Here is a 55,475-nt window from a genome sequence, read left to right as displayed (position 1 = left end):
GCACTCAATATGCCAGCAAATTTGGAAAACTCAGCAGTGGCCACTGGACTGGAAAAGGTCAGTTTTCATTCCAATCCCAAAGAAAGGCAGTGCCAAGAATGCTCAAACTACCTCACCATTGCACTCATCTCACACGCTAGTAAAGTAATGCTCAAAGTTCTCCAAGCCAGGCTTCAGCAATACGTGAACCATGAACTTCCAGATGTTCAAGCTGGTTTTAGAAAAGGCAGAGGAACCAGAGATCAAATTGTCAACATCTGCTGGATCATGGAAAAAGCAAGAGAGTTCCAGAAAAACATCGATTTCTGCTTTATTGACTATGCCAAAGCCTTTGACTGTGTGGATCACAATAAACTGTGGAAAATTCTGAAAGAGATGGGAATACCAGACCACCTAACCTGCTTCTTGAGAAATCTGTATGCAGGTCAGGAAGCAACAGTTAGAACTGAACATGGAACAACAGACTGGTCCCAAATAGGAAAAGGAGTACGTCAAGGCTGTATATTGTCACCCTGCTTATTTAACTTCTATGCAAAGTACATCATGAGAAACGCTGGGCTGCAAGAACCACAAGCTGGAATCAAGATTGCTGGGAGAAATATCAACAACCTCAGATATGCAGATGACACCGCCCTTATGGCAGAAAGTGAAGAGGAGCTAAGAAGCCTCTTGATGAAAGTGAAAGAGGAGAGTGGAAAAATTGTCTTAAACCTCAACATTCAGAAAACGAATTTCATGGCATCTGGTCCCACCACTTCGCAGGAAATAGATGGGGAAACAGTGGAAACAGTGTCAGACTTTATTTTAGGGGGCTCCAAAATGACTGCAGATGGTGATTGCAGCCATGAAATTAAAAGACACTTACTCCTTGGAAGGAAAGTTATGACCAACCTAGATAGCATATTCAAACGCAGAGACATTACTTTGCCAACAAAGGTCCGTCTAGTCAAGGCTATGGTTTTTCCAGTGGTCATGTATGGATGTGAGAGTTGGACTGTGAAGAAAGCTGAGCGCTGAAGAATTGATGCTTTTGAACTATGGTGTTGGAGAAGACTCTTGAGAGTCCCTTGGACTGCAAGGAGATCCAACCAGTCCATTCTGAAGGAGATGAACCCTGGGATTTCTTTGGAAGGAATGATGCTAAAGCTGAAACTCCAATGCTCTGGCCACCTCATGCGAAGAGTTGACTCATTGGAAAGACCCTGATGTGGGGAGGGGTTGGGGGCAGGAGGAAAAGGAGACAACAGAGGATGAGGTGGCTGGATGGCATCACTGACTCGACGGAGGTGAGTCTGAGTGAACTCCAGGAGATGGTGATGGACAGGGAGGCCTGGTGTGCTGCAGTCATGGGGTCACAGAGAGCTGGACACGACTGAGTGACTTAACTGAACTGAATGGTTTTGATCTCATTTATTGCATTATTCATTATATATTGACTCTTTTTAAAATTTCTTCTAGGTCCTTGTTAAACCTTTCTTGCATTTCTTAATCCAACACTCTCCGACCTAAATCACAGCAGGATCCTCTATGATCCACCTCCCAGAATATTGGAAATAAAAACAAAAATAATTAAATGGGACCTAATTAAAATTAAAAGCTTCTGCGCAACAAAGGAAACTGTAAGCAAAGTGAAAAGACAGCATTCAGAATGGGGGAAAATAATAGCAAATGAAGCAACTGACAAACAACTAGCATCAAAAATATACAAGCAACTCCTGCAGCTCAACTCCAGAAAAATATACGGCCCAATCAAGAAATGGGCCAAAGAACTAAATAGACATTTCTCCAAAGAAGACATATAGATGGCTAACAAACACATGAAAAGATGCTCAACATCACTCATTATCAGAGAAATGCAAATCAAAACCACAATGAGGTACCATTTCACACCAGTCAGAATGACTGCTATCCAAATGTCTACAAGCAATAAGAGCTGGAGAGGGTCTGGAGAAAAGGGAACCCTCTTACATTGTTGGTGGGAATGAAATCTAGTACAGCCACTATGGAGAACTGTGACAAAAATCAAGAGCATTAACACAACCACAGACTCACATAGTTAACCTTGTGTGTGTGTTTGTGTGTGGTGAGAATACTTTAAGACTTTTTTTTCACAACTTTCAAGTACATGATACCACATTATTAACCATAGTCACCACCTTTACATTAGAGCCTCTAAACTTGTTCTTATAACTGAAAGCTTTTACTCTTTGACCTATATCTCTCCATTTCTCTCTCTTTCCAGCCCATGAAACATTCAATTCTGTTTCCATAAAATCAGCTCTTTTTATTTATTCCATGTGTAAGTGATACAATACAGCATTTGTCTTTCTCTGTCTGGTTTATTTCACTTAACATAATACCCTCCAGACTCATTCATGTTATCACAAATGGAACAATTTCCTTTTTCATGGCTGAATAATATTCCACTGTGTATATATGCCACAGTTTCTTTATCCATTCATCCATTTAAGGATATTTTTATTGTTTCCATATGTTTGCTACTTGAATAATTCTGCAACGAAGGTGGATGTGCAGATATTCAGGATGTGATTTTTTTCCCCTTTCAATGTATAGCCATAAAGTAGAATTGCTTCATTACATAGATCCCTGGGTTGGGAATGTCCTCTAGAGAAGGAAATGACAACGTACTCCAGTATTATTGGATGGAAAATCCCAAGACCAGAGAACCCCAGAAAAGTTATCGGGTTGCAAAGAGTCAGATGCTATTGAGGACGCATGCGTGAACACACACACACAGACACACACACACACACACACACACACACGCACAGTAGTTCTATTTTTAATTTTGGGGGAACTTCATACTATTCTCTAAACTTTCATGCTGTTTACACTAATTTAGAGGCTGCACCAACTTTTTCTTTTTGGCCATATTGCTTGGCTTGTAGGACCTGTTTCCCAACCAGATATTAAACCTGGGCCATGGCTGTGAAAGCCTGGAACTCTAACAATTAGGTCACCCCAGGGAAATTCCTCTCTGTTTCTTTGATGATAGAGGCTTGCATTGTGTGGTGATTGCAACATGTGTGAGGTGATATCTCATAGTGCTTTTGGTTTAGAGAGTGAAAAAGTTGGCTTAAACCTCAACATTCAGAAAATGAAGATCATGGCATCTGGTCCCATCACTTCATGGGAAATAGATGGGAAAAAGTGGAAACAGTGTCAGACTTTATTATTGTGGTCTTCAAAATCACTTCAGATGGTGACTGCAGCCATGAAATTAAAAGATGCTTACTCCTTGGAAGGAAAGTTATGACCAACCTAGATAGCATATTCAAAAGCAGAGACATTACTCTGCCAACAAAGTCAAGGCTGTGGTTTTTCCGGTAGTCATGTATGGATGTGAGAGTTGGACTGTGAAGAAAGCTGAGTGCCAAAGACTTGATGCTTTTGAACTGTGGTGTTGGAGAAGACTCTTGAGAGTCCCTTGGACTGCAAGGAGATCCAACCAGTCCATTCTGAAGGAGATCAGCCCTGCGATTTCTTTGGAAGGAATGATGCTAAAGCTGAAACTCCAATACTTTGGCCACCTCATGCGAAGAGTTGACTCTTTGGAAAACACTTTGATGCTGGGAGGGACTGGGGGCAGGGAGGAGAAGGGGACGACAGAGGATGAGGTGGCTGGATGCCATCACTGACTCTATGGACGTGAGTCTGAGTGAACTCTGGGGGTTGGTGATGGACAGGGAGGCCTGGCGAGCTGCGATTCATGGGGTCGCAAAGAGTTGGACACGACTGAGCAACTGAACTGAACTGAATGATTGGTAATGTTGAGCACTTTTTTAATATATTGATTGGCAATTTGCATGTCTTTTTTGGAAAAATGTCTATTCAACTCCTTTGCCCATTTTTAATTAGATTAATTGCTTTTTGGTATTGAGTTGGGTGAGTTTTTATATATTTGGGATATTAATCCCTTATCAGATATATCCTTGCAAATATTTTATCCCATTCTATAAGTTCCTTTTTTAATATATGGATTGTTTCCTTTGCTGTGTTCAGTTCAGTTCAGTTCAGTCACTCAGTCGTGTCCGACTCTTTGTGACCCCATGAATCACAGCATGCCAGGCCTCCCTGTCCATCACCATCTCCTGGAGTTCACCCAAACTCATGTCCATCGAGCCGGTGATGCCATCCAACCATCTCATCCTCTGCCATCCCCTTCTCCTCCTGCCCCCAATCCCTTCCAGCATCAGAGTCTTTTCCAATGAATCAACTCTTCACATGAGGTGGCCAAAGTATTGGAGTTTCAGCTTTAGCATCAGTCCTTCCAATGAACACCCAGGACTGATCGCCTTTTAGAATGGACTGGTTGGATCTCCTTGCAGTCCAAGGGACTCGCAAGAGTCTTCTCCAACACCACAGTTCAAAAGCATCAATTCTTTGGCATTCAGCTTTCTTTATAGTCCAGCTCTCCCACCCTTACATGACTATTGGAAAAACCATAGCTTTGACTATACTGGCCTTTGTCAGTAAAATAATGTCTCTACTTTTTAATATTCTGTCTAGGTTCATCATAGCTTTTCTTCCAAGGAGCAAGTGTCTTTTATTTTCATGGCTGCAGTCATGAAATGTGAGAATGGATTCTATAAGCTCTTAGAGGAAAACATAGGCAGATATTCTCTGACATACATGGGAGCAAGATATTTTTCAATCCACCTCCTACAGTAATGAAAATATAAACAAAAATAAATGGGACATAATTAAACTTAGGGCTTCCCTGGTGGCTCAGATGGTAAAGAATCTGCCTGCAATGCAGGAGACCCAAGTTCAACCCCTGGGTTGGGGAAATCCCCTGGAGAAGGGAATGGCTATCCACTCTTGTATTGTTGCCTGGGAAATTCCATAGGCAGAGGAGCCTGGAAGGATATAGTCCATAGGGTAGCAAAGAGTCAGCTTTTGCACTGCAAAGAAAAGCATAAACAAAACAAAAAGATAATCATCCAAATGGGAGAAAATATTTGCAAATGAAGAAACCAACAAAGGATTAATATTCAAAATAGCTCATGCAACACAATATCAAAAAACATGCAACCCAATCAAAAAATGGGAAGAAGACCTAAGTAGATGCTTGTTCAAAAAAGACATACAGATGGTTAAAAAGCACATGAAAAGATGCCAACATCACTAATTATTTGAGAAATGTGAATCAAAACTACAATGAGGTATCTTCTCACACAGGTCAGAATGGTTATCATCAAAAACTCTGAACAATAAGTGCTGAAGAAGGTGAGTGCTGGCGACGGAATGAAACATCAACACTGCAGAGTGGTTTGAGTCTTTATATTTTAACACTTGCTTCTTACAGCTGCTTTATTTTATATCCCTTGCACAACAACCTACAGGGCAAGCTGCCAAGCACTATGATTCAGAGACTATACAGTGCGCAGGCGCAGGGCGAGATAACCTTTACCTTGACTTATTTACTGCAGCTAAGACTTTGTTTTGGGGAACTTCCTTATCAACTTAGAATCCGTTTTGTCCCAGGGTCTGTTCCTTTTGAGGAATCAGAGAAACATCCTTGTGTGCAAGAAATGTTCTTTTCTCACGGGAACAAACAGGATTCTTAGCTGAACATCTCATTTGCAAGAATGTCCAGCTTAGGTTGAGAGTCTTGTTTGCAAGCACTTCTCAACCTTCCTTAAACCTAGTTCCCTACACTGGGCAGAACATCTCGTTTGCAAGAATGTTCAGCCCTGGTTGAGAGTCTCGTTTGCAAGCACTTCTCAACCTTCCTTAAACCTAGTTCCCTACACTGGGCAGAACATCTCGTTTGCAAGAATGTTCAGCCCTGGTTGAGAGTCTCGTTTGCAAGCACTTCTCAACCTTCTTTATACCTTGTTCCCTACAGGTGAGATAAAAGAGAGCCTTCCTACTCCATCAGTGGGAATGTAAACTGGTGAAACCACTATGCAGAACAGTATGGAGGTTCCTTAGAAAACTAAAAATAGATCTACCATATGATCCAGTAATTCCACTGCTGGGCATATCTCCAGAGAAAAACATGTTTCAAAAGGATACAGAACCCCCCATGTTCATTGCAGCACTATTAACAATAGCCAAAACATGGAAGCAACATAAATGTCTATTAACAGAGGAATGGATAAAGAAGATATGGTGTGTATCAGTTCAGTTCAGTTCAGTTTAGTTGCTCAGTCGTGCCCAACTCTTTGCGACTCCATGAACTGCAGCATGCCAGGCCTCCCTGTCCATCACCAACTCCTGTAGTCTACTCAAACTCATGTCCATCGGTGATGCCATCCAGCCATCTCATCCTCAGTTGTCCCCTTCTCCTCCTGCCCTCAATCCCTCCCAGCATCAGGGTCTTTTCCATTGAGTCAGTTCTTTGCATCAGGTGGCCAAAGGATTGGAGCTTCAGTTTCAGCATCAGTCCTTCCAGTGAACACCCAGGACTGATCTCCTTTAGGATGGACTAGTTGGATCTCCTTGCAGTCCAAGGGACTCTCAAGAGTCTTCTCCAACACCACAGTTCAAAAGCATCAATTCTTTGGTGCTCAGCTTTCTTCACAGTCCAATTCTCACATGCATACATGACCACTGGAAAAACCATAGCCTTGACTAGACAGACCTTTGTTGGCAAAGAATACACACACACACACAATGGAATATTACTTTGCCATAAAAGAGTGAAATAATGAATGTCATTTGCAGCAACATTTGTGGACCTAGAGATTGTCATACTGAGTAAAGTAAGTCAGACAGGGAAAGACAAATATTATATAATATTGCTTATATGTGAACTCTAAAAAATGATACAAATGAACTTATCTACAAAACAGAAATAGACATAGAAAACAAGTTTATAGTTAACAAAGGAGGAAAGGGTTAGGAGGGATAAATTAGGAGTTTGAGATTAGCAGATATAAACTGTCATATATAATTGAGGTAACTAATAAGAACCTACTGTGTAGCACAGGGAACTCTACTTAATGTACTACATTTCTCTGTAATGGTCTATGGGGGAAAAGAATCAGAAAAAAGCTGAGCATATTTATATGTATAACAGATTCACTTTGCTGTACACCTGAAACTAACACAACCTTGTAAATCAACTATGACCCAAGGAAAATTAAAAAACAATTTTTGAAAGACTTTGTGTCCAGGCTTATTGCTTAATAGACCTTGAGGATATTGAACATATTTGTTTCTCAGACACTTCTTCAGTGAAATGAGATAATGAGAATATCCACTCCATAAGACTTATGAACAATGCTGAAATTGTAAAAAGCACTATATGAGTGGCATCAGTTATTACCTCCCCTAGGACACAAATAATGACAAATCAACTCCATTGCATCATGAAAGAAACTTCAATTAATAGATTTCTTTCTATTCTTTAGCAGTCATATTAAATAACAAACTGCACAATCTCTTGTAAGAGAGAAACCATACGGATTTTATAAATATTTCTTTTTCTATTTGCTGAAATATTTATCTTTCTGGGAGAGACACAGTGAACTTAGTGTGACTTACTTAATCAGAGTACACAATTTACCAATCACATTTATTTCCCACAGTAGAGAGAGCAATATTAACTGTTAAGTATTGGGGGGGGTGGATTTCAAGCCTACAAAACAGAATTTAATCAAAGGTCTTTCTGAACACCAGTGAAGACAAAAGAATGCTATTTGATAATGAATTTTAAATGTTTTTCATAATTAAAGCTATGGTCTAAAATTTGGCTCTGGTAGGACCTACCTTTGTTATGGTAATAGTAGAAATAAGGAAAAGTTTTACAACTGGTAAAGAAGTACTAATGACAATTTTGTAGGGAAAAGAGGTACAAATGAGAGATGCAAAGCTCTCCCTTCAAACAGGACTACAGGAGAAAGCTGAAAGAGTTGAATGTGAACAGAAAATCAAATACAAAGTTGGTTTGAAAGTGAAAGCTATGGTACATATACACAATGGAGTATTACTCAGGCATTAAAAAGAATACATTTGATTCAGTTGTAATGAGGTGGATGAAACTGGAGCCGATTATACAGAGTGAAGTAAGCCAGAAAGAAAAACACCAATACAGTATACTAACGCATATATATGGAATTTAGAAAGATGGTAATGATAACCCTGTATGCGAGACAGCAAAAGAGACACAGATGCATAGAACAGTCTTTTGGACTCTGTGGGAGAGGGAGAGCATGGGATGATTTGGGAGAATGGCATTGAAACATGTATAATATCATGTAACAAACGATTTGCCAGTCTAGGTTTGATGCAGGATACAGGATGCTTGGGGCTGGTGCACTGGGATGATCCAGAGAGATGGTATGGGGAGGGAGGTGGGTGGGGGGTTCAGGATTGGGAACACGTGTACTCCCGTGGTGGATTCATGTCAATGTATGGCAAAACCAATACAGTATTGTAAAGTAAAATAAAGATATATATATATAAAGAAAGTGAAAGGTCAGTGACCTGGCAACTGGAGGCACGGTTTCTGGTACCTATCTCTCTCTGGTGACTTCTTGCTGTGTGCTCTTTGGCAAACTGTAGCCACCTCTCAATTCTTGGGTTTAGCATGTGCAACTGTGGGAATGAGAATTAACACTGTTGGTAATCTATCCTAGCTTTAAATACTATAATTTCTACATAGGATTAATAATTTTCCAGACTCCCAGATAGACAAACGATAAAGATGCAAAAATATGTAAAAAACTGGGGAAATAAGAAGTGGAGTAGGAACAAAGATAATTAAAATCAAGATTGGTAGTAAGTAGATGAAAGAAAATAAAAATGCCCAGTTTGTCTATCAATATAATAATTGGTCAATAAAAGGAAGATCAAATATCATTATTTGCTCATTTACATGGTACTCTTTTAAGACCAGGTAGATTACAAAGGACATATGATTTGCTTTTTAACACTTCGATGTACAGAGTATCAAAGAATGACATGATTTGTAATTTAATGGTGAAATAGATATCACAATTTATTAAACAAGATATTTCTAAGCATACAACACTGCCTAAGTTTTGAATATTTCTCTGAAATTGCATAATGTCTTTTCTGAAACCAGCATGAGAGAGAATCTATAGTTCCATATCTTTATAGTAATTCAATTAGGAAATATTTTTATAACGCACAAAATGACTGCACAGTCTCCTCATTGCCACATTCATCTCCTTCTTCCTGAAAGTATAGATGACTGGATTCAGAAAAGGAGTGATAAATGCATCAAAAATAGCAAGATATTTATCTAAGTGTGATGTGGGAGAAGACCAGGTGTAGAAAAACAGTGGCCCAAAGAACAAAACCACCACACTAATATGAGCTGACAAAGTGGAAAGGGCCTTGGATAACCCACGAGAAGCATGTTTCCAAACAGTAAACAGAATGAAGATGTAGGAAATGATCAGCAAGACAAAGGAGCCCACAGAAATGAGCCCACTATTGACAGTTACCATGAACTCCAGTTGTTGGGTGTTTGTGCAGGCAAGTTTGAGGAGCCGAGGAAGGTCACAGTAAAAACTAACACATTAGGACCACAAAAAGGTAAATCCACTACAAAAACCAACTGAACCAATGAATGTATAAGCCCAATGGTCCAGAAAGTGGCTAAAAACTGTAGACACATTCTTGGACTCATGATGGTCAGGTATTGGAGAGGCTTACATATGGCCACATATCTGTCAAAGGCCATGGTGATGAGCAGCACCATCTCAGTGCCACCAGCAGCATGGCTAAAGAAGATCTGGGTAATACATCCACAAAAGGAGATGGATTTATGCTTCTTGAAAATATTACAAATCATTTTAGGGACTATGATTGAGCAAAATACCATGTCAATGACTGAAAGATTAGCCAAGAGGAAATACATGGGGGAGTGCAGATGAGAATCCAAGGCTACAGTGAACACAACGACAAGGTTTCCCATCATGGTTGCAGAGTAGAACAAAAAGGCGAAGACGAAAAGGAGGAGCTGGATCTCCCATGAAGTGGAGGATCCCAGGAATATGAACTCTGATACTATGGATTGATTCATTACACCCATTGCCTCAGACACCAGGATCACTTTTCACTTTACCTAAAGGAAGAAGGAAAATGAACAAGCATTACCTAGACAATATTGGTATTTGAGAAAGAAAGCCTCCAGTCCATGGAGAGAAAATTATCATGTTAATATCTCACATAACCAGTCTTCACTACATGTACACCTGACTCCTGCTTGAAAATGAAGTTGCTCAGTCGTGTCTGACTCTTTGCAACCCCATGGACTGTAGCCCACCAAGCTCCTCCATCCACAGGATTCTCCAGGCAAGAATACTGAAGTGGATTGCCATATCCTTCTCCAGAGTATCTTCCCAACCCAGGGATCGAACCCAGGTCTCCCGCATTGAGGGCAGACTCTTTAACCTCTGACTCCTGCTTAGAGGAATACTATGGTTCCCATATGGCATTATCAATTTCAAAACTACTACTATTAAATTATTCTTCCTCTGGACCTCTTTCCTTTTCGGTTTCTCCTAGTATTACTTGGCTATTTCCTATTTCCTGTTGCCTGGTGTGTTTTACTTCAATAACATGTCATCTTCAAACTCTTTTGATCATGATTTCTAATGAATGAATATTATTTCAGCCATTCATAAGAAAGTGAAAGTGAAAGTCACTCAGTAATGTCTGACTCTATACAGTCCATGGAATTCTCTAGGCCATAACACTGATGTGGGTGGTCTTTCCCTTCTCCAGGGGATCTTCCCAACCTAGGTAGTGAACCCAGGTCTCCCACATTGCAGACAGATTCTTTACCAGCTGAGCCACAAGGGAAGCCCAATTCATACGAGCCACCTAACAGCTCCTCATGTACAGCATATAGCTTTCTTAGTCTCTGTTCTGTCAATCATATGGCTCAATTAGAGCAATGTGGACTTAGGTGCTCAGTTGTGTCCAACTCTTTGTGACTCATGGACTGTCGCCCACCAGGCTTCTCTGTCCATGGGGATTCTCCAGACAAGAATACTGGGGTGGGTTGTCACGCCCTCCTCCAGGGGATCTCCCCAACCCAGGGATTGAACTCAAGTTTCCTGCATTGCCGGTGAACACTTTACCATCTGAGCCATGATGAACCTTCAGAACTTTCCCTTTTTCGGAGGGAAGGCTTGATCAGAAGGACTTAGGCATCTTTCTTTCTTTTTCAAAATTTCATTTTATTCTTCAAGTCACAAAATCTCATTATAAATATCCCAGCTCAAATGCTCCCTTACTTGTGAAATCTTCCAAATTGCCCAAGTCTCTATACTTCCTCTGCACTGTTAGCATTTATTTAGCATTTATTTCACTGTCTCATGATTGTATAAATTTTCATCTCTTTATCAAAACATAGTCCTTGTGTACAGGAAGAATGTCTGGTTCATTTGAGTAGTCCTCAATGCCATCACAATCACCAATAATGACTAACACAACCAGGTACTTTATGAGTTCTTCACACTTGTTGAATCAAGAAAGCATATCAAAAATGGCCATCATCAAAGTCTACAAATGATAAATGCTAGAAAAAGTGTGGATAAAAGGGAACAGTTCTTCACTGTTGGTGACAATGTAATTGGTGCAGACACTATGGAGAATGGTATGAAGTTTCCTTAAAAACGAATAGAGTTACCATATGATCCAGTAATTCCACTCATGGGCATATATCCAAAGAAAACTCTAACTTGAGAAGATACATGCATTCCAATGTTCATTTTAGCACTGGTCACAATAGCCAAGACATGGAGCAACCTAAAAGTCCATCGACAGATGAATGGACAAAGAAGACATGGAGATGTGGTACATATGTACAGTGAAATAACGGTCATAAAAAAGAATGAAATATAAGGCCATTTCCCACAACATGGATGAAGCTGGAGATTATTGTCCTAAGTGAAGTAGGTCATAAAGAGAAAGAGAAATATATGACATCACTTACATATGGAATCTAAGAAATGATACAAATGAACAGATTTACAAAACAGAAACAGACTCAAAGACACAGAAAACAAACTTTTATGATTACAAAAGGGGAAAAGGGTCAAGAAGGACAAACTGAGAGTAGGGAATGAACAGGTTGATTCCAAACTTCTAATATAGGATATCAATTCTTGATTTAAAATAGTCAATAAAGGCCTTTGATATATCTCAAAATGGAAAAAACATTTTATCTTATAAATGATGCACATTCATCATATCCTAAAAGATAACTTTGCCACATAAAGACAGTCACATTTCTTTTTTAAAACACATTTGGAATGGTTAAAGAGTGACAGAAATAAAATACTGGGTGAAGAGTTAGATAGTGTCTGTGTCTTTGTTGAGAGAGGGGGATAATTGAGGTTCAAATTCCAGAAAAAGAAAAAAGGATATGAGCCAGATCCCAGCATGGGGAGGTAAAGACAAACCTACAATCCTTCAGAAGCAAGAACTGGCAGAGATAGACTATCAGAGTTCCACTGTTTAATGAGGTGTTCCTGACTTAGCACAACATCTGTTTCATCACTGAAACAATTTATACAGAATAAGATATAGGAAGTTACTCTTTTATTATCACAAATGTGATTGGTGGGAGAGTTTATGCTAGGGTCAAGGCAATGGCACCCCACTCCAGTACTCTTTCCTGGAAAATCCCATGGACAGAGGAGCCTGGTAGGTTACAGTCTATGGGGTCGCTAAGAGTTAGACACGACTGAGTGACTTCACTTTCACTTTTTACTTTCATGCATTGGAGAAGGCAATGGCAACATACTCCAGCTCTCTTGACTGGAGAATCCCAGGGATGGTAGAACCTGTTGAGCTGTCGTCTATGGGTTCGCACAGAGTCAGACACAACTGAAGTGACTTAGCAGCAGCAGCAGCAGCAAGAATCCCTGACTCTGGTTGAAAATCCGTTGTATTTTAATAGTTTCCTATGTCTCCTGTAACAAATTGCTGGGAACTTAGTAACTGAAAAATACAAATGTATTATCTAACAGTTCTGGAGATGAGAGAACTGAGACGGGTCTTCCAAGCTAAAAATTAAGGTGTTGGCTGAGTTGCATTCTTTCTGGAGGATCTAGGAGAGAATCAATTTCCTTGCTTTTTCTAGGGTTGTCTGCATTCTTTGGTTCATGACCCCTTCTTCCCTCTTCAAAGTACATCACTCCACATTCTGCCTCTGTCATCACATCTCCTCCCTGACTCTGATGTGAAGTCTTTTCTTCCATGTAAGGTAACATATTCACAAGCCCAAAGACTAATACTTGGACATCTTTGGGGACCATAACAATATTCTGTATACCACAACTTTCTTACATGTGAACAAATAATTTGGAAGAAAAAGGAAAATCTTTTTGCCCTAAATATTGAGATATTGAAGGAGGAGGTACAAATTGTGCATCTCAACTTTTCCCCTGAAACTACAACTAAGTGATTTGTGATTCCAACTATATCCAGGACCGAGCCTGAATAACTAATATCCAACAATGATAGGGAACATATGATGATCACTCAACCAAAATCTTCTTGGACAAGTAGGTATATGATTGACTCCCGATTGACCCTTCTCTGAATGATTTTTGTTCATTAATTCAATAACTATTTTTGAGTGCTCAGAATGCCAAGCACTATTCCAGTCACTGGGGATATATCATTGACAAGAATTCCTGCCTTTGAGGAGTCCATATACATTATAGGAAATGCAATTTTGGTCTGTTACATACAGATTTTTATTCTCTAGAAAGGATAAGTACGTTTGAAGAAATGTTCTGTCATTGAATACCTGGGATTATCAAAGAGTCTAATCTGCTTTTAGCTCAATTTCCACATTCAGGAAGTTTCTCCTCAGTTTTCTGACTGCTTCCTTTATCTCCTTTATCTGAATGTTCACATCTGTAATTTCTATCACACTGATTTTCAGCAGTTTTCTAATAAATATGCATGAATTTTCTCTCTCTGAATATATTATAAAACTTGAGGTAGGACTGATGTACCATAATCCTTTGTACTGATTGAAAAGCAACTCAAAAATGATGCTGGCTGGATTTCTTGGCTTATTCACTCATTCATTTAACAAATATAATTTATGTAGCATCTATAAGTACCTTGTACTTTGCTATTAGAATAAAATAAAGATAAAAGAATAGATATCAATTATGTGGAATAAAATAATGAAAAAAAATGAATAGATGTAAAATGGGACCATAAAGTTATCAGAACAACTTTAAGAGTTGCATAAATCATTTTATGACTTCTAAACAAATCTCCATAATATGAACTAACTAATCAAAATTTATCTATGAAATGGAAAGAAAAGTAATGCAAAAAGAATTCCTCTGACCACTAAGGGAAAAAAATGCTCCTAAACAAAAGTATTTTAAGACTTCCCTGAGGTGGGCATAAAAATGAGAATACACTAGGAAGTGAAAATATAAGTAGTGCTTCCTCCAAATTGAAATTTGAATAGCAAAAAATGAAAATGAGAATGGCAAAGGAAATGCTGGTAAATTTGACTATTCATGAACTTATAAGAAATAGAGTTAGAAAGTTAGAAGATGATTTGTAGGGTCGTTCAGAAAACAAAAAAAATCAGAGATTCTGTGTGAAGTTTATACCAAGACAGAGGCTAGCTAGAGGACAGGAAGGACTTTTTAAAAAAGAAGTTTAATGCTTTTAATAAATCAGAAGTAAAATGAAAGAAAGATGAGAAAAAGAAGTGCAAAGCAAAACTGAACTGTTGAATGCAGCAGGCGGCCAGGAGGTGGTCAGTTAGATGGAAAATTATAATAAAAAGGAAGAAATGGTAGAATGGGAAGTTGTTCAGATGCATGATCTTAAAAGCCCCAGTACCCTAGATTGTTTTCTAATAGAAACCTAGTTTAAGAATTGATTTCTTTTAGGATAACATAATGAATTCCCTAGTTTTAATTACATTACTAAGAGGAAAGTGCTTCATTAAGCTATTACAGACAAAACAAACAAGTTACCAGATTACTTTCCTTAGCTGAGATCTTATGCATGCAAGACATGAGAGCATTGTCTCATGAAGAATGAAGAAATAAGAGATCCATTTTAATACTAATTCATCATCCAAGAAGGATTAGCTTGAATAGGTTGCTGCATAAGGCAGAGAAAGAGCAGATGAGCTCAGCAGGAGACAGGAATGACAGCTAGGAAAAGGAGAAATGAGATCAAAGACAAACTGCATCTACTTTAAAATTCCTTCAAGAGCAAAGACAATACAAACAGCAAATGTCAACATATCTGGAAACTTACGCAGCTCCTGTCTTCAAGGCTTCAAATTTCTTGACTATTCATCTAATGTCTTTAAGTTACAGTTTAGTCTCTGAATGACTTCTAGCAGGAGATGCTGGGTTCTGGGTGCTTGGTCAATTTCAGATATGCTGGACCTCCTATGGAATAAGTACGTGCTCTCCTTAAGACCATTGTCTTTAGGAGATACACCACTTTGAATTCTCTAGTTTTGGTCTAACTATTACTTTCAAGAACTATAATGAAACGAATTATGGTTATTATTTATTTAGACTTAAATAACTAGGGCTTCCCAGGTGATTCAGGGAGAAGGAAATGGCAACTCACTCCAGTATTCTTGCCTGGGAAATCTTATGCACAGAGGAATCTGGCGGGCTACAGTCCATGGAGTCACAAGAGTCGGACCTGACTTAGTGACTGAGCGCACACACACTTAAGTTATTATGATACGTGACAAATCCAGATTCTGCAGCATTTGTATAATCGCCATTTAAATGTCTTGATCTATATGGAAGTAGAATTGGACCACACTTAGAATACACTTAAAATTTTTGGAAGAAAGCAGAGAGAGATACTCATTATGACCAATTAATAAAATCAGTGAGCCTAAAGAGATCTAAAAAATATGTTCTGACCCAGTTCCTTCCTCTAGTTTCTCCATCCAGGATATGTCAGGTCTTCCTCAGTTTGCAAAATTTCCTGCTTTTTATTATTGTTATAGTCCAAATGTTCTTCCTTACAAAAAGAAAATCTCTCATCCTTTCAATTAAGCCACTTATTCTTTCTCTGTGAATATAAAGAAGGTGTCAGAAACTCTTTCAGATAAATGTTTAATATCCTCGAATATGGTCAAAGCAAATGAAGATAACTCATCTGTATTCTCTAGTTTTAATCACATCAATTCCTTTGGCCTTTCTTCATAGGATCCATCTTCTATCCCATTATCTGTGTGACTCTAACTGCCCTCATTTCACTACCAAAAATAGTGACCTAGAAAGAATTCAAATAAATATTTAAACACAAAAGTAAAAACAGAAGGTTTGATGGCTGGTTTCTAAGCATTATTCATTTAGTTTCGTAGCTTTTTCCTCTTTTTTTTTATGACCTAATTTTAACTGACACTACATTATTTTACTTTAGGGTGAATTAGATTCATAGATATTTTTCTTCTAAGCAAGTCTTCAATCATTGTTTCCTCACCTTGATTCACTGAATTTGGGGTTTTATTTTTTTATTTTGCCTTCTCTGGACAAGAAGCATATTTGCCTTTATTTTCAGTGCTAATAGATTTCCCTAAAGATCCTTGTTAAAAGTTAACAATTCAAACTGTGTCCTAGTCCTGATCACAGTGTGGACTCCAGACTCTATGATGTGTCTTCAGTCGCACCTTTAGATCTCCGAGTCACTTTCAAGTCCTAGTTAAAAATTAAGGTTAGTTCTTGTTCTTCAGGGAAGATCCTCTGGAGAAGGAAATGGCAACCCACTCCAGTACTCTTGCCTGGGAAATCCCATGGACGGAGGATCGTGGTAGGCTACAGTCCCTGGGGTCGCAAAGAGTCAACGAGTCATGTTCACAAGCATTCATATTCATTCCCCTATTGTGTTCATCATCTCACCAGCACCACCTGTTTCTTCCTGGCTCCAGGCCGAAGCTTAAATGATATCTAAAAAATCAAACTGTTACCTGAGTTTTCCTTGTCACTGAAGTTTATCTAGTTTAACATATTCCTCCTATTGTCAATTTCACTCCATCACTCCTTCAAGAGAAGCCTTGTAGCTATTCACAGATTATTATCCGAAGCACACAGAGGTATATAAAATGTTTCTAAAAATGGAAAAAATAGCTAATTAACTGCACTAGAGTGTAGTGACCAAATAATGTTATAGTGTCCTGGGATTGTAAAACTAAAGTTAGTAAGAAGTCAAGGAAATTGTCTTTTAAAAATATATATTCATAGTGATCAAAGCAACAAAGGGGAAAATGTTGATAATGACTCAGAGGAGGGAGGGAAGACATTGGAATATTAAGAAAATCAGTATTACTTTATTAAATAATGAAAATCATTTTACTTGCCAATACAAATCCTATCATGGGGAGTGAAAGACTCCCCGGGGAATTTGATGATAGTCGTTTTCCAAGAAATTCGTACAAACAATATGAAACTATCTCATAAATATAAATTTTCTCTATACATTCATAAATTAGGCAAGTGAAAGAATAAATTAGAAAAGTTAATTTAAAATAGTTTTAAAATAATTTTGTTTACTTATTTATTTATGGGTGCACTGGGTCTTCATTGCTTTGTGCAGAGTTTCTCTAGTTGCAGCAAGCAGGTCCTACTCTTACTTTCAGTGTGTGGGCTTTTCAATGTGGTGGCTTCTCTTGCGGTGGAACACAGGCTCTAAAGCAGGTGGGCTTCAGCAGTTGCGGCTTGTGGGCTCTAGAGCACAGGTTCAGTAGTTGTTGCCTGGGCCTAGTTGCTCCATGGCATGTGAAATCTTCTCAGGCCAGGGACCAAATCCATGTCTCCCTAGTTGGCAGGTGGATTCCCCAGCCCTGTGCTGCCAGGGTAGTCTAAAAATAGCTTTTTAATGTGACTTTTATAAATAAGTTTACCACATTATAATAAGAAGGTTTTTCCTAACTTATATATGTTTCTTCCAAAGCAACTTGTACAGTTGGTCAGTCAATTCAGTCACTCAGTTGTGTCTGACTCTGCAACCCCATGGACTGCAGCATGCCAGGCTTCCCTGTCCATCACCAACTCCCAGAGCTCTCTGAAACTCATGCCCATCGAGTCGGTGATGCCATCCAACCATCTCATCCTCTGTCATCCCCTTTTCCTCCTGCCTTCAATTTTTCCCAGCATCAGGGTCTTTTCCATTGAGTCAGTTCTTTGCATCAGGTGGCCAAAGGATTGCAGCTTCAGCTTCAGCATCAGTCCTTCCAATGAATATTCAGGACTGATTTCCTTTAGCGTGGACTGGTTGGATATTCTTGCAGTCCAAGGGACTCTCAAGGGTCTTCTCCAACACCACAGTTCAAAAGCATCAGTTCTTCAGTGCTCAGCTTTCTTTATGGTTCAGCTGTCACATCCATACACGACGACTAGAAAAACCATAGCTTTGATTATATAGACCTTTCCTGCTATCTAGAAGGCCTAATATTTATTTGTTGAACTTAACAAAAAAATCCAGTCATTGGAATAATTCCATTGTCTTTTACTGTGCCTGTCATTTGGAGGTGGAAATAATATGAGTAAAGAAGTTGACTTCAAAATATTAAGAGAAAGTAGCAGGAGTTATTTCCCTCTGTCTTCAGCCTCAGGTATAGATAATGAGGTAACCACGTTCCTCAGTTCATAGTACATTGTCAGCATTGGATAACAAAGGGCTTGCTTTTCTTTTTTATCCCCTTAAACTCCATTTTCAGTCCCTTTACCTCAGAGAAAACCATTTCTAGGGTTTTAAAAATATATTTCAGTATTGTATGTGCTACCCTAAAACATGCATATTGTTTTGTATGTATCTACATGTAAAAGATTTTTATACATATTGCTCCGATTCTTTGTTCACTTAGCCCATATTGCTATGTGTACTTTCAGTCTATTACTCCAAATACTGCATAGTAATCCACAGTGGGTATGCACTACTTTTTAGCTGTCTGATTACCTAATGACAGACACCCAGGTTAGGTTACCTCCAGTGTTTTCAAGCTGCTGCATAAGACTGCACAAGTATTGAATGACTTTTCCTCCAATTTCTTCAACCCATACATGGCAATAATGTTAATATTCAGCTGGAACACAGTTGTTTGATTAAAGTAATTGTTAAAATTCTATAATATGTGCCCACTGATTGGAATATAATCACTGTCACAAGTCCTTTCAAGCTCCACTTGTCACCAAGATCTTTCCCAAGAATTCCTTATGAATTCTCTACTAAAAGTTAATGCCTGGAAAAGCAAGATTCTTCAGGACCCTGTTCCAACTCTGGAAAGCACATGTTATGATGGGTCAGTGTCTTTACCATGCAGTTATGGAACATCTGTTACTTGGCATCTTGACTAGGCTTGAAGGATTTAAAACAGTGTCATTCACATCGATGGCGTCTTAATGCTGACTTTTAGCTATGACGGTCTTCAAGGGTTCTTTTATCATTCAGTTGTCCTGCCAAAGCTTCCTTACTTGGTGATGAGGAAAACTGCAATAGGACAAAGGCAGAAGCTGCAAAGCAACCTACACCTAAATTCTGGAATTCACGCAACATCATCTTTGCCACATCCCATTTGTCACAACAAGGCACAAGACCAGGCCAAGATTTAAGGATGGGAAAATAGACTACACCTCTTGGCAGGAAGAGGTGAGAAAAATATTGTGTGTATGTTTAATTAATCAACCAGAAACTACATGACTACCCACTTTGAGTTGTGTTGATTGGCTAAGTCTCAGAAATCAGTTTAATGTGGGAATTGATATATGTCCTACAAGACTTGAAGGTGCTGTTGCTCCAATTTTTACTAATTCAAAGAATCGTCAGCTGTCTTCCATTCCTGCTTTTGTCTTAGATTCAATAGATTTGTAATAAGTTATTTTAATTTTTTAAGTAAGTTTGTATCCTGATCCTATATATGAGATTTAGTTGAGCTATTGATCTAGAAACCTCTGTGCCTGGGGCCAAACAGCCTCCCAGTTGTTTACTAAAGCAGAGATATGGTAACATGACTTGGTTTGAAAGGAGTCTACAGGTCCTTGGGAAAACTTGTCACCATCAACAAATGAGATTGAACGTACACAGACGACCGTCTGATGAGCTTGAGTGTCCATAGGGAGGCTGTCTGGTGCATTTGAGAGACTGTCATTATATTAATAAAAGTAAAGACATCTGGCAGAGTAGGCCAGTCTAAGTGGCAAGGCCTGGTGGGGAGTAGAGTGGGCGGTAACTACTACTGCAGAGTGAAGGTACGGCTGGCCACTCTCTAGTGAAGCTTCTCTATCCTTTCCCACCGTGTCCTCAGAGTCCTCCACATCCTGTGCTCTCTGAAAATGACGGGACTGTGAGGCGAATGAAAGACCTGCACAACTAGAGCCCCAGTCTCCTCCCTGGGAATCCCTTCCTCCAGAAGAGGCTACGCGAAACAGAAGCCAGGCAAAAGGGTGGGCAGCCCAGACAAGGCCACAAAGGTCCAGGCTACGATATGTGGGCAACTCAGGGATCAGCAAGTTTGAAGAATGCGGGCAGTGGGTCAAGGAGATATTCATGCACCACACAGACTGGCCTCTGCCCTTGAAGTAGAAGAATGGCTCCCGCATGGCCATAGAACAAAGGGTCTATACCTCTTAGATGAGAATCTTTACCCCAGAGTACCTTGGGAACTCTAGAGAGAACACTTGGAGGAGAGAATCCAGGAAAAGATTAACTTTCTGCTTCGCAAGCAGGTCAGGAAAAATGAGACTTGCAATGTTATGGCAACTGTGACACACAGGTACTCAGCAGATCCTGCAGCCTGGTGTTTTGATTGCCTTATTTTTACTTTTAAACTTGATTTCTGTACCAGTTTATTAAATAGTGTGTGATACACTTATTAAAATGATGGCAATAGTTGTAAAGAACCCAGGTGTCAATGCAGGAGACATAAAAGGCTCAGGTTTGACCCTTGGAAAGACCCCCTGGAGGAGGGCATGGGAACCTACTCCAATATTCTTGCCTGGAGAATCCCATGGACAGAGGGGCCTGGTGAGCAATAACAGTCCATAGGTCAAAAAGAGTTGGACATGAATGAGTAACTAACACTTCTACTTTCTTTCAAATATTATTCTCTTCACCAACCAAAAGATAGTCAAAGTCTAGGTTTATAAAGTGTATGAATCAATATGGGGAAGGTTTCTCATAAAACCCTTCATTTATAGCTAACATTTGTGGCCATCATCACATAAACATCTGTATAGAAGGCATATTGATATCTGTCCATTTTAGATTGTATATATTCCACCTAGTATTGTCTTATGCAACAGGGATGTACAATGATTGTCTGTTATTACATCTTACATGCTAGTAACGTAATGCTCAAAATTCTCTAAGCCAGGCTTCAATAATACATGAACTGTGAAATTCCAGATGTTCAAGCTGGATTTAGAAAAGTCAGAGGAACCAGAGATCAAATTTCTAACACCCGTTGGATCATCGATAAAGCAAGAGAGTTCCAGAAAAACATCTGTTTCTGCTTTATTAACTATGCCAAAGCCTTTGATTGCGTGGATCATAATAAACTGTGGAAAATTCTGAAAGAGATGGAAATAGAAGTCCACTTGACCTGCCTCTTGAGAAATCTATATGCAGATCAGGAAGCAACAGTTAGAACTGGACCTGGAACAACAGACTGGTTCCAGATAGGAAAAGGAGTACATTAAGGCTGTATATTGTCACCCTGCTTATTTAACTTATATGCAGAGTACATCATGAGAAACACGGGGCTGGAAGAAGCAGAAGCTGGAATCAAAATTGCCGGGAGAAATATCAATAACGTCAGATATGCAGATGACACCACCCTTATGGCAGAAAGTGAAGAAAAACTAAGGAGCTTCTTGATGAAAGTGAAAGAAGGGAGTGAAAAAGTTGGCTTAAAGCTCAATGTTCAGGAAACTAAGATTGTGGCATCCAGTCCCATCATTTCATGGCAAATAGATCTGGAAACAGTGGAAACAGTGACAGGTTTTTTTTTTTTGGGGGGGGGCCTCCAAAATCACTGCAGATGGTGACTACTGCCGTGAAATTAAAAGATGCTTACTCCTTGGAAGGAAGGTTATGACCAACCTAGATAGCATATTCAAAAGCAGAGATATTACTTTGCCAACAAAGGTCCATCTAGTCAAGGCTATGGTTTTTCCAGTAGTCATGTACGAATGTGAGAGTTGGACTACAAAGGAAGCTGAGCACTGAAGAATTGATTCTTTTGAACTGTGGTATTGGAGAAGACTGTTGAGAGACCGCATGACCTCAGAGGGTTGGCCGACAAGGTGGGTCGAGTTCCTTATGTTGCTCCCTTTTTTATTCTGATTTCTGATGGTTCTCCTCTTGGGTCCCACAAAATACCTCTGCATGATAATAACTCTCCTCTTGTTTCTGCAACAAAAAATTTTGAGGAAGAATTTTACAGGATTGGGTTTTAACTGCAACTAGATTATTTTTTAGGTATGTAACTTGACAGAAGCATCTTGATTTATAAAGTGGGGATAAAAAAAATCTACCTTGTGAGGTTTTACAGTATTTTATGAGCTTCAAGTGGAGAATATAAGTGAAACCCCTGGGTAATGTAAATACTCATTTATTATTAGTTTCCTTCCCCTTCACCCAGAGATGGTTTAAACTAAATAGAAAACTCTACATAAGATCTGAGAAAAGATGAAGCACAATGTAAGATGACCTTTCCACACAAGACAGCCAAATCAACATGCCTTCCCTATGTTTCTGACAATCACCCCACCTCTGTTTATGCCAAATCTCATCCCCACGGTTATAAAGTAAGAGCTCATTGGACATTCTGTGAAAGTATGCTAGAGTCTGTCTCTTTAACATAAGGCACACTTTCTTTAAATTGTACTCTCCACAAGAAATAAGACCATGTCTTATATCCTAGTCTTCACAGCAACTGAAAGATTATAATTCCTATAAGAGGTAAACTTCAGGCAAAATGATAGAGAAGTCATTTTAACTCTTTAAGTTTTCTTTTCTTTTTTTTTTTTTTTCACTGCTAAAATGGGGGCAGATTGTAGTGCTTGCTCTTGATAATTGTTGTTGGGGATAAATGAGGCTGTGCCTGTAAAATATTTGCTAAGTATCTCACCAATGATGATGAAGACGAAACTACTCAGCCTTTGTTTAGTCCCTGGGTTACTTAATCAAGAGATATGATGATGTCTTGTATTGATTTTACAGGAGAGATCTTTTTATTGTTGTCTCCAACTCTTTGCAACCCTATGGACTGTAGCTCTTCAGGCTCCTCTGTCCACGGGATTCTCCAGACAAGAATACTGGAGTGGATTGCCAGCCCCTCTTCCAGAGGATCTTCCTGACCCAGGAATCAAACCCATGTCTCCTGCATCCCCTGCAATGAAGGTAGATTCTTTACTTGCTGAGCCACTGGGGAGGCCCCTACTAGGCAGCAGTATCCTAGAAATCTGTAAGTGTATATTATTCATCATTTTGTCTCCCTTCCTAACTGGTACATAGTGAGTTATTCTGAATGTTACTTAATGTCCTTAAACACTGAGATAACTGTAATTTTCTGATTATAATCCAATTTACTGTATCACTACACACAGAGAGAATGAGCTAAACAGTCCTCCAGCACAGAATTCCCTTTGACATTCCTTCTTATTATAAATTAATAATAGAAACTATAGGTTACACGTTAGCATATTCTAAGTTTGGTTATCAGAAGTTATTTTCCCAAAGAGAGGTTACTTTTGGAAAGGCTAAGAACTTAAGTTTCTAGGCAGCCAAGTACAGATCCAGTTCTTACATTATAATGAGTCTACAGAGTGCATCCAGAATTTTTAGATAACTCTTCTGTCTCTTTAAACTTTGATGGTAACCATGGTAATTATTAATTATATCAATAAAATCAAGAGCTATTTAAAAAAATAATCAAAATGAATAAGCCTTTGTCCAAGATTTTTAAGAAAAACAGGGAGAAGATCCAGCAGACAAAAAGAAAGAGCAGAAATTATAATGGATATCACAGGAGTACAAACCGTAATAGGAGAATACTATGATCAGTTATTGGACAAGGCATTGGCACCCCACTCCAGTACTCTTGCCTGGAAAATCCCATGGGCGGAGGAGCCTGGTAGGCTGCAGTCCATGGGACTGCTAAGAGTCGGACACGACTGAGCGACTTCACTTTCACTTTTCACTTTCATGTATTGGAGAAGGAAATGGCAACCCACTCCAGTGTTCTTGCCTGGAGAATCCCAGGGACGAATGAGCCTGGTGGGCTGCCATCTATGGGGTCACACAGAGTCAGACACGACTGAAGCGACTTAGCAGCAGCATGATCAGTTATATGCCAATGAATGACAACTTAAATAAAACGGATAAATTCCTAGAAACACACACTCTTTTTAGACTGAATCAAGAAGAGATAGAAAATCTGAACGGACCATTATTGGAACTATATTTGAATCTGTAACCAAGAATCTTCCAAAAAACCAGTCTAGGACTGCACAGCTTCAGGGAGGAATTCTACCAAACATATAAAAAAAATTAATACCTACACTTCTCAAACTACTCCCTAAAACTGAAGGGGAATGATTTCTAAAATCATTCTCTGAGACCACTATCACCCTGATACCAAAACCAGAGAAAGATACTGCAAAGAAAGAAAATTATAGGTCAATATTTCTGATGAATATAGATGCAAAATCCTCAACAAATTATAACAAACTGAATTCAACAATACCTGAAAAGGATAATACACCATAATCAAGTGGATTTTTTCCAAGGATGCAAGAATGTTTCAATATTCACAGATCAATTAATGTGATACACCACATTAACAAAATGAAGGATGAAAATCATAGGATCATCACATTAAAAGAATTTGACAAAATTCAGTGCACGTTGTTGATAAAACTTCAAACAAACTTGGGTGTACTTTCAAAGGAAACAAAACAAATAGTTTGAGAAAATGAAAACAAACACACTGAAAAACAAGTTAACTAACCAAATTCTCTATCACCTCTCATCTGATAGAGAATAGGCCCCCATCATCTCAAGAGACATACAAAAGAATCTGATATTGATGAAGTATTCCTGGGTTCATAGGGATATAAGCACTAGAATGATGACACTCATTGGTCTTTTGATCTGGTGGTTAAAGAAGGCCTTACTGGTCATGGGTCTATAAATTCAGCAGAAAAGAAAGCATCAATAAGCTGTGTCTGTTTGGTAATGTAATTTATCCTTTTCCTTAATTGGTAAGTATCTCATGTGACTGAATACCTGAATGAATTCCTTCTGTTGACCAATTAAACTGTCATGGCCATGAAACTTCCATGTGGTCTTGGAACTATTCAACAGTATATATTAAAAATGAAATTATGTACTCCACTTCTTTTTATATAGCCTTTGGAAGCATCTGCACACATGTATAAGAGCACATGTTAAAATATTTGCTATTAAAAAAATTTGCTATTACGTAATAGAAGCAAACATTTGATAAAACTCAAATGTCCATTGATAGGAAATGTTATAGACATGCACTCTCCCAAAACCTTATTGGAGCAGCACCACCACTCGAGTCTGAATGAACCAGCTTTTCCTTGCATAAAATATGTATTTTTGGCTTTACCAGAGCAGTTGTCTCTAGTACCATAAAGAGTGTTAGTCCCAACCTAATTTGGATAGAGAAATACAATTTACAGTAATAAACAGTTTTATACTAAAAGAATAGTAGGATTTTGCCAATATGGTTCAGAGTATGGAGAACATGTATGTGACAGCATTCTAAAATTATTATGCCAAAAAAGACAAAATATGAAACTAAAGTAGAATTTATTAACATATAAATACTGACCTGAGATTTAGGTAGTAATGTGTATTAACACGAATAAGTGGAGTGGTGTTAACAGCCTATTAGATTGTTAAATCTTTTACTCGATGAAGATATTTCATGAAAATGTACATCAAGGGGCATTACAAAGAATGTTAATAATCAGATGGACTAGTTACCCATCCAGTGAATTTCAGTTAGCTTCTAACCACTCCAGGATATGATTAATGGGCACATGTGCAAAGCGGCTATGGTAACAGGGATGGAAGCTATACATGATCTCAATACTTCCCTTCAATAGACTTCCCCTCAACAAAGCTGATCTGTGTACATCACAGAGTTCCAACCTGCCAGTAGAGGAAACCAGTCAGCGTCATTTCTGGGGGAAAATGGCTAGCTACCTGGCAACATATGGATTACGTTGGACCTCTTTTTTCATGGAAGAGGCAGTGATTTATCCTATCAAGAATAGATACATATTTCATAATGAATTTGAATTACTAGTCTGCTATCATGGCTTCATATTGTGTCAACTCAGCTCAACCAGACCTGTTCCCAGAATTTCCTTCCATGTATATTTCCACATTAGGATTCATCACTAGAAAAGTTTGTTTGAGATTTGGAGAAGTGAAGCAGTACCATTTTTGTTCTGAAGGCCAAGACAGAGAAAGTATCCTTGTAACTCATGCATGCAACTGGCTCACCTTGCTGATGTGGGACAACTTGGGCCTTCAGCTCCTTTCACTCCTGCTTGATTTCCACCTCAGTTTTTCTAAGTCCTGGGTCAGATACAAGTGCATGCTTATGATGAGGAGCATCAGCTTACTCCACAGGTCGCCTGCATCATCAAAATTAGAAGCAAAGAGAGACACAGTTCAAGTTTATCCTTGGTCTCCTTCACTTCCTGTGCATTTCCCTTCCAGATTGCTAGTTCTGCAGGCTTCCGGCTCAGCAGAAGTTTCAACGGCAATACACTAATACTGTTTAATGGCCTCCACCATTGCATAAACCTTTCCCATGTCTTTATAGCCCCAGGAATGATAAGAGCTTACTGCTCTTGCCAGCACTGGGATCCTTTACAGTCCTTTCTTGGTTCTTGTAACCCTACCTAAACTCTCATAAGTAAGAGAGATATCAGAAATAACATACACGAGTGAGAATATTGAGAGAAGAAAATCCTTGGGTACTGTAGTGGGAATGTAAGTTGGTAAAGGACTATAAATGCTGCTGCTGCTGCTAAGTCGCTTCAGTCATGTCCGACTCTGTGCGACCCCATAGACCGCAGCCCACCAGGCTCCCCCGTCCCTGGGATTCTCCAGGCAAGAACACTGGAGTGGGTTGCCATTTCCTTCTCCAATGCATGAAAGTGAAAAGTGAAAGTGAAGTCGCTCAGTCATGTCTGACTCTTAGGGACCCCATGGACTGCAGCCTACTAGGCTCCTCCGTCCATGGGATTTTCCAGGTAGGAGTACTGGAGTGGGGTGCCATTAATGCATTATAGATACCAGTATGGAATTTCCTCAACAAATTAAAACCAAAGCTGCATATGATCCAGCAACTCCACTTTTTCGTCTATACATAAAGGAAAAGAAATCACTGTCTTGAAGAGATATCTGTACCGCCACAATCACTGTAACATTATTAACAATAGCCAGGACCTCAAAACAACCTAAATGTGTGCTGACAGATGAATGGAGAAAGAAAATGTGGTATGTACATATGGCAGAATGTTGTTCAGTGATGAGAAGGAAGGAAATTCTGCATTTGTGACAACAGGGATGGACCTGGAGAGTATTTTGCTAAGTAAAAAAAAAGTCAGACAGAGAAAGACAAATATTGTATGATCTCATTTATATGTAGAATCTTAAAAAAAGCTCTGAACTCATAGAAACAGGGAGCAGATTGGTGGGTTATCAGAGGTGGGTAGTGGATGAGAAGTGTGGAAGTGGTCCAAAGCTACAGATATTCAGTTATGTAATAAATATGCTTAAGAAATTTGATGCACAGGAATGGTGACTGTAGTTAACAGTACTGTATTATATCAGATGGTCTCTGATTTACTATGGTTTGACAAAGTTTTTTCACTTTATTATGATGTGGACGTAATATGCAATCAGTAAACCACACTTCTAAATTTTTATCTTTTCCTGATCTAACAATTTGTGGTATGATGCTGTCTTGTGGTTCTGGGCAGTGGGAGTGAGCCACAGCTCCCAGTCAGCTCCACAATCATGAAGGAAAACAGTTGATATACTCTTAGCCATTTTGTGTTCATACAACTATTCTATTTTTCACTTGTAGTACAGGATTCAATAAATTATGTGAGATATTCAACACTTTATTATAAAATAGACTTTATGTTAGATGATTTTATCCACCTGTGGGCTAATGTATGTGTTCTGCAAACATTTAAGGTAAGATTGGAGAAGGCAACGGCACCCTACTCCAGTAATCTTGCCTAGAAAATCCCATGGACGGAGGAGCCTGGTAGGCTGCAGTCCATGGGGTCGCGAAGAGTTGGACACGACTGAGCGACTTCACTTTCACTTTTCACTTTCATGCACTGGAGAAGGAAATGGCAACCCACTCCAGTGTTATTGCCTGGAGAATCCCAGGGACAGGGGAGCCTGGTGGGTTTCCGTCTATGGGGTCACACAGAGTCGAACACGACTGAAGTGACTTAGCAGCAGCAGCAGCAAGGTAAGATAGGCCAAGCTATGATGTTCTGTATGTTAGGTCTATTAAATGCACTTTTGATTCAGATATTTTCAATTTACGATGGGTTTATTGGGACATAACTCCATTGTAAGTTGAGGGAGATCAGTATTTAAAAGTTGCCAAGAGAGTAGATCTTAAGAGTTCTCATTACAAGAAACACATTGTATGTGAACTGATGGATTTAATTAAACATGTGGTAATAATTTTGTAATATATGCATATACCATCAGTATGTTGTATATTTTATATGTTATATGTGTATAACATTTACAATGTTACATGTAATTATATCTCAATAAAACAGGAGAAAAGCTTTTACTATACTTGCTTTATCACACACTTATCCATCTATCCACATATCAACACATTTTTGATTCTTCCAGAAGTGAATTGAGGATCTGTTTCCTGCATTCTAATTGAGTCATCATTCATTTATATGAAACATTTATTGAGGTCAGTCTGTGCTATACATCGTTTCATAGAACCAGAGGAGTCACTTTTTATTTATTTTAAATTTTACTTTACAATATTGTATTGGTTTTGCCATACATCAACATGATTCCAACGTGTTCCCCATCCTGAACACCCCTCCCACCTCCCTCGCCATACCATCTCTCTGGGTCATCCCAGTGCACCAGCCCCAAGCATCCTGTATCCTGCATCGAACCTAGACTGGCGATTCGTTTCTTACATGATAGTATACATGTTTCAATGCCATTCTCCCAAATCTTTCCACCCTCTCCCTCTCCCACAGAGTCCAAAAGACTGTTCTATACATCTGTGTCTCTTGCTGTCTTGCATACAGGGTTATCATTACCATCTTTCTAAATTCCATATATATGTGTTAGTATACTGTATTGGTGTTTTTCTTTCTGGCTTACTTCACTCTGTATGATCGGCTCCAGTTTCATCCATCTCATTAGAACTGATTCAAATGTATTCTTTTTAATGGCTGAGTAATACTCCATAGTGTATATGTACCACAGCTTTCTTATCCATTCATCTGCTGATGGACATCTAGGTTGTTTCCATGTCCTGGCTATTATAAACAGTGCTGCGATGAACATTGGGGTACACGTGTCTCTTTCAATTCTGGTTTCCTCGGTGTGTATGCCCAGCGAGACAGCAAAAGAGACACAGATGTATAGAACAGTCTTTTGGACTCTGTGGGAGAGGGAGAGGGTGGGATGATTTGGGAGAATGGCATTGAAACATATATAATATCATATATGAAATGAGTCACCAGTCCAGGTTCAATGCATGATATTGGATGCTTGGGGCTAGTGCACTGAGACGACCCAGAGGGATGGTACCAGGAGGGAGGAGGGAGGGGGGTTCAGGATGGGGAAAATGTGTATACCTGTGGTGGATACATGTTGATGTATGGCAAAACCAATACAATATTGTAAAGTAATTAACCTCCAATTAAAATAAATAAATTTATATTAAAAAATGAAAGGTCATGTTCAAAGGAATCATTCTTTTTAAAGTAAAATGTGCATTGATTTTATTTTTATGCACATTTTTCTTGTTGAGTTTGTTTGGATGAAGGTCTTACACTTGCCAAAAAGATGGAATACTGGATATGTTGCTGGGGGTCAATCCTAGGAGGGTTCTGGAAGTGGAGAGCTTTGAGCAGGTTTTGAAGAGCAGAGAGGCAGACTTTGCTTTTCTTCTGCTAGAAATACTGTTCATGCCCCTCTGTCTCCTGGTCCTTCAGATCTCAGTACTTTGACTGCTTAACATGAGTGATGGTCCACCCTATTATTCTCTCCAATGCCATTATTTTCAAAATGTGAAAGAGGTTCAAGCATTTCCTCTTGCCTGTTCAGCATTATGGGTGTTTGAGCTGATTGAAATGTATAGTGAAATCCGCATGATTCTGATTTGTCTTCACAATCCCCAGGGCTTCTGCCTCATTTTAAATCATCAATGAGTCAGTAATCATTGACAGACAAAATTGCCAAAGCTGATGTTCTAAAATAGCCAGTCAGTTTTGTTTCCTCTCCAGTGACTCATTATAAGATTTTTCTTTCAGATGTCTGTTTCAAACCAATCAGGTTCTAGGAACAATTCCCCTGACCACATGAGCTAAGTGAACAAATGTAAGTATCTGCAGCATCACCTGGTCGCTATTCTTCAGACGTTAATTACCTTGTTTAATTCTTTCAGCTTTTTATAAAATGGCAACGGCAGAAACATAAGCTCAGTTACTAAGATACTTTAGCTCTCTGAAGATGCTGTGGTCTGGGAACAGGTTGGTGGAAAAATGAAAAGTCCAGCTAACAAGAGGAAAAAATTAAACTTGATCATTAGTTTCATAGTCTTGGTGGGCAAATCTTCACTTGCAGATATCAAATGGATTTTTAGTTGTGGTTAGATTAGTTATAATGTAGGGAAGAAGAAGCAGATCTCATTAGGGCTATGGATTATGGAGAGAGGTGAATAACTGACTTTGATTTTTATGTGGTGCTTAGACATGTGTCTTAGGCTTCCAGAGGGAAACTAATGTCACGAAGGGCATAAAGGTCAGCACAATGCAATGTCTTTAGCATAGGCCAGTCACTTGAGGCTTCAGGTGATGATTAGGAAAGAGTTTATTTACTTCTTACCTCATTAACATTTTTGATATGAGTGAAGAAAATTAGTAACCTCAGAAGTTAGAAAGCAAGACCACTTATTCGGTTTTATTTCTGTATTTATAGAAAAGTGAAAAAAGGGAAAAAATCCCCTGGAGACTAGTTCTCCATGGTACTTCTTGGGCCTAAAATTAAATGATGTACACAGAATCTGGAGAAGGACAGACTGATCATTTGTCTTTCTGAGAACAAACTTGACCCTGTCTACATGTCTCATTACTAACCTACTGTTTTCAGCTGTGATTTAGAAAAACTGCTATAATGGTATTGAAAGAAAATTAATCCTTCTACTATTATCCATATTTGTTGGGCATTTAGCTAATTTTTATTTTTATTTTTGGCCACCACAAAGTAAAACACCTAAGATTTAGAAAAAACAACACGTTTAGGAATCTAGAGGTATGAAAATTGATCTTAAGCAGAAAGGTGAAAGGAATAATTTAATTGTTACTTAATTCAAGGACAGTAGGATTTATTTAAAAGGGTTCTTGATAATGTCTCTATTTTACTTCTACAGAGCAACAGATAAATAGACACAGACTTGTGAACTAGAAGGTTCATTTGAAAGCAGAGAAGTTTTAGACTGTCAAATTAATAAAGCATAGGGACAGCCTAACCAGAGAGATACTAAATTTTTAAGTGTTATGTCTCTGATGATTTAAGTATGCCAGTGATGTATTATTTGTGCTGGATCAGAAATTTCTTTATATACTTACTGGTTTATTTAGTAGTAGGACACCTATTTTCTTCATTTTCTTCAACTATAAACTTGAAATGGATGAGAATCTCTTCTAGGAGATCAAACCCACATATATCTTCAAAACAATGATAGTGTTTAGAGAGCAAATGTTAAAGAGTTGTTGGAACTTTAATGACTTTTAATTGAGAAGAGCATGGCAGTAGATGAAAGTCCTGGAGAAGAAAAGATTCAAAGTGTTCTTTTAGAGCAAGCTCAGTTTAACTCAGAGCCAAAAAACAGCTCAGTATCACTCTTTGAGGAGCACTTTTATGCCTTCCCCTGGGTTTGCGTATTCAACCAGGTGCAACTCTTATCTTTGAAGACACAAGCTGAATCCATGTTAATGTCGTCTGGCATTTAGTTCTTTATTTACTTCATTTCCTATTTAGAACATCAGACTCATTTCTAGACTCCCCATTTTTCCTCTTTCCTTATCCAGTTGTTCCTCTGATGTACCTCACTTAGATTCATTGTACTTGGACGGTACCTGATGTTCCAAATTTATTTTGCTATTTGTGTGCTGTGCTTAGTCACTCAGTCGTGCCTGACTCTTGCGACCCCATGACTGTAGCCTGCCATGCTTCTCTGTACATGGGATTCTCCAGGCAAGGATGCCAGAGTGGGTTGCCACGTCCTGCTCCAGGGGATCTTTCCGACCCAGGAATCAAACTCAGGTCTCCTGCATTGAAAGCAGACTTTTTACCGATTGAGCTACTTTTTAGGAAATCAAAACTCCCAGTTACTTAAGTACCTACATAAGAGGTAGCTACTGCTCCCAAAAAGTGATCAGAAGAAATAATTTACAAAGCAATGTGAATACTTGTCATTTCTTATTGTCTAATCCTTGGGGACATTAGTATGTTATTTCCCAGATTTATCATTTGAATGACTAGAAAAGTTCCAAAAAATCTACAGAATTAAGGAATGTATTAGGAATATGGTCAATGTGTTTTTTTTGTGTGTGTGTATGAAGATATCATGAATTCTTTACGAAGTTTACATTTATATGGAGTGTGGTTCATTGTTTGCTCCTACTCTTTCTAAAAATAACTAGTTAGCCATTATTTAGAGATCCTTCTTCCTCTGCTTCTCTTCCATCATCTGCCAGTCCATTTGGTAATCATCCTTCCCTCTCTACATCCACCTGTCCCTCTATCCCTCCACCCATCTATCCATCCGCTTAGTCATTTACTGATAACAGACACTAATTAGAGTCACATCTTGTGATGACAATGGTAGTGGGGTGCCTGGGAGAGTAGACGAATATAAGACTCCGTTCTTTCCCTGACAAAATGTACCATTTATGTACAATTTCTCAGCCTTGGCATATTTGGGGCTGGGTAATTCTTTGTCATGGCAGGCTGTACTGTTATCTTGTGCATTATAGGATGTTTACTAGCATCCCTTGCCTCTACCTACTAGATGTCAGTAACAACTTCACTCTCCCTTCCCACCACACTTTGCCACAGTTGTGACAACCAAAAATAGTTTTAGACATTGCTAAATGTCCCCTGTGGGGAAGTTTTCAATCATCCTCAGTGAGCACATTGTTTTTAGAAGAGAGATTTAAGAGGGCATAATTTTCCTGCATTTGATAAGTCCTATAATAAAGGTACATATACTGCAGAAGTATTTTGAATACATTCTGTCTTTTCTCCCACCTATGATTATTACTAATACACTTCTGCAGTGTAGTTCATAGTTCAACCCCAAAAGAGATTTTATGTTTCAGGAAATTATTCACCAAGTCTCGTGACTGATTTCTTTTGCTCTACAGTGATTTTGTTATTTCATATGACAAATCTTTAGCCATGAATTATTCAGCCATGCAGCTAATTAGATCCTACTGTTGTTTTCCTTTTTGATTATGCAATTTCCGTTGAAATGACTGCAGAGATATTTAATAGAAATGCTCTTTGAAAAAGTAGTTATTAAATGTTAAATTATTAAAAATAAGCTAGCATACAGATCAGGATAGGGAGAAGTGGAATTTGTAATCGCTCAGCAAAGTAGATTTTTGAGGGGTATATGTCTCTTCTTTTAAACAAAAAATTTTGATTTCTTTAAATGAGGTTATTAATACCTCTATATTAGTAATTTTTCAGGCACAGATTTTCAGTGGTTTATGTCACTAACAAAGGTTAGCAATAGGTTTATTTTAACAAAAGTTAAAATAAATAATCTACTAAATCTAACTGGGTATGAGAGTTACCCAGTTTAAGCAATAATTTGCTCATGTAGGAGATAATATGTCAGTTATTAATATTTTTCCTTTTCTTACATCATTTTAGTTATTGACACTCCAGCGCTGCTTTCTGTCTTATATTTTAGATTGAAACATATCTTCCTTCAGCTTTTGGAGAGTTATGATGAAATGTCATGTTTCTTTATATATTTTTATTTCTAACATTCAAGGAATTATTTGAATATAGTTTCAACTACTTCCCCCTCCTCACTTGATCCTATAAAACTGGGTATGTATAGGGATTCTTTAACTATTGGCCATGGGTGAAAGTGGGAAGAACCTGCAGTTTTCTTTTGCTGAGCTTCTTATGATTAGTAGGTTTCAATGCCAGCAGAGTTGTCCTATTATAGCGTGGGAAATTATTAGTTCTTTATTTTCAGAGCTAAATATTCCTTATTGTTTAATTCACTTTGGTTATATAGCTATAAAGAGAGGTTAGTGGGGAGGATCTTCTCTGTTTCACTTAGAGATGCAGAGTAAAGTTAAATAGAGGTACAATAGACACTTGGCTATAATAGTCCAATGTTCACATCTGGGGGTCTAGTTAAGTACACACAAGCTTCTGCTACAACTCTAGATGTCTTGGCAGAATGAATACATATAGCAAAGAAAGAGAATGACTTTCTTATACCATTTGCCATTTATTATAGTAAAGGTGCCTACTATATTGTTTATGATATATATAATGCAAAAGTTCCAACTGTTTATGGCACCATTCTCAGCCTGTATCACTACTTGAGTTCTATACTTTTTTACTTGTATAAAAGATTATTTTGTATCCTTCAGACTCTGTTCATAAAGCTTCAAATGTCTCTTTATTGTACAGTCCTTATTAAATTTGTTGACTAAATATATATTTACTCTATCAGCAACTTCCTTAATTTTATAGATTTGGGTCTTTCTTGTTTATTTTCATATAAAAACTCTGCAACAAAGTACATTATTTCATAGTCTCCAAACTGTCAGGGTTATTTATAGTGCTGGACATTTCACTATGTATCATCTCAATATATCCAGATTGTAACCATATCTCATTGTCTCACTCAGTTCAGTTCAGTTGCTAAGTAGTGTCTTACTATTTGCGACCCCTTATCACACTGATCTAAGTCACCATCATCTCTTGCTTGGATTATTGCAATAGCTTCTAATAATCTCCTTGATTCTCTCTGATTATATCATCAGAACTCTTTTTACAGGGATAAAATTTATTTACAATGTTGTGTTTTTTCTGTTCTTGGCTTTATTTCTAGTGTTCAGACTATTCCTGGTACATAGGAGGTGCTTGATAAATATTGTTGAAGGGAATGAATTAATATATAAGAAAGATTTTAGTCAAAGCATTCCCAAATATTTTTTTCCACCACAAATATTCGCAAGATATTATATGAGGATAAAAATTTAAAGACATGATGATTTATAATCTTGAGTAGTTTAATTATATGAAGAAAATAGACATGTGACCAACTGTAAATAGAGTGAGTAAATGTGGATATATAGGTATGCTAAGAAGAAGGTTAGACAGATAAGGTACCATTTGATCTGGATACTAAACAATTAAAAATATTTTGGGAAGTATAAAATAAGGAAGGATCATTTCTGGCTTAAGCAATGAAATTAGTCATAAGATATTACAAATCTTTTAGTCATAGAATAATCTTCTTTGCCTATCTAGTATATATGATTTGTTATTACATATAATAATCAGGGAGAGTATGGTCAACATTGATCACATTGATAAAGCAATTTAACACTGAAGACCCTTTGCTTGTGTTTTCATCAGGTGCACCTCTGGGTACCAGTCCAAAGATCGCTCACCATTCCTTGTGTTAGCAAGGCCACCTGGCACTCAGTTATTGTCATATGAAAGTACAGGAATAATGGCTAAAAGGGTAATATTTGATTTTGGTGAAATTCTCAGGTAATATTTGACTTTAAAAATTTATGAACCTTTCCATAGATGGCAGTAATGTAACAGTATTAATTTTAATTGTCTCATTTTCTTCCTTTAGGTAACAGGAGAATGAACAGCTAAATGAATCAATGAGTGGACACAACTACTCTGTGGTGTCTGAGTTTGTGTTGCTGGGACTCTCCAGTTCCTGGGAAATCCAGCTTCTTCTTTTTTGCTTTTCATGTCTTTTCTACATGTCAAGTATGATGGGAAACCTTTTTATAGTGGTCACTGTGACATCTGACCCTTACTTACACTCCCCAATGTATTTTCTGTTAACAAATCTCTCCATCATTGACCTGATATTTTGCTCTATTGCAGCACCCAAGATGATCTGTGATCTTTTCAGGAAGCAAAAAGTCATCTCCTTTTGGGGCTGTATTGCTCAGATCTTCTTTAGCCATGCTGTGGGAGGCACAGAAATGGTGCTGCTCATTGCCATGGCCTTTGACAGATATGTGGCCATATGTAAGCCTCTCCACTACCTGACCATCATGAGCCCACGAATGTGCATTTTTATTTTAGTGGTTGCCTGGACCATTGGTCTTACTCACTCATTGACTCAACTGGCTTTTGTGGTAAACTTGCCCTTCTGTGGCCCTAATGTCTTGGACAGCTTTTACTGTGACCTTCCTCAGCTCATCAAACTTGCTTGTACAGATACCTATAAACTGGAGTTCATGGTCACTGCTAACAGTGGATTCATTTCCTTGGGTGCTTTCTTCCTGCTCATCTTGTCTTATATATTCATCTTGGTCACTCTTCAGAAACATTCTTCAGGTGCTTCATCCAAGGCTCGTTCCACTCTGTCAGCTCATATTATTGTGGTGGTTCTGTTCTTTGGTCCACTGATTTTTTTCTATTTGTCACCCTCTCCTCCAACACATCTGGATAAATTTCTAGCCATATTTGATGCAGTTTTAACTCCTTTTCTCAATCCAGTCATTTACACACTCAGGAACAGAGAGATGAAGATGGCAATGAGGAGAATGTTCTGTCAGCTTATGACTTTTAGGCAAAAAATCACTAGATGGCTTTATTGAAACAAAAAAATAACAAGTGGCTATTGACAGACTTTCTGTCCCTAACAGCCAATCCTTATGAAGAAGGGACCATCTTTCTGAGATTTTATCTTTTTCTTTCATTTGCAACATATGCCTCTGTTTCTTTACTTTTGCTACTCTCTGTGTTGGTTTCTAGGCATTAGGTAAAACAGCTACCTGTCCCAGTCTTGAAAGAGTGGCCCTGTACAGGTGGTGAAGCTTATGATTCAACCCTGCCCTAACTCTTGGTTGTCCCTCAAACATTTGTGAGTGTACAAACAGCCCTTTTCTTTTTAATGGTCCCCAGGAATTGAGGATGTGCCAAGACCTGTCAGTGGTCCAAAGGGGAGGATCCTAGATTCAGGCTGATGGGAAGCTAGACCCTCAGGCAGCAGCATTTAATGTATGAAATAGATACAGTCCTGAGGGACCACAGCATAAGCCCAAAGGTCCAACAGATTCAGGTGATTTGGAAGTGTTCCCTGGGTGGTAAGCACAAAAAACTGGGGCTTTGATGCGTGTATAAGCTCCTGTTTGGGAGATACCAATAGCTGTAGAGGCAGAGGGAGAGCAGAAAGATGCCCTGCAGTGGCCTAGGTTCCCTGGAGGCAAGTCTGTCATAGGCCCCTCCAGGAACTAAACCTGAAGCCGCTGCTCAGGCTGACGCTCCAGCACAGAAAGACAGCTGGGTGGGTCTTCTGTATGTCTGGTGCCCTGGAGGTGGCAGCCTGTCAAGAACTGTCTCTCCAGTTGTTACAGTCCTGAGAGAGCGAGGAACGCAAGGCCCGGCGTCCTCAGAGCAGGTGATCCGAGGGCTATCCGTGGACACCAGCTGTGCGTGAAAGTCCCGGGAAGATCCCGGCAGCGCCAGCAGGGCGGGAGCCTGAACATGGCGCCGCGAGTCTCGCTCCCGGAGGGCGCCCTGCAGGCCTGCCGTTGTTTGTCAGACCTCCATCCTGCCCACCCCAGGCCACCCTCCGGGACAAGCACAAAGCAAATGAGCTTCTCCTGCAGCTTCTGGGCGGCCCTGGATCTGCTGTTTCTGAGCTGGGCCCTGGGCAGGTGAGTCTGAGCATGAGAACTTTAGCCGTTTCTCAGATGTTCTGTGGAAATGGCCCTGTTGGTTTTCAAAGCTAGACGTTTTGGAAGCTCCTTTTATGGTGCAGGTGTTTAACTCTGGTGGTGCCTGGTGTGGGGTTCAAACCATTTGTTTCTCAGGGAGACACCCTGGATTTTGAGTTCCCGCCTGACTGCGGGTTGCTGGGCCTGGGGTGGGGGAGGAGGTTTATGGCCGGATTGTGCCCCAGCCTCCTCCACCTGCTTCCTCATGGGCTTCTCTCCTTGGTCTGCCCAGTAGGAGGTCCTCAGTCAGTTTTCAGAGGAAGTTGTTCCACACGAAGCTGTAAACCCATTGCGTCCACAGAAGGAGCAGAGTCCTCCTCCTGCTATGCCGTCATCTTGAACCGGAGCAAGGACTTTCTACTTTTATAGGAAATAATTGATAAAAAAAAATCTGTAATGGGAATTGAAAAGTGTTTAACTGAGCCAAAGTGAGGACTACAGCCCAAGAGATACATATTCAAAAAGCACTTGAATTATGCTCTATGGACTACAACAAAGGGGAGGCTTACAAAGGCAAAGGATGCACAATTAGTTGAATTTTTGGTAAAGAATTAGATTTGGTTCTGGCAAGAAGTAAGGTGCTTGTTCAGCAAGGGTTGGGTTGGGGTCTGAAATGGTTGCAGAGTTACAAGGGGAGACCTTGAGACTCTAAGGTTGCAGTTCACAGCTGCTAGCAGATATGATTTTGAGAATGACTGGTGTTCTCCTTGAGCTTGATACAGTTCAGAAAATTCAGGTTGTTAGTGATACAGGAAGGTGCCTCAAATCACATCCATGATGGCCACCTAGCTCCATTTTCAATGCCTGAACCATAGTTACTTCATTTTTATTTTTAAATGCCTTCTTTTCTTTAATGGTTAAAGCAGATGTAAAGTGCATGTTTACCAGGCTGCTTTGGTTCACCTAAAGTTCTAGTTAAATTGTGTCTAAGGCAGAATGATTTCCTCATACCTCAACATATGAAAATTTCTTTCATTACTACTATACATCACTGAATGTTCATAGACTTTCTCACCCAGATGGTGAGTGTATTTTGTTCTTTCTGGAGGGTGCATTACTTCTTCTTCTTCTTCTTTTTTTTTTTTTGGTGAAAAAGGAAATTTTCTACTAAAGGTGTAGAAATCACAGTTTACATTAACCCTTACTTTTCAGTTCCCATGCTGGTGCCAATAATACATTTTACACATATTAAATAATGATGTAAATATGTTTGTTTCTCAGGATGAGCATATTACTGTTTTTAAACTACTCCACCCTATAATTGGTAGTTCATTAGCATAATGCTTTGTTATTTGTTTGCATTTTAATATCTCCTTTTTTACTTATTTTGTTTGTTTCGGTCTTTGATGGATAAAAAGCAGAAAACAGCTTTCAGATCTTACACATTTGAATTCACAAACCTTGTTTTCATGCTTTGTTCCATATGTTGAAGAACGTTCTTAACTTTATGTTCAGCCAAGTAGATCAGGTGTTGGCAAACTTATTCTGTAAAGGTCCAGATTGTAAATAGTTTTGGATTTGTGGGCTAAATTGGGCAAGTGCTCAATTTTACTGTGGTAGTATACAAATAACCATAGACAACACATAAATGAAAAGGCATTGCTAAGTTTCAAGAAAACTTTATTTGTAAAAACAAGAGGCAGGCCATTTTTGGGGTACCTACTATATAGATTTGGCCATTCCTCCAACTATCAGTGTTTGTCTTAAAACAAAAGTCTAAAATGAAAGGCAGTATAGCATTGCACAAAATTTGCGGTTAAAATTCAGAGATATGCTCCTAACCACACTAACCCACTTGCTTTGTTATCGTTCTCAAGTCACTTAACCTCTCTGAATTTCAGTGTCCTCAAAGGCTCCCATAGAACTCATGGGTTTATGGTTATGACTGAATGAGATGATATTTGAAAGGGCTTTATCAATTTAAAAATTAGCCTGGGTTCCTTTCCTGGTCTGTAACCATTTGCGTGGAGTCGATCAGCTTAAAAATTAAATTTGCTTTATCTTGTAATGTGCATTATCTTCATTTTGTACTCTCTGTCTCCCTCTCTCCCTCACCCCCCTCTCATACACATGCGTGTGCACACACACACAGATATCTTGTGATGTAGCTCTATTATCTTGTCTTTTCATAGTACTGTGGTATGTACTTTCATTACCTCATATCACCTGCCAACTAAATATTTAATAGTTTATTCCTTCGGTTTGTTGGAAAAATAATACTGGGAGATATTTACAAAGTATATATTATGTGTCAGGCAATGCTTTTAGCTTTACCTGTATTAACTCGTTTAATCCTCATTGTTATTTTTCTTATAAAATTGGTTTAATATTGATCCTTAAAGAGCCTTACCTTTCCTTTCTTCATTTAGGGCCAATTTGTCTATATTATTATCCTCTTGTATTTATGTAGTTCTTTGTTGATAGTATAACCGTTCTAAATTAAATAAATTATGTTATGAACACAATTGAATTATGTTATATACATAAAGCTCAGCTATTTTATAATTAATATTTAGTAACATTGAAAGTTGCCCAAGATAGATTAATAATTGAAAAACATGGTAACAAAACAAGTGTTAAAACTTGATATATTTCTAAAATATACTATATATATATATATATATATATATATATGCCAAAATATTAGTAGTGATATTTCTTCTTGGGGGTGGGATTTAGGGTTTTTTAAAATTATCTTATCTGTAATTTGAACATATTTTATAGGAAAGATTTCATAATAATTTAAAAAGTTACTAAAATAGTCAAATATATTTTTAAAAAGTAACTTTGTTACTTTTCACAGCTTTTTGATGTTGAACTTTGACAAGGGCATTTTGCTAGCCTATGTAAATCATAATCATCGGTGGTAATTTATTTGTCTTTATACTTGGCCTCAAAAAGAATTCCAACATTCATAATTTTAGTCTCAAAAATTGCATTGCCATTCTCCTAGTGTGTCTTGGAAATCATTATACATTTTATTATCCTCTCTGATAAGGACGTATGTCTAAGTGGTCTGCAGATCCTGCATTCATTGAATGAGTTGACCTCTGGGTTTGGTACTGCTAGGGATAATAGGATGCTTTCACATGCAATTGCTGGACCCTATAAAAATAGAGGTACAATGGCAATTTCTAATTCTCTGCACAATTCTTGAGAAAATACACTTTAGACTGATTGACTCCAGTTTTAACTTTGGGTATTTGCTGTTGAAAATAAGATGCCAACTGGAGTTGTCACCAAGAATGTCTTGCAAGCTGATTAGAGACAAGCACTGAAAGGCAGCCACACAAAAGAAAGCTAAACTCCTCTTAGCAATTTAAAAATGTAGTCAAATATGGTATTCCAAACATAGTAAGTCTGCCATAGTTCACATGGCAGACTTAGTATATTTGGAATACTGTATGTGCAGTATTCCAGGAGTTACAGATAGATGATGTGTAAGTATTACAAACTGCCCTTAACTTCAGAAATTTATATTCCAAAGTTGAACTGGTTCTTTGCAGAAGGAAAGATAGTTTATGTTCATTGCATGTTAGTAGAAGGGAGATAAAGAAGTGAGAAAAATCTTCCTTCATGTGGATTTAGCAGTAGTTGAAGTAAAGAGCTAGTTGATGTTATGGGCTTTGATTAGTCTATTTGGTGTTGATTGAGTTAGATTAACGATTTCCCCAAATCAGAGCTATAGCCATAGTAAATACCATCTGTGATAAGTCTACAGCAAACATTATTCACAATGGTGAAAAACTGAAAGCATTCCCTCTAAGATCAGGAACAAAACAAGGGTGTCCAGTTTCACCACTACTATTCAACATAGTCCTGCAAGTCGTAGCTACAGCAGTCAGAGAAGAAAAAGAAATAAAAGGAATCCAGATCGGAAAAGAAGTAAAGCTCTCACTGCAGATGACATGATACATAGAAAACCCTAAAGATAGTATCAGAAAATTACTAGAGCTAATCAGTTCAGCAAAGTTGCAGGATACAACATCAACACACAGAAATCACTTGCATTTCTATATACTAAAAATGAAAAGTCAGAAAGAGAAATTAAGGAATCAATCCCATTCACCATTGCAACAAAAATAATTAAATATCTAGAAATAAACTTACCTAAGGAGACAAAAGAACTGTACACAGAAATTTATAAGCCGCTAATGAGAAAAATCAAAGATGACTTAAATAGATGGAGAGATAGTCCATGTTCCTGGCAAGGAAGAATCAACATTGTCAAAATGACTACTACCAAATGCAATCTACAGATTCAGTGCTATCCCTATCAAATTACCAATGGCATTTTTCACAGAACTAGATAAAAAAATTCACAATTCATATGGAAACACAAAAGACCCCAAGTAGCCAAAGTAGTCTTGAGAAAGAAGAATGGAGCTGGAGAAATCAAGCTTCCTGACTTCAGGTTATACTACAAAGCTACAGTCATCAAGGCAGTATTGTACTGGCACAAAACCAGAAATATAGACCCATGGAAAGAGATAAGCCCAGAAACAAACTCATGCACCTATGGTACCTTATTTTTGATAAAAGAGGCAAGAATATCCAATGGGGGCAAAGACAGCCTCTTCAATAAGTGGTGCTGGGAAAACTGGACAGCTACATGTAAAAGAATGAAATTAGAACACTTCCTAACACCATACACAAAGATAAACTCAAAATGGATTAAAGATCTAAATGTAAGACCAGAAACTATAAAAATTTCAGAGGAAAACATAGGCAGAACACTCGATGACATAAATCAAAGCAAGATCCTCTATGACCCACCTCCCAAGGTAATGGAAATAAAAGCAAAAGTAAACAAGTGGGACCTGATTAAACTTAAAAGCTTTTGCATAGCCAAGGAAACTATAAGCAAGGTGAAAAGACAACTCTTAGAATGGGAGGAAATAATAGCAAATGAAACAACTGACAAAGGATTTATTTCCAAAATATACAAGCAGCTCATACAACTCAGTGCCAGAAAAACAACCTAATCAAAAAGTGGGAAAATGATCTAAACAGGCATTTCTCCAAAGACCTACAGATGGCTAACAAACACATGAAAATATGCTCAACAGCACTCATTGTTAGAGAAATGCAAATCAAAACTACAATGAGATGCCACCTCACACCAGTCAGAATGGCCATCATCAAAAAGTCTACAAACAATAAATGCTGGAGAGAGTGTGGAGAAGAGGGAATGCTCTTGTACTGTTAGTGGGAACATAAATTGATACAATCTCCACAGTATGGAGATTCCTTAAAAAGCTAGGAATAAAACCACCATATGACCCAGCAATCCCACTCCTAGGCATATACCCTGAAGAAACCAAAACTGAAAAAGACACATGTAACCCACTGTTCATTGCAGCACTGTTTATAATAGCTAGAACATGGAAGCTTATGATTATACAGTGAAAGTGAGAAATAGATTTAAGGGATTAGATCTGATAGACAGAGTGCCTGATGAACTATGGACAGAGGTTCGTGACATGGTACAGGAGACAGGGATCAAGACCATCCCCATGGAAAAGAAATGCAAAAAAGAAAAATGGCTGCTGAGGAGGCCTTACAAATATCTGTGAAAAGATGAGAAGTGAAAAGCAAGGGAGAAAAGGAAAGATATAAGCATCTGAATGCAGAGTTCCAAAGAATAGCAAGAAGAGATAAGAAAGCCTTCCTCAGCGATCAACACAAAGAAATAGAGGAAAACAAGAGAATGGGAAAGACTAGAGATCTCTTCAAGAAAATTAGAGATACTGAGGGAACATTTCATGCAAAGATGGGCTCAACAAAGGATAGAAATTGTATGGAACTAAGAGAAGCAGAAGATCTTAAGAAGAGGTGGCAAGAATACACAGAAGAACTGTACAAAAAAGATCTTCACGACTGAGATAATCATGATGGTGTGATCACTCACCTAGAGCCAGACATCCTGAAGTCAAGTGGGCCTTAGAAAGCATCACTACGAACAAAGCTAGTGGAGATGATGGAATTTCAGTGGAGCTATTTCAAATCCTGAAAGATGATGCTGTGAAAGTGCTGCACTCAATAGGCCAGCAAATTTGGAAAACTCAGCAGTGGCCACAGGACTGGAAAAGGTCAGTTTTCATTCCAATTCCAAAGAAAGGCAGTGCCAAAGAATGCTCAAAGTACTGCACAATTGCACTCATCTCACACGCTAGTAAAATAATGCTCAAAATTCTCCAAGCCAGGTTTCAGCAGTATGTAAACTGTGAAGTTCTAGATGTTCAAGCTGGTTTTAGAAAAGGCAGGGGAGCCAGAGATCAAATTGCCAACATCTGCTGGATCATCGAAAAAGCAAGAGAATTCCAGAAAAACATCTATTTCTGCTTTATTGACTCTGCCAAAGCCTTTGACTGTGTGGATCACAATAAACTGTGGAAAATTCCGAAAGAGATGGGAATACCAGACCACCTAACCTGCCTCTTGAGAAACCTATATGCAGGCCAGGAAGCAGCAGTTAGAACTGGACATGGAACAACAGACTGGTTCCAAATAGGAAAAGGAGTATGGCCAGGCTGTATATTGTCACCCTGCTTATTTAACTTCTATGCAGAGTACATCATGAGAAACGCTGGGCTGGAGGAAGCATAAGCTGGAATCAAGATTGCTGGGAGAAATATCAATAATCTCAGTTATGCAGATGACACCACTCTTATGGCAGAAAGTGAAGAGGAACAAAAAAGCCTCTTGATGAAAGTGAAAGTGGAGAGTGAAAAAGTTGGCTTAAAGCTCAACATCAGAAAACGAAGATCATGGCATCTGGTCCCATCACTTCATGGCAGATAGATGGGGAAACAGTGGAAACAGTGTCAGCCTTTATTTTCTTGGGCTCCAAAATCACTGCAGATGGTGATTGCAGCCATGAAATTAAAAGACACTTACTCCTTGGAAGGAAAGTTATGACCAACCTAGATAGCATATTGAAAAGTAGAGATATTACTTTGCCAACAAAGGTCCATCTAGTCAAGGCTATGGTTTTTCCAGTGGTCATGTAGGATGTGAGAGTTGGACTGTGAAGAAAGCTGAGCGCTGAAGAATTGATGCTTTTGAACTGTGGTGTTGGGAGAAGACTCTTGAGAGTCCCTTGGACTGCAAGGATATCCAACCGGTCCATTCTAAACGAGATCAGTCCTGGGTGTTCATTGTAAGGACTGATGTTGAAGCTGAAACTCCAATACTTTGGACACCTCATGCGAAGATTTGACTCATTGGAAAAGACCCTGATGCTGGGAGGGATTGGGGGCAGGAAGAGAAGGGGACGACAGAGGACGAGATGGCTGGATGGCATCACTGACTTGATCGATGTGAGTCTGAGTGAACTTCAGGAGTTGGTAATGGACAGAGAGGCCTGGCGTGCTGTAGTTCATGGGGTCACAAAGTGTCGGACACGACTGAGCGACTGAACTGAACTGAATTGAGAACATAGAAGCAGCTTAGTTGTCCATCAACAGATGAATGGATAAAGAAGTTGTGGTACATGTACCCAATGGCATATTACTCAGCCATAAAAAGGAACACATTTGAGTCAGTTTTGATGAGTTAGATGAACTTAGAACCTATTATACAGAGTGAAGTGAATCAGAAACAAAGATAAATACTGTATTCTAACACACATATATGCGGAATCCAGAAAAATGGTACTGAAGAATTTATTTACATGGCAACAATGGAGAAACACATAGAGAATAGATTTATGGACATTGGGAGAGGGGAGAAGGTGAGATATATGGAAAGAGTAACATGGAAACATATTACCGTATGTAAGATAGTCAATGGGAATTTGCTGTATGTCTTAGGAAACTCAAACAGGGACTCTGTATCACCCTAGAAGGGTGGGATGGGGAGGGAGTAGGAGGGATTTTCAAAAGGGGGGGGTATATGTATACCTATGGATGATTCATGTTGAGGTTTGACAGAAAACAGACAAATTCTGTAAAGCAATTATCTTTCAATAAAAAATAAATTAATTAAAAAAATTGTAGGATGGTGGTGGGTATTATTTCACTTACTCAGATCAGAAACTGTAGTGCCAGTAGCCTTCAACCAATATACAAAGGAGACTGAGCCATCTCTCCTAGTGTGTGTCTGCACTTGAGTCTGATCTTTATTTGATGTCTAATCCTAAAGAATCAACTGGCATCTATTTTTGAGATAAAGGTATCCTTCTATCTTTGTGAAATTAGCTACCACTCAGGAAATGTTTATAACACAACAATCCTGAAATATTCAAGTTATTGATTTTAAATAATGACTACATTTGTGAGAACGTAGTGCAGTTATTCTTCAGTTCAGTTCAGTCGCTCAGTCGTGTCCGACTCTTTGCGACCCCATGAATCGCAGCACGCCAGGCCTCCCTGTCTATCACCATTTCCCGGAGTTCACTCAAACTCACGTCCATCGAGTCTGTGATGCCATCCAGCCATCTCATCCTCGGTCGTCCCTTCTCCTCCTGCCTCCAATCTCTCCCAGCATCAGAGTCTTTTCCAATGAGTCAACTCTTCGCATGAAGTGGCCAAAGTACTGGAGCTTCAGCTTTAGCATCATTCCTTCCAAAGAAATCCCAGGGCTGATCTCCTTCAGAATGGACTGGTTGGATCTCCTTGCAGTCCAAGGGACTCTCAAGAGTCTTCTCCAACACCACAGTTCAAATGCATCAATTCTTTGGCGCTCAGCCTTCGTCACAGTCCAACTCTCACATCCATACATGACCACAGGAAAAACCATAGCCTTGACTAGGCAGACCTTAGTCGGCAAACCTTTAAAATCCAGTGTACTCAAAATCCAGTGTACTTTTATCCTAAAATGACAGAAGGCATCCAGGTTTAAAAAAAGAAAGTTAAAAGCGTTCTCATCAATTGATAAAACATTCTGTCTAGCTTCATTGCTTTCATATGATTATCTTTCAAAGAAAAATTATTTTTGTCTCTTAAGATATAGTCCTTATCTTAAAAGGAAAAATATATAAACAGCATTTTTCAGCTGCATTCTCATCAATTTCCATCAACAGTGTTGGAATTTATCCAATTTCCTTTGCCAGAAGAGAACTTTGAGGATTTTAAAGCTATAATGAGGAAGATTTTATCAGTTAGTTTATGTTGTAAGTCAGTCTCATCTGGTTAGAGGCCAAAGGATGATGTATTTGGTAATTTAGTTGTATCTATTTTGTTCTCTCTCATGTCAGTAATTACTTTCCATATTTTCAATGTATTGAAATACAGATCTTTCTATATTATATGAGTTGTTCAGTTCAGTTCAGTTAGTCACTCAGTCGTGTCCGACTCTTTGCAACCCCATGAATCGCAGCACGCCAGGCCTCCCTGTCCATCACCAACTCCCGGAGTTCACTCAGACTCATGTCCATCAAGTCAGAGATGCCATCCAGCCACCTCATTCTCGGTCGTCCCCTTCTCCTCCTGCCCCCAATCCCTCCCAGCATCAGAGTCTTTTCCAATGAGCCAACTCTTCGCATGAGGTGGCCAAAGTACTGGAGTTTCAGCTTTAGCATCATTCCTTCCAAAGAAATCCCAGGGCTGATCTCTTTCAGAATGGTCTGGTTGGATCTCCTTGCAGTCCAAGGGACTCTCAAGTATCTTCTCCAACAGCACAGTTTTAGTTTATTTTAATATTTTATTTGCACAAATCCTACAAAGTGGCTGTATCCATAATCTTTTAAAAGATTATCTTTTCTATGGGTCACTAGTTATGAATGGGAAGGAATAACCCACAAGTTACCTATGGTGTTCCAGGCTCATGGGGAGGGAAAAGGAGAGAAAACTGTTTATGAACAGCTTTTCGTATAATTGCATCAGGCTCCAAAGATAGGGAATTCAGTTTCATCTTCTAGCAAGAGAAAGAGCTAGAGGAAAAAATAAACTTTATTTTTAATCCAATATGACATTTTTATAATTTGTTCTGTAGTATTTGATAGATCCTTATACTGGCTGTATATGTACTACTTCTTTATGACTTCCAGTATGATTATTTTTCCTTAATAATCTGGCAGCTTTATTAATGCATTGTTTTATGAACAATTATACCCATGTCTGAAACAAAATAATTCTGCTTCTCAAGATTTTGTGTCTTGACAAATTCTTTATACTGTTGTCTCTTCCAGGACCACCTCCCCCACCTCATCTGCCTTCAAAATCAACTTCTGTTTATACAGCAACAGTGTTTGAGGTGAAGGCACTGTAAAATGCCTTGACAATGTTTCTGTTTATCTCTATTATATCAAGATCAAATAAAGAAACCCGCTTTATACTGGATCAGCCTCAGGACTCAACTGAGTATTCATAACTTTATTTCATGAAGTACATACTAAGACATCACCTTGGGACCCACTTCAATGTTTTTGCAGACTCGCTTCTCTGCAGTGAGACAGATTTGGTCAGTGGCTGAACATCGTTTGATTTCCTCTCCTTGAACGTCATTTAATTGCATTGGAGGGAAGATTGGTCTTTTTATCTTAAATAAATCAGATCTTGCTCTGGGTAACGAGAAAATATTTTCTGTTAGGAGAAATTAAGAATGACTTGTAAGTTGGCTTAAGAGATTATTGGGTACCCTTTCAATGTAATACTGGATATTGTCTAGTGGATCCTCTGGGATTATGTTTCTACAGGAATGTGTTGGGCTTCCCTCAGAGCTCAGTTGGTAAAGAATCCACTTGCAGTGCAGAAGACCTCAGTTTGATTTCTGGGTTGGGAAGATCTCCTAGAGAAGGAAATGGCTACCCACTCCAGTATTTTTGGGTTTCCCTTATAGCTCCCCTCATCCAAGGTAAGGAGCAGCGGCTGTGCTTTGCTGGAGCAGCCGTGAAGAGATACCCCATGCCCAAGGTAAGAGAAACCTAAGTAAGATGGTAGGTGTTGCAAGAGGGCATCAGAGGGCAGACACACTGAAACCATACTCACAGAAAACTAGTCAATCTAATCACACTAGGACCACAGCCTTGTCTAACTCAATGAAACCAAGCTATGCCTTCAGGGCAACCCAAGATGGGTGGGTCATGGTGGAGAGGTCTGACAGAATGTGGTCCACTGGAGAAGGGAATGGCAAACCACTTCAGTATTCTTGCCTTGAGAACCCCATGAACAGTATGAAAAGGCCAAATGATACGATACCGAAAGAGGAACTCCCCAGGTCATTAGGTGCCCAATATGCTACTGGAGATCAGCAGAGAAAAAACTCCAGAAAGAATGAAGGGATGGAGCCAAAGCAAAAACAATACCCAGTTGTGGATGTGACTGGTGATAGAAGCAAGATCCGATGCTGTAAAGAGCAATATTGCATAGGAACCTGGAATGTCAGGTCCATGAATCAAGGCAAATTGGAAGTGGTCAAACAGATGGCAAGGGTGAACATCGACATTCTAGGAATCAGCGAACTAATATGGACTGGAATGGGTGAATTTAACTCAGATGACCATTATATCTACTACTGCAGGCAGGAATCCCTCAGAAAAAATGGAGTAGCCATCATGGTCAACAAAAGAGTCTGAAATGCAGTACTTGGATGCAATCTCAAAACGACAGAATGATCTCTGTTCATCTCCAAGGCAAACCATTCAATATCGCAGTAATCCAAGTCTATGCCCCAACCAGTAACGCTGAAGAAGCTGAAGTTGAACGGTTCTATGAAGACCTACAAGACCTTTTAGAACTAATACCCCAAAAAGATGTCCTTTTCATTATAGGGGACTGCAATGCAAAGTAGGAAGTCAAGAAACACCTGGAGTAACAGTCAAATTTGGCCTTGGAATACAGAATGAAGCAGGGCAAAGACTAATAGAGTTTTGCCAAGAAAATGCGCTGGTCATAGCAAACACCCTCTTCCAACAACACAAGAGAAGACTCTACACATGGACATCACCAGATGGTCAACACAGAATTCAGATTGATTATATTCTTTGCAGCCAAAGATGGAGAAACTCTATACAGTCAGCAAAAACAAGACTAGGAGCTGACTGTGGCTCAGATCATGAACTCCTTATTACCAAATTCAGACTCAAATCGAAGAAAATAGGGAAAACCACTAGACCATTCAGGTATGACCTAAATCAAATCCCTTATGCTTATACAGTGGAAGTGAGAATTAGATTTAAGGGCCTAGATCTGATAGATAGGTAGAGTGCCTGATGAACTATGGAAAGAAGTTCGTGACATTGTACAGGAGACGGATCAAGACCATCCCCATGGGAAAGAAATGCGAAAAAGCAAAATAGCTGTCTGGGGAAGCCTTACAAATAGCTGTGAAAAGAAGAGAGGTGAAAAGCAAAGGAGAAAAGGAAAGATATAAGCATCTGAATGCAGAGTTCCAAAGAATAGCAAGGAGAGATAAGAAAGCCTTCTTCAGCGATCAATGCAAAGAAATAGAGGAAATCAACAGGATGAGAAAGACTAGAGATCTCTTCAAGAAAATTAAAGATACCAAGGGAACATTTCATGCAAAGATGGGTTCCATAAAGGACAGAAATGGTGTGGACCCAACAGAAGCAGAAGATATTAAGAAGAGGTGGCAAGAATACAGGGAAAAATTGTACAGAAAATATCTTCATGACCCACATAATCATGGTGATGTGATCACTAATCTAGAGCCAGACATCTTGGAATGTGAAGTCAAGTGGGCCTTAGAAAGCATCACTACGAACAAAGCTAGTGGAGGTGATGGAATTCCAGTTGAGCTGTTTCAAATCCTGAAAGATGATGCCGTGAAAGTGCTGCACTCAATATGCCAGCAAATTTGGAAAACTCAGCAGTGGCCACAGGACTGGAAAAGGTCAGTTTTCATTCCAATCACAAAGAAAGACAATGCCAAAGAATGCTCAAACTACTGCACAATTGCACTCATCTCACATGCCGGTAAACTAATGCTCAAAATTCTCCAAGCCAGGCTTCAGCAATACATGAAGCGTGAACTCCCTGATGTTCAAGCTGGTTTTAGAAAAGACAAAGAAACCAGAGATCAAATTGCCAATGTCCGCTGGATCATTGAGAAAGCAAGAGAATTCCAGGAAAACATCTATTTCTGCTTTATTGACTCTGCCAAAACCTTTGACTGTGTGGATCACAATAAACTGTGGAAAATTCTGAAAGAGATGGGAATACCAGACCACCTAACCTGCCTCTTGAGAAACCTATATTCAGGTCAGGAAGCAGCAGTTAGAACTGGACATGGAACAACAGACTGGTTCCAAATAGGGAAAGGAGTACATCAAGGCTGTATATTGTCACCCTTCTCATTTAACTTCTATGCAGAGTACATCATGAGAAACGCTGGACTGGAAGAAACAGAAGTTGGAATCAAGATTGTCGAGAGAAATATCAATAACCTCAGATATGCAGATGACACTACCCTTATGGCAGAAAGTGAAGAGGAGCTAAAATGCCTCTTCATCAAAGTTAAAGAGGAGAGCGAAAAAGTTGGCTTAAAGCTCAACATTCAGAAAATGAAGATCATGGCATCCGGTCCCATCCCTTCATGGGAAATAGATGGGGAAACAGTGTCAGCCTTTATTTTTTTGGGCTCCAAAATCACTGCAGATGGTGACTGCAGCCATGAAATTAAAAGATGCTTACTCCTTGGAAGAAAAGTTATGACCAACCTAGATAGTATATTCAAAATCAAGAGATGTTACTTTGCTGACTAAGGTCCGTCTAGTCAAGGCTATGGTTTTTCCTGTGGTCATGTATGGATGTGAGAGTTGGACTGTGAAGAAGGCTGAGCACCGAAGAATTGATGCTTTTGACCTGTGGTGTTGGAGAAGACTCTTGAGAGTGCCTTGGACTGCAAGGAGATCCAACCAATCCATTCTGAAGGAGATCAGCCCTGGGATTTCTTTGGAAGGAATGATGCTAAAGCTGAAGCTCCAGTACTTTGGCGACCTCGTGCGAAGAGTTGACTCCTTGTAAAAGACTCTGATGCTGGGAGGGATTGGGGGCAGGAGGAGAAGGGGACGACCGAGGATGAGATGGCTGGATGGCATCACCGAGTCAATGGACGTGAGTCTGAGTGAACTCTGGGAGATGGTGATGGACAGGGAGGCCTGGTGTGCTGTGATTCATGGGGTTGCAAAGAGTCGGACACGACTGAGCAACTGAACTGAACTGAACTGAACTTGTAGCTCAACTGGTAAAGAATCCACCTGCAATGCAGGAGTCTTGTGTTTGATCCCTGGTTGGGAAGATCCTCTGGAAAAGGGAAAGGTTATCCACTCTAGTGTTCTGGTCTAGAGAATTCCATGGACTGTATAGTCCATGGGGTCGCAAAAAGTCAGACAGGACTGAGAGACTTTCACTTTCATAGGAATGTTGGCCTTTGTCATTGACTAGGTAGGGTATTTAATAATCCTATAGAGATAGAATTTAAATTGTAGAATACTGATGGTAATGCACATGTGTCTTGTTTAAGTAATGGCAATGATTTCTGTTCATGACAGTGCAAATACACATCTTTTTTCAGTAAAGAATGTAAGTCTTTGTAAGTCAAATTCCCATTTGAAGTGGATATATCTTACTCGTTCCCTCATTAATTAATTATCTTTGTATGAGTGTCATGATTTTAGCCTTTTGAAAATTATCCTTTTACCTCTGTGTTCTGGCCAACTAGCTCTGCAGACACCCGTGTAGACCTAAATGGGTGACATGACCTAGACTCTGGAGACCCACTAAGAGTTAGCCCACTGGGTTAGTGCTTGATACTGCCAACCAATCAGCAAAACTCAGACCATTTTCCCATGATAGGACAGAGTCAGATCATGGACTTTTGACTTTAATAGACTTACACTTAAAAAAAAAGTTTTATACTGGATATAGTTGATTTACAATGATGTGTTACAGTTGCAAACAGCAAAGTGATTCAGTAATACATATATATGTATCTATAATTGTTCAAACTCTTTTCCTATTTAGATTATTAAAAATATTGAGCTAAGTTCCCTGTGCTATATTGTAGGTCCTTGTTAGTTTTCTGTTTTAAATATAGCAGTATGTACATGTAACAGGCTTAATCTTTTTTTTTTCTTTGCTTTTCTGTACTTTTCCTCAGAATTAACAGTCTTTGATTTTTCATTCTGTTGCTGGATTGAATTTAATGCTATGTTTCCAACCAACTTGTTTTTTCTCTCTTTTAATTTTTATTTTACCACACCAATGAAATGGACACTAAGACTAGTTAGATGTGAAGACAAGTGCTTTATTTAAGACTCCTATACTAACAATTCCTTCAATAAATTTTGGTTGGGTTTTATTTCATTGAGACATGGCTTACACAGCATTTGTTAACTTAGACAAGTGTGATGGTACAGCTTGTGAATTTTCAACATTCCTGTGATTTTTTTTTTAAATTGGTCATTTACAATTCAAGGTGGCCATTGCTTGTGATTTGTTTTATTCCTAAGAATTTATTACTTATCAGAATTTACTTCTCCTACTTTATTTTCTTAGTTCCTGAAACTGCTATTGAATTCAGAAAGTCTGATAAGAGCTCATGAGTAGAAAGGTGTTGCTTTTCATAGCACTGCATGGTCTTGGATCCTTACCCAGTAATTCCATGATTTTTTTTTTCTTATCTCATTAGTACTTCCAACAGATTTACAGGAAACAAATCCAAGAACAAAACAAAACAAACTGGCTCTCTCCCAAATTAGAGACTGGCTGAGACCAAAGAAAGCTTATGCTGAAACCAAAGAAAGGGTTCTAGCTCTATGTTTTTGGTACACATGTGATTCAGTGTTAAAATCATCTTTTCTGTTACCCTCTGTTGGAAGTCGCTGAGTTGCAGACACATATTCAGAAAAAAGAAAATGGCTTTTTGGTGTTTCAGTTGACTTTACTTTGTAGAACTACAAAAAGAATGGTGGATTCAGTGACTGAAGTTTTCTGGCTAGCAAAAAAATCTACAAAACTTGATGATTGTGGGTTTACTTATCACAAGAGTAGTGAGTAGTTTTATGGTCTTAGTGAACACATTTTCATCCTAATTACAAACATTTTATTTTAACTTAAGTGAACACCTGCAATTCTCTGTGACAAATGTTTTCCAAGTTTAATTGCTTAGATGGTTACATTTATAAGTCCTTCTTTCCAACAGCCATCAGTAAAGAGAGAGAATCTGAAAATTAGGAAAATAGATTGTATGTACATATGTTTCAGCTTTATTAATATATTACTGACACTTATGTAAATGTACATGTGTAAATTTAAGGTGTAGAGTGTGATAGTTTATAAAGACACAAATCAATAAATGTAATATACACATTGATAGAATGAAAGATAAATTATATGATCATTTCAATAGATACAGAAAAGCATTTGATAAAGTTTACCATCCTCTTAGTTAGAAACTCTCAACAAATTGGTTATATAAAGAATGTACATAAGCATAATAAAGACCATAATTGACAAACACACAGTAAAGAACATACAGTGATGAAAATTTGAAAGCTTTTCCTCTAAGATGAGGAATAAGATAAGGGTGCCCACTCTTGTCACTTCTATTAAACATAATATTAGAAATTCTAGCCACAGCAACTGGGCAAGAAAAAGAACTAAAAGACACTCATATTAGAAAGAAAGAAGTACATTTTCTCTGTTGTGGATGATATAATCTTTCATACAGGAAAATCCCAAATAGTCCACCAAAAACTATTAGAACTAATAAAACAAATTTAGCAAAGTTGTAGGATAGATACAAAATTGACATATGAACATCGCTTGTGTTTCTATACACTAACAATGAACTATCTGAAAAAGAAATAAAAAAACAATTTTAATAGCATCAAAAAGAATAACATATTTAAGAATAAATTTAACTAAGGATGTAAAGATGTGTATACTGAAAATTATAAGATTTTGATGAAGAAATTGAAGAAGACACAAATAAATGGAAAGATATCCTCTGTTCATGGATTTGAAGAATTAATATTTTAAAATGTCCATCTAAAAAAAAGTTCATCTATATACTGAATCCATCTATAAACTCAATACTGTCTCTATCAAAATTCTGATGGCACTTTTTTCACAGAAATAGAGGTGCAATCCTAAAATTTGTATGCAACCACAAAAGACCCTAATTGGTCAAAGCAATCTTGAGAAAGAAAACAAAGCTGGTGACATCACACTTCCTGATTTAAAATTTTATTACAAACCTATAGTAATCAAAGTAGTATGGTTCTGGCATAAAAACAGAAAT

At 38.6% G+C, this 55,475-nt stretch overlaps 1 protein-coding gene and 1 pseudogene across 1 annotated transcript; one reads left to right on the top strand and one right to left on the bottom strand.

Moving 5' to 3' along the window:
- Positions 1-9,101: 9,101 nt before the first annotated feature.
- Positions 9,102-10,042, bottom strand: LOC101108659 (olfactory receptor 4F15-like). Its single transcript, XM_027972195.2, is given in 2 exon segments — positions 9,102-9,514; positions 9,517-10,042. Coding segments are annotated over 2 exon segments (930 nt in total). The 5' UTR covers positions 10,034-10,042.
- A 26,149-nt stretch (positions 10,043-36,191) lies between these two features.
- Positions 36,192-37,172, top strand: LOC101108395 (olfactory receptor 4F15-like; annotated as a pseudogene).
- Positions 37,173-55,475: the final 18,303 nt, after the last annotated feature.

The sequence above is a fragment of the Ovis aries genome, chromosome 7, assembly GCF_016772045.2.
Source record: "Ovis aries strain OAR_USU_Benz2616 breed Rambouillet chromosome 7, ARS-UI_Ramb_v3.0, whole genome shotgun sequence".
Lineage (NCBI taxonomy): Eukaryota > Metazoa > Chordata > Mammalia > Artiodactyla > Bovidae > Ovis > Ovis aries.
The sequence above is the reverse complement of the archived record's forward strand: the minus strand, read 5'-3'. Positions and strand labels throughout refer to the sequence as shown.